This window comes from Python bivittatus, unplaced genomic scaffold, assembly GCF_059951505.1.
Source record: "Python bivittatus isolate LINGU-HERP-01145 unplaced genomic scaffold, Pbiv_v1 ctg000330_np1212, whole genome shotgun sequence".
NCBI classification, from domain to species: domain Eukaryota; kingdom Metazoa; phylum Chordata; class Lepidosauria; order Squamata; family Pythonidae; genus Python; species Python bivittatus.
The window spans coordinates 37,598,054-37,657,248 of NW_028277058.1; the positions used below are offsets into that span (position 1 = coordinate 37,598,054).

Consider the following 59,195-nt stretch of genomic DNA (forward strand, 5'->3'; position numbering starts at 1 on the left):
CTGTGTTGTCTTGGCTGTGTGCTTAGGATTGTTGTCATGTTGGAAGGTGAACCTTTGGCCCAGTCTGAGGCCCTGAGCGCTGTGGAACAGGTTTTCATTGAGGAGATCTTTGTACTTTGCTCCATTCAGCTTTCCCTCAACCCTGACCAGTCTCCCAGTCCCTGCTGCTGAAAAACACCCCCACAGCATGATGCTGCCACCACCATGCTTCACTGTTGGGATGGTATTGGGCAGGTGATGAGCAGTGCCTGGTTTCCTCCAGACATAACATTTAGAATTGAGGCCAAACAGTTCAATCTTGGTTTCATCAGACCAGAGAATCTTGTTCCTCACAGTCTGAGAGTCCTTCAGGTGCTTTTTTACAAACTCCAAGCGGGCTTTCATGTGTTTTGCACTGAGGAGAGGCTTCTGTCTAGCCACTCTGCCATAAAGCCCAGATCAGTGGAAGGCTGCAGTGATGGTTGTCCTTCTGGAACTTTGTCCCATCTCCACACAGGATCTCTGGAGCTCAGTCAGAGTGACTATTGGGTTCTTGGACACCTCTCTTACTGAGGCTCTTCTCTCCTGATTGCTCAGTTTGGCCACACAACCAGCTCTTAGAAGAGTCCTGGTTGTGCCAAACTTCTTCCATTTGAGAATTATGGAGGCCACTGTGCTCTTGGGAACCTTCAGTGCAGCAGAAATTTTTTGATAGCCTTCCCCAGATCTGTGCCTTGCAATAATCCTGTCTCTGCGCTCCATGGGCAGTTCCTTTGAACTTATGGCTTTTGCTCTGATACAGTATGCATTATCAGCTGTGAGGCCTTCTATAGAGAGGTGTGTGCCTTTCCAAATCATGTCCAATCAGTTTAATTTACCACACGTGGACTCCAATCAAGGTGTAGAAACAGCTCAGCAACGATCAAGAGAAATGGAAGGCACCTGAGCTAAATTTCAAGTGTTGTTGCAAAGGGTCTGAATACTTATGCCAATGTGATATTTCAGGGTTTTTTAAAATAAATTTACAGACATTTCTAAAATTCTGTTTTCACTTTGTCATTATGGGGTACTAAGTGTAGATTAATGAGAAAAAAATGAATTTGAATGATTGTAGTATCAGGCTGCAACGTAACAAAATTGAAAAAAGTGAAGGGGGTCTGAATACTTTCCAAATGCACTGTATGTATGTATGTATGTATGTATGTATGTATGTATGTATGTATCTGTCTGTCTGTCTGTCTGCCTGCCTGCCTGCCTGCCTGCCTATCTTAACTTGAAGAACTTAACGTGAACACCCATGCAAAGCATTTTTGTTTTTTCCATATTATAATAATCTTGGAAGATGACCACATGCCCTAAGTTTGCATCCCACAAATTCCTAACACACCCACACATTTATATATACACATACACACGCCCCACAAAAGGGATAAAAAAAGTCCAGGGGGCAGCAGTGAGCATGCTGTTGAAGCCTCACCCCTTTTTCACATGCATTGTGCATATGATGCACATAAAAATGGGGCAGGATTCGATTGTGTGGCTGTGGTTACCCTTTTCACTTTTTTGACCTTCCCTGTGGATACTTCTGTATATATATGTGCATGCCCACACCCCTATCAAGCAATTCCATGTGAGGTAAACAACACTATGCAGAGTGCCAAAAAAGTATATGAAATATTAAGCCAAAAAATTAAAGGCTGAATTAAGGAAAAGGAAAGAACACATAGTTACATCTAGTTTACACCAAAACTATTCACTATAACTCACCATACCTCTGCAAACTAATCATCATTCATACATTCTTTATACATTGCACTTCGTATTTAAGATTCTTGCCTCTCCCTTTTTGAGGATTTCATCAAATACACCAACCACAACTTTGTGGTCTTCCTCCATTTCTCAGCCCATTCACTCTTGCTTCACAGATTTGTTTTGTAGTTTGATTCTCATTGATTTCTGAGCTTCCTTCTCCCTTTATTTTATTTTTAATGTTATTTATTTTTAATAAGCGTGACTTTGCCACTTCCGTGACATAGGCTCTTATATTCCAAGTAGCTGTTTCCCATATGCCATGGTCATCACCAACTCAACCCATGGGTATTGATCTCTACTGGCCATTATGGCTTTGGTCAACTGAGACTTTCACATCATTTCACACTCACAAGATGATGGAATGTAGCTAGCAAAGGACTCTAGATTAGAGAGCCTTGCTGGCATAGAAAAGCATAAGCATGCTTAAAGGAAAACTGGCTTCCTGTTGTGCTTATAGCAAACTGGCCAAAATGTCTCAGAACTGACCTTGCAACTTACCACTTGCAAGGAATGCTGCACAATGTCCCAATATGACTCAGGCTGGTAATCTACTGTACGCCATCTTATGAAAAAGCCAAAAGTGAAAACCTTTGAACGGGTATACCTTTTTATTTGATTTTGAAAGGATTGTAAAAAGAAACACTAAACACTTCTTCAGTCCTTATTTATTATTTTAGCATAGACTAAATCATGCATATATTTTCATTTGCTAAAATGATAAATTATGATTTTCCCACACCATGTCATTCATTTTACTGTTAAAGAGTGATCTGGGCATGCTAGTTCTCTGTTCACATATATTGAGTATCTTGTATTTTCCTTATATATTATCAGACATTTTGGCTGAAAGATTCCATTTTATTCTGGAAACAAGCAATCAGGCGAAGAAGTTGGTGGCTCTGCCAGGAACAAAAGCTGGGCTGGTGTTTCTGTTCATAGCCTCCTCTGTTGATTATTGTAAGAAGGAAAAATGCTTCCTTCATTAATAGAAATTTCCCAGAGAGTTATTCCTGTCTGTTTACAAGCCTTCACTATGCCAGTTGCAGTAAGCCCATGTGGGGAAACTTTGAATCAATCAGTCTAAAACCCTAGAAGGAAAAATAGTCCAGTCCCAAAATTTACTATCCTTCGAACTGGTCAAGTAGTTTATAATATAATTTTAATATAGTTGTGGCTAATTCAGCAACCTATCTTTTGGTACACAGATCCACAAGCAATCAAGCAGTCCAAAACTTGTGAGGGATTTTGTTCACTTTTCAGATGGTTTGCTTAGGAAGTCTGTTTTCTGATCCATTCTCAGGCAACTCAAGGAAAGGGACAGATATCCATCACCAGAGACCCGTACTGATTTAATACTAAGGGATTTTGAAAGTAGGCCAAGGAACACAAAACCCATGTTTACTCAAGGGTTAGTCTATCACCGGGTATTTTTTAAATTCATTAACAACTTAGAACCTTTTTGTGTGCCCCTTTCTCTGGAACAGATAATTATTAACCACTCTAGCTCTGTTTCCTCTCCCTTTTCTTCATTCCTGATGCAGTTAGGAGCTACCCAAGAGGGCCAGTAGTTGAGGTCAGAGGACAACCCACTATTATTGTCTCCCTTTCCCCAATGGCAGCAGTGTCATCATTCATGCTCCAGCCAATGAACTGGTTGGCTGCATTATCACTCTGACAGGATCCATTGACTGACATAATGTGGAAGCTGCCTTGCAGCCATATGCCACAGCCATTTTCCAATGTTTCATACTCAGGACCCCCTTGAAGCAATGCCTAAGGAACAGCTGACCAAGCAGTAAGCTCTTTTAGAGAAACATGTGCCTTAGGTTCAATGAAATATCACAATGGCAGCATGAGGGGACCTAGTCTTCATTCAGCACCCATTCCAGTCTGCTGGCTGTCCACGCAGTTCATCATTTTCAACAGTACCTTAACTTCTCCATAGCACAGAATCCCAATTCTGTGAATGTATCTCTTCTTTTTCCTTCTAGCTACCTCTTCTACCTCTAAACTAATATATTTAGAGCTAATGCACCAATCCATGTTTTGTCAAACGATTAAATAATTTCTTCTCTATACCGCTATGTTTGTGTTTATATAAAGTAAATCTGCAGAACAATTTTTCCATTTTACTGTATGAACTAATAATTTTCTGTTGTTTGTAACTATAAGAACTTGTTTGAGCTTTTTCTTGATTGTGTGTAAACTTAATTGATATTGAGATAATATATCCCCTAATTATAAGTTAGACATTGTTTATTAGTTTGGAGAATAACAATGTACAAGTCTGCTTTTGACTGTCTATCCTATGCATTACATTTTTAATATTGTAATTTGTTAAATTTTGTTACAGTTTTAAGGGGTTTGGGGTGCCTTTTTTTCCTTTGGTTTAGTTTAGTTTTAATTTTGTTATTGTTGAGTATTCTGGTACTCTATTTTTTGTAATCTTCTAAAACAAAGAATAAAGTTTAAAAAACAAGCAAACAAATCTGCTATGTGTGTCATATCTTAATAAAAAGATCCCATATTCTTTTATCTGGCCATGCATACGTACACATGTATGTATATGAAGAAAAGATGCTGGGCACATCATTCTCCCACTCTTCCAGCCAGTGCACAAGAAACCGTTTCCTCCCTTAACTACCTTAGATGGGGTTCCAAATTGTTCTGCAGCTAGATTAAGATGAAATGCCATAATTATGTGGCTGGTGACGGTCTAGCAGCAAGTAATTCCTATTCCACCCTAGCTCCCTGTCCATCCTAAACATTTCTTATTTCTGGTATTGTTGCTGAAAGCAACAAAGTTGGTAGAAAATATATGCATATACATTTGGTGTAGAATTTGTGGACTCTTACGTGCGTCTCACTGAACCCAAAACTAGCCATCCACATTTTGACCTGGATTACTATACAAATTCATCCCATCTGGATTATAGTCTAACAGATCATTTAAACTCAGAAAGAAGGATTGAATAAATCATTGGGTAAGTTAAGCATGGGTAAGCATGCCATACAATCATAGATGGTTAGTCCCCAAACTTAGAGCTGCAACCAATTCTGCAATTCTGTTTCTCTGATTTAATCTCACCACAGTTAATTTACAGATCTATGATGTTACTAATAGCAGGTCATGCTATGGCTTCTCTAGACCAGTATTGGCTGGCGTTAGATCTCCAAAATCTCAACCAGGATTCTTTTTCACTGCTGCCACCCGAGATGCTTTGATATTCACCTCCTTCATGTTTTCTTGAGAGATGAAGTTAATACAGCTGGTGGGGACGTTAGAGTCTTCTGAGTTGCAGGACGTTCCAACTGTAGGACGTTTTGCCTAGGAAATACATTGGACTCCTCATTGTTTGGCAGATGGTGAATGCAATTTTCTATTAATAAAAAACAACAAACATTTGTTCATTTATTTTATGTTACACTTTCCAACCACAAATGGCTGCCAATGTAGTTAACAATAATAAAATGAAACAACACATTTAAAAACACAATATAAAATATAATTAAATTGCATTGACGAAACAAAAGGTATCCCTCCTGTGAATCAGCGTGTACATGAAAAACCTTGCTAAGAAAAACCTGTCTCCTGTGAACAGGCCATTATACTGGATTACACTGTTTCTTCATACCACATGCTTGCTTAGGTGGTCTCTTGAAACTCTCCTCAACATTATCATCTTCAGGGCTGATATCAAACCTGGATATTTCGTGGATCATTTAGTGCCATTTTGAAAGACAAAAGGTAGTTATCCCCCCTCAGTAATTTTCTCTGAGTTGAAGAGAGGGGTCACCTCACCTTGGTTAATAAGAAAAGAACCAGCAGTTGAAACTAAAGGGCAGGAACTACAAATGAATGTAGATACTCTAAGATTGGTTTTGTCTGGGTTTATCTTATTTTTTTTCTGTCTGCTCTTCCTTGGAGTGGTTTGGGGACCCTCTTAAATTCAGGTTCATTCTTCTTTCAGATAAATATACTATTTGATATCCAGCTGTTAATATTTTGAATTATAGTAGTATAAATTTAATACTGATCAATGATGAATTATTGATAAACATTCATAGTGGCTGATAACATTAGTTTAAAGCTTATTATACTATATTTCATATTGAAAAATATCCAAGGAAACTGCTGAGGCAAAGATTCACATTACATTTAAATGTTAAATTTAAAACCAATAGTTACAAATACTCATTTCAGCTATAGATTATATTTGCTATATAAAATCTCTGAAACATCTCACCACCATCTTTTTTGATAATGCCTTCAGTTACCAAGCATTCTTAATCCCACTATTCTTAATCCTAGTAATCTGACACAATACTCCAAAACTACCAATCTCTTCTTAATATGCAGCAGTATCCACAGGATATGATTAAAAAAGACAAGATGGTAGCTATGATGGTGTGATTGAAGCTTCACTTGTTTTTTAGGTGTGTTGTTTGTGCGACACACACAAAAATGATGTAGAGCTTCACTCATATCATTACAGTCACCATCTCGACTTTCTGACCATAACTTGCTGACACCCCTGTTAATATTTATTAAGGAAATTATCATCAATCCCTTTCACCTAACCTAATAGCTTAAGGATCACCTACTCTCCTTTGAAGCTATACTTATATTTTAAATAAGCATTTAAGTTTTTAAAACACAATCTAAAGATCCAAGATCCATAGTTGGGTAATACCTTCTTTAGAGTTACCCAAAAGAGCATAGAAGAGCATGAGCAAATTTTTGAGTTCTCTAAAATTCTTCATCAGGCAGTCTGTTACAGAAATCAGAGGAAGAAACAAAAGATGGTTCAGTTACAAGGTCTGTAGTTTAAAGTCAGTCATAAAAAGGAGTTATACTGTAGACTGAATGCATTTGTTAGAGATATATATCATCACTGTCAACTAGCATTTAGTCACCTAGCATTCAGTTCTAGAATAACCTGATACAAATAACAAAGAACTGTAATTTGGTAGCTGTTCTTTACAAAAATCTAGCAGTTTTACAGAGATGCTAGCTAATCACTCGCTATTCTTCTCCATAATGTACACAGGCACAGTGGCTTTACTCCTTCACAATGTGCTGAACAGTCTTTCATCTACTGAAAGAGCAGTGTGTTCAACATGTGTAAAACAGTCCTTCATACAAGTGAATGCCAGAATTCTCAGCAAATGGTATTGCATACAGGCAATCCCCAGTTAAGAATGTCCGACTTATGGACAACTCATACCTACGAATGGGCTGCCTATTATTAAAAATGGCGGACAGCATTCTCCTTCCTTGAGCCGATGAACCACTGAAGCCACACAACGTTTTCATGAATCGCTGAAGCCATGTGTTTTTAATATATAGCCTGTTTTCAGAAGTTTTCAACAGTTCATGAAAACATTTCACAGCTTCAGCAGTTTGATGGCTCCAGGAAGGAGAACGCCATCCTCCATTTTTAGTAATAGGCAGCCCATTCCTAAGTATGAGTTCCAACTTACATACACATTCGAGTTAAAGACAGACTTGGGAATGGAACTCGTTTGTAACCTGGCAACTGTCTGTATTGCCATATTGAAGCATTAACATCTTATACAGTACAAAGCAGAGTTCTGAATGCCCACCTAGGATTGGACAGCAAATATTCAAGCTGGGCAACAGATCTGCAAAGAGTTCTGCGGACAGCTCAATACAGAACTGTATTTACTTGTTTATTTTATCATATTTATATGCTGCCCCCAAAACTCTGGCCAGCTTACCACAGATAAAAGCAATTAACATAAAAAATAACCATAGAAATAATTAACACCATGAATTTACCCCTCTCTCTTTCTCACTGTCAGCCTCCCAGGTAGACCAGACAGGAAACACGACAAGGTGAGCTAATTCTACTTTATTGTAAGGCTACATTAACAGAATCTTGCAAGTCTGAAAGTACAAATCTCCCACCATCTCTTTTTACAGTCTGATAAGTTAGGGTGGATTCTTTCTAAGTTTCTTTCTATGCCCGTTATGCAGTTGCGGGCTCCTTCCCCTTTTCTCTGATCATTCCCTAGGCAGCATCTCTTCCTCTTGTCTCTCAAGGTCATTCCCATATACCATTACATGCACACGCACATGAAACCTCAACTCCTATTTAGATCAACCACTCCCTGGGCACATTTCAGACACGTGGTTCTTCCACTGGTATGCCTATTGCTATAAAATCTGAGGGTTAAAATCCACCCATCTGGAAGGTACCCAGGAGGCATACATATATGATGGCTGCTTTAAAATTTGTACTTCTGAGGCTTTTGAGCCAACGAAACATTTAATCAGATTGCAAGCTGGTCAAGTGTCTGGTTCCATCTCCTGGGAAGAAGCTGTTGATTTTTTAAGAAGTCCAAGTTGATTTTGCAGATTTTGGTTGGTTTACCCAAAGGACCTTTCCCTACTATTTAGTTGGAGTCTATCCATCCTTTCTTCAAACAGCAGAAAACTATACCACCATAATAGTTGCTGTTTTCACTGCTGATGCTTATCCTGAATCTATTGCCCCTCTTTCTAGTCCCTGCAGTTACCTGACTTTCATCTTAGGAAATGCATGAGAAAGCCAAACAGATTTTATATGCTTTGAGGCTGCCCCTGAACAGTTGGAATAAGAGTAACATACTACTGTTAATGGTGATAAAGCTAAGAATGAGTTAAGCCTGTCTAAGCCCATGAGCTAGGGATGAGATGGACAATGTCAGGGGGATATGGCAGAAAGTTGTCACCAAAGCATATTTGTGTCATGGTTATTCAAGTGGGAAAAAGCCTATAATGCAGCATTTTGGTTTTGATTTACATGAGCACAGCCATTGTAATTGGTAAAACATGGCTTATGGCATGCTGGGTCAACCTACCCAGTTGTGGTTTTTCAACAAACCATGGTTAAACAAAGCATAGCTTTATGCAAAGAGGAACGGCAACTATTGGTTCTGACAAGGCAGGGGAACTTCTGTCTTTATTGTGGGTTCAGCTGTGGAATGTTAAGAGTGGGAGGAAAAAGGTAGAGTGACCAAATCAGGCTCATTGAGGGTTCTTGGAGAAGCTACAGAGCTTTCTTCCTTCCATGCCTGAGGGTTCCCACCAAATGATCTTTGCTGTGTTAGTTTGAAAGCTAATTTCCTTACTCATTTTTCTCTTCTTGATGCCTTTGGAATGTGATTTAAACCATTCTTTCTTCTTCATAAATGTCGGGAGCCTGTGGCTGTCCAGAGTTGCTGAATTACAAGGTATAGCATCCCTGATTGTTGGCCATGCTACCTGGAGATTTGGAATAAAATAAAATAATAAATTTGGAAGACTTTGGAGTCACTTGTATTCCCAGATATGCAGTTCTTTTTATATTTATATGAAAACTAAGCTAAATAATACACCAAATATATTTGATGCCTTTGATAGTCCTGATTTTCATGGTTTCAGTAACAGCAACCAGGACTGGAAGTATGAGAAGCCATGAAAAGAAGACCGGAACTGCCACTCCTATAGAGCAGTCAAAGGCAGGAATAGGTCCAGGGATTTTTGCAGCCTGGGGGAAAAGCATCTGGTATCTCAGTTCCAAATGGCCCTTTCCTATGGCTGTTGTTGAAACAGCAAATGAAGATTTGTGCTAAAGGATATTTTTTTCTCAGTATACTACTAAATCAGCTGCAAATACAGGCACTGGCTTAACTACAGTATGCTTTTGACCATGAAGTATGAAATAATGTAGAACCTAAATCTCATATCCTATCTAGGATCACCATTTTTCTAATTGTCATTATATCAGACATTTTTTTAATATGATGCTGAAAATGGGGCATCATGTACCAAGCTAAAGATGTCTCTTAAAACAAAAGGATGGCTCTTAAAGAAGTAAACTGACTTAAGATACAAGACCACTCTAGGTAGGGCCATATTGCCGCTGCCTCTCGTCCTTCCCACCTGCTCCATCTGCCTTTCCAAGAAAGAATAGGCACATTTGGTGGAAGTTGGAGACGGCGTGGTCTTTGGGGGCATTGGTAAATGCAGAGGCCCAGCTCTCTAAAAAGCGAGCAGAGAATGGAGCAGGAGAGCGGAGCATAGCTTAGCTCTGTACAGCTGCAGGGCTGCTCACAACAGGGCAGAGTTCTCGCAGAATGCACTCTTTGTTCCCAGCCTTTAAAGGGTAGGAGAAACACTTATGCATGGCAAATTAGCCCAAAAATGTATTTCTCTAAAACACCCAATTGTCTAGCCAGCTCTGCAGCTGCAGGGAACTTTCAGTGAGAGAGAGCAAGAGAGAGAGAGAGAGATGTGCGCGCATGCGCGCGTGCACACACACACACACACACACAGATTGCTTTGGGGAGGGGGGACAAGGTGGCAGGGAGTGAGAAATTTTGCTTGGTGGGTGAGGAAGAGGAAGCAGAGAGAAGGCCGACTATGTGGAAGGAGGACAAGTCATGTGCATTTGTTCAAATGTTACTAATTTTTTATCATGAGAGAAAAAGCTGGGAAAGATCATGTCAGGGAGAATCCATGTGATGATATTTGTAGTTATGGAAAACTAAATACTGCAGGACAATTGCTGCATAGGCTGAATAGGACAGTAGTTCAATGCTCCGGCCATCTGTGCTGTATCTTGAGGTTTACTTTTTAAAATAATAAATGTTTTAAGAATATGCAATATATAATTGAAGCAAGTGGTAAACATAATATAATTAACTGCATTTTTGCATTCATATGCTATGAACAATTCTGTTTCTATTTTTTAAAAATTACCTCAATTTATTGCTAACGTATCTTCCCTAACATTATTATACTTGATTTCTGATATTTCATTTATACATTATGCTTACATCTCAGTATGTATTTTTCCCCATGCTAACATGTTTTTTTTTAATATGGCAAAACATCAGATATGATGATGATTTTGCTGCATGTTTCCTATTGCTGAAGTTAGCAGATTCCCTCCTTAACCCCTTCCCCTCACACCATTTTTCTTTATTTCTTTTGCAATTAATATGTAGGTAGAGCTGATCCCATTCTCATCAATATTCTCCATACCTTAATTGGAAGCCATAGGGGTTAATGATAACTTACCCAGTAAGTTTTCCAATTACATCAAACATTTTAATCCAATCTTTTTTTCATTTCTTTGCCCCCTGCCTCCCCAAAGGTGTTTAATGTCTATGGATTGTCATTTCCTCATGAGATCCAAACAGCCTGAATATACATATCTGCAATAATTCCACTCATTTTTCTGGTAAGATTGAATAAATACAAAATTGATGCCAAAGCTTTAGCATCTGGGACAATTAAACATTTCTACTATGACAATTGAACTTCTTCCTTGAGTCACAATCTTACCTTTTTTTTTGCAAAGTGCCTTAATGATAGCAGTGGAAAAGTTCACTGCCATTGTTCTGACCCCAGTGGGCAAAAATGGGGAAAGGCATAAGTTATTTTTCCTTTCCAAGAGGGGACGGGGAAAAAGTCTCCCAAAAAAGGTTGTTAGTGGTGGGAGAAAAGGCAGTTGGATATTGCAATGTTTGGAGGTTCATGGAGGAAAGTAAAAGATGGGGCAGAGAGGACAGAAAGGTCCCAATGGGGGAAACAACAATAGAAATAATTATTTCAGAACAGTAGGTAAGCAGATGCATTACTTTATATTTTTGCTTAAGGACATGGAGGGTTTTTAAAATTGAATATGTGCCATCAAGTCGTTTGTAGATAGATAGATTTTCTCCATGATGACCTGTGATCTTTCAGGTCTTCCAATGGTGCACTCATTGCCACTTTAACTGAGTCCATCCACCTTGCTGCTGGTTGTCCTCTTCTTCTCTTTCTTTCCACTTTTCCCAGCATTACAGCCTTTTCCAGAGAGCTATTATATAATTTTTATATAATAATTGAGTGGCTAATTCAGGGTTAGTCCCTTGAGAACCATTTACCAGCAAGCTCCAGCCATTGGGGAGTTATTATTGTCAACCAGAAAAGCAAAAGATAAAGGGTTTCCTATTTTTCGCAGGAAACAAACACCCCATAAGCAAACCTACTTTGGCAGTCTACTTGAGAAGAAACCGTTGTGCCAGGAGACCTTGCTGGGTATTTCTGAATTATCAAGAGAAAGGGATAAGAGTATGACCCAGAAATGACAGGCTTCATCCTGCTACATATAGGATGAAGGGAGAACCTTTTTTAAGAGAGGGATCAAGCTGTGTTCCAATTCTGATGACTCCATAGACATGTCCATGCAGTTTTTTGGCAACAGTATGGAAATGGCTTGCCACTGCTTTCTTCCAGGATGCTTTTTGACCTCCCATTCTAACTTCCAACCCTGGGATTCCCTTGTAATCTCCCAAGTACTAACCAACCCTGTGCCTGCTTAAGCTTCTGAGCTCAGACGAATTCAGCCAAATATGGTCAAATACAGATTCACACTTACTGGGCAAAAATGTTTATTTTTTAATTATTGGAATTATTTCATTTACTGGCATTAATTTTTTATTATTAACAAAATTTACATGCTGCCCAATATTTTATGCTGTATTTTGTTATCTGTGCAGTTTACAAAAACAAACTGGTAAAATGCAACACTAAACAAAAAAGTAGCCAAATAGATTGAAAAATTAAAAAAAGAGAAAAGCTTCCATTATTATTTTTATTTATTTTTCAATCTATTTGGCTACTTTTTTGTTTAGTGTTGCATTTTACCAATTTGTTTTTGTAAACTGCACAGATAACAAAATACAGCATAAAATATTGGGCAGCATGTAAATATTGTTAATAAAAAATTAATGCCAGTAAAATATGCTTTTCATGGAAGCCTCAGGGTTAAAAACCCTGAAGAACCTAGAACATCAGCCATGGAAGGGACATGCAAAATCTTTTGGCCATCAGTATACCGTTCCATGGCTATAGGATCATATGTTGAGAAATTTGCATTTTTAGGAAAAAGTATCCAAGAATGTATATCTAAATATTATTTAAGTGCAAATTTCCATGCAGATTTTGTATAATTGCAGATGAATAGGGCAGCAGAATGTAACTGGCTTAGGAGCAGATGCAAAAGCAACTTAGTCCAGTAATGCTCCATTCCTTCCTTCTGCAGAATGAGGATTATCCACTAAAAACAAATGGCCTGCTGAAGGAGGATATGCCTGCCTGGCTGCCTGGAACGTTACAGGGATGTGCCAGTGTTAGAGTGTTGGGCTAAATCCAGAAAGATCCAGGTTCGAACCCAGCCTCAGACATAGAAGCTCACAAGGTGACTTGGGCCAATCGCTATTTCTCAGCCCAGCATATCTCAGAGAAGTGTGACCAAAAAATGGACAACACAATATTATGTACAGCACTTTGAGCTTTTTAAGAAAATAAAGGATATAAACCAACTAAATAAATAACTTGATTGCAACATGTTACAGGCTGCAGCTGCCTGAACTCGAACAAACATTTGTAAAGGCAGCATAAACAACAAAGGACAACACAAAACCTGTCCTACCATTTTCACAGTCTGTGCCTGTCCAGCTACGAAATGTCACTAAATCTGACTTACAGCTATTCTGTAATAACTAAAAGTAGACTCACTTCAGGATAATAATTATTATGACCGAGTTCACCACCAACTTGCTTTTCTGTCTATAGCCCCCAATTTACACCTTGCCCAAAATGAAACAATATGATTCAAAAACAATAACAATCAATACTAAAATGAATCCTGTTGCAGTATTGTAATCATTCATTCACTAAATATAGAGTGTTCCATAACAGCAGCAGATCAGGACATTTAAAGTTCACTAAAATACAAGTTACAATAAACAACCACCTCCCCAAATGTTATGAAGGAGCCTGAGGATCTCCAAAGAAAGGCATTCCAACGTCTTGGCACCACGATTGAACAAGTCCTGTTTCTAGTATTCATTAATCTAATGGGACAGATCTTAAAACTTATCTTGAAAGTCACACAGCAAACTGTGATGGTCCAGTTAACAACCTGAGGGAAAAGATGACTCTATAATAGAGCATCTGCTTTTCATGACATCTGCTTTGACACAAAGATCTCAAATTCAACCTCTGGGATCTATGATGAAAAAAATTAAGCAGCATGTGATGGAAAGACCTCTGCCTGTGAATCTGAATCTTTAGAAATCCATCAGGCCCTCTGTGATGGGAAGTATTGAACTCTTATCATTTATTATTATTTATTAAATTTGTATGCTGCCAAATCCTTCCAGACTCACACCATCTTACCACAACATGTAATGTCCATGGTACAATTAACCCATAGACCCAAATGACTCCTATGTTGGTGCTTCCCAATTTTGGGATCCTAAATATTGCTGAACTCCAATTCACTCCCAACTTTGGTCATCTTCCAGAAGCAGATGAAAATGATACTTTTTCCATGGGGCATGTAGGGGTTGATGCCAGATGCTGTTCAGCTTGTAAGTTTTTATATATCTGATTTTTATTATTATGTGCTATTATATGTTGTGAACCACCAAGAGTCTATTCACAATTGTGGCAGGATATAAATGTGATTAATAAATAAATAAATAAATAAATTCCTAACATTCCTAATTGTTGCTCAGGGTGGCTGGGGATTATGAGAATTATTGTCCAGCAAATTAACACCATAGCTAAAATTGACTTTGCTAGATGGACACATAGTCAACATGGTGAAAAGGACCTCTTCAGTAATGGGAAGGCTCTTAGGGAGAAACTCTGGTTTAAGAATATGGGGATCATACTCAAGAGTAGTGTCCCCATTGGTCAAATATCAGAAGGTATCTGGGTGTATTTAACTGAATGATTTTTAGAAACTAATTTATAACTACACAGGACTGGAAAAGACAGTTTAAGAATGTTATCAATTACTTGAAAGATTGCTATTTTATTGCCCTGACTCTGTTTGACTAAGGGCACATCCATACAAAGGTTCCTTACCTATTCAAAAGTAGACCATTGTGGATCACCTTGAAACTGCTTTGGAAGGATTGGGAAACAGACACAATAGCAGTGTGAAATTGCCTTCACTCTCACCAATGAGGCCCGATAGGTTTCTGAAATAGAACAAAAATCTTATTTGCTAGAGGGCGAGGCAAAATGAGTGTATATAACCCAAGGAGTAATCCTTCCTGCAATTTGTTTTCTGGAACAAATCATATTCTTTCTTTAGATCCTGCAACAAAGGCTATTTTATCTCCATTTCCAGTTTCAAGGATAGAAAGCATGCAAAACTCTCCCATTTGAATCTGAATTCTTTTAAAAGGTCTTGGCTGGTTTCCTTGCAATGCGTATGTGTGAGAAGGGCGGGAGGCTGTTGGTAGTGGATGGACTGGTTCTTGAGGTCTAATTCCAAAGACTGCAAAAAGACATGAAGTTTCTATTGCCCTTGATCACACTCTGACCTCCCTATTTGTGCCAAGATACCGAGGAATAAATTGACAGTAGAAGTTGTAAACAATGAAACAGAAGCGCCATCCAATGCACCCATCAGGGCTTCTGTAAAGAAGTAGGGCAGTATGAAAAGGGTCAGGGACCCAGAAGAATTGTTATTGTGGTGATTAACATAAGAAGAACCCTGTTGGATCAGAAAACATCCCATCTAGTCCTGCATTTTGTCATGTAGTTGCCAGCCAGAAGGAAACAGGAACTCACAAGCATGATGTTACTCCATTTGCAGCTGGTATTTAAGGTCTGCTGCCTATGATTCCAGAGGTAGTAACCAGCCAACAATAGTAGGTCTGTTGATAGTCTGATTCTCCTTGAGTCTGTCCACTCCTCTTTAAAACCATGTATATTTGTCAGAAACAAATTCCACATAATCTATACTATACATTGTGTAAAGAAGTACTTATTTTTTCAGTTCTAAATTTTTGCTATATTTAATTTCAGTGGATGACCCTGAAATCTAACTTCATAAGAGAAATATTTTTGCTTGCAAATCAAATAATTGATGATGATTTGGGGAAGAAAAGCCCATAAGATTTGTATTCTATAGTTATGAGTCATGTTTGATCTGATCCCATAATTCTTTTTTTAAAAATCTGTCCGAATTCAAGCTGCTCACCTATTTCAAATAAGGTACGTTAACATTATTAATCTTTCAAGAATCATTGGTTTAATTCTTTAAAAATCAAGGTTTTGGCCTATTGTTTTAAAAATTAAACGAAGTGCTTATTTGTCTTCTGGATGTAAAGCTTTCATTCACATGTTTTTCCTTATATACTACACATGTCAATATACCACTTAAATCTTTGCAACATCTGTTAGCTTGTGACATGGGCTTTGACACATTAGGATGGCATCCAATCTGGTGCCATCCTAATGTATTGAATTATACTACTGCCATAATTCCTAGTCAGCAATGTTGGAGAGTGCCAAGTTGCGGAAAGCTAGTATACTGGAAATACAAGTCAGAAAATGAAATTATAGATGATACAATGACCATCTGTGGTCTATTTGTGGGACCTTGTAAGGACAGTCCAAATAATTGCCCAGTCCAAATTCAATGAGCAGATAAAGAATCTTAAGGAAAGTTGAGCAGGAGCCTTCAATACTTGGGCAACAGATTGAGCTAGCCCATAAGCATCTAAGCACAGTGTTCCTTATTATAAAAGCATTTTATTTATATTATAATGATTATTTCTACATGTGCATCTCAACATATAAACTAGCATACATTTTATGCAAATTGATGTCATCTTTTTAACTCATTTTTAGCAACACATTTTCTCTTTTTTGGCAATTCTTAAATAATAATCTATCAACCTTTGGAATTAAGACTTCTTCCTTTTTTTTCTTCCAGAGTTGCATCTATAATGCAATTAAGTTTTCACATGTCTGTATTAGCTCAAGTTGTTTTTTTTAAAATAATGGACAGACATTAAATGAAAACTGCTGTACTCAAAAATAATTCCCATACACATGGATCAGAAAGAAGGATTAATTCAGAATTCCCTCTATTTTAGAGGAAGAAGATGGAAGGTTCTTTGAAGTGAATATTTTCCTATATGAAACTTGGGGAATGATTTCGGCCGCGTGAAGACTGCACCACCCTACACAATGCATGAATTAGCCCTAAGTTATTCATTTAATCAAGAAACAAGACCAATGGGGGTTAGTTAAAAACAATGTGCTAACTTTTAAAAAATATAAGATGAAATTCACAGGATAGTAAATATCACTTCTGCTCCTCTTTATGATAATAACTAAGAAGTGTTTCAAAGAAGAAACTTGTGGCACTATAAAGACAAATTTATTATCACCTAACTTTTTGTTGACAATGTAATCATCAGATACATGGAGTATAAACATATGAGAGGATTATTATATAAATACAGCTTTGCTGGAAAGGGGAAGGAAGAGAAAAGGAGGGATGGAGGAAAGAGGTATGACAAAAACACATTAGCAATAACTGTACAATAATGCCCTTGATATCTCTGCGATATGGACTCCTTGTCACAGCAGGCTTCTGGAGGATGGATGTGAAGTTCAGAGGATGACCACTGATTTTTTTTTTTTTTTTTTACCATCATTGACACCTGTGGATTCCAGTGCTTGTCACAGAGTGACAGATCAGAATCCAAAGTAGTAGAATAAAGGCCCAGTGCAGCCCCGTCATGCCTCTGTCCTGGGCCATCTTCCAGCTGCAGCAGCATCCGCTTGAGGCCCAGACAACAATTCCTACCAAGTCCTTTGCACAGATTTCTCTCTCTCTCTCCTTTTCTTTTTAAATCCCCCCTTTTTTCAAACATATCATTACAGTGAAACAAAAATGGTGGGACAATAACGCCATTGATACAGCCTTCTCATCACCCGCTCCTCCCTCCCTCCTTGGTGCGTGCCAGCACTCTTTCCACCCGCCCAGAGCTGGAACCAGTGCCAAACAACCTCTGCTAATAAACAAGAGGAACCAGATAAACCAGGAAGACAATAGAGGGATTTGTTGCATTTAGAGATGGTGGGAACAATGTCAACGTCGCGCGCAGCTGCATAGAGCCCCCACACACTTGCACCCAAGCTAGTATGATTTATGAAAGGTCAAGGTTTGTCGCGTCTTAAATGGTCCCCTCTTTACATCATTTATTAACCCTTCCTGTACAATGGCCCCTTATTTTATAGGGTGAAGGGTTTGTATATTCGGAATTTCTTTGAGGAGCTGAGGAAGAAGCACAGAGATTCAACTGTAGACAGTCTCCCATCTTTGTACTCACATGGATGATGGCTGGTATTAAATAGCAACTTATTTTATAAAATTCCAGAAATGATAAAGCAACACAAATTAATAGCAAATAGAGGAAAAAGGAAAAGTGTCTGCCCAAAGATAAGAGATTACAATTGAAAATCAAATGACAACATGCAGAGACTAAAATGGAAAGGGAGTAAAGAGAAGCATGAAATGATACAATAGATCTATGTACTAGCAAGCTAAACTATTTATATTGTTACTTTTTCAGTAAGCATTATGATAAATAAAAATGATGAAAAAGATATTAACAGAATTTAAGATTGTCCCTGCAATAGACCTAAAATATGCCACTCACTTAAGGTGATCCTGATTTCAGTTATTTATTCATTATTTTCAGTTTACAAATATTGACATCAACCAGTAGATACAAAATAGCAATTGTCATTCCACCCTCTATATTCATTTTATAATTTGAAAGTTTCATGGACAGTAAAATTGGCAACTTTATAAGGGGTTGAGTTTATATATGTTTCCAACATCCAGTTGCTAAAATATATTTGTGATTTGCAAATGTTGAACTGGGGAAAATCTATAGGCATTCTTGATTAAATATATCAAACTCTCAAGATCAATGCATGAACATATAAGACTGATCATAATATCTATCTCTGTCTCTATCACACATAAGACTGCAAGGATTTTCATGTCCAATAATTTGGAATTTAGAACTAATTAACAGTTGACAAACAATTGCATAATTCTGTATTAAGAATCAGGCAAATAGCTGTGCACTGTAATGTAACACAAAATCAGACTAGATCATAATTTTGGTGTATTTGGGTATTGCTGGAGTTCGTTTTCCTGACTGAGGGGAGTTCCACACTGCCATTTGCACTGGCCAGTGACCCTTCCAACTGACCAAGGAGGGAATGCATTCTATTAATGCCCACCCCTGATCCACATCTTAGTGCAGTATTTTTTCCCTTGGCAATTTCAAAAAACACTGTCACTGTGAGGGTAAGCTGCAAAGTGTCTCTTCTGCCCAGTTTAAAAGGATTGCTGCAAGGATAACATGGGTGAGCAGCTCAGGGGAGGGGGAAAAGATCAGGAATTGGGAGCCCCTGCCAATGGGAAACCCCGGCTGCAAGATACATTAACAGTGATTCTTTTTCGCGCTGCAACTAAGCAAAGTTAATCAGCCCTACTGCCCCACAGAGATGATGGTGTATGACCATGCAGACACAAAGTCGATTTGGAAGCAATAAAATTCTCCACGTAAAGAACCAAGAGAGTGAGTGACAGTAACTACTGGTATTAATTTGTGTTGCTTTTCTGGACTCTGCCTTTGTAGGCTATGTATATTGTTGTTTTTTGTTTTTATTTGTAAGCCATGCAGAGTCATGATAGACCAAGGTGGTCTATAATGAAGATATAGATATAGATATAAAGATTGCCATTTTATAAAGTTCTTATGAGAACTCCTTACCAAAACATGACAATGCACTTTGCTAAATGCCTTTTTTGGAATGCTAATGGCCTTCAAAACATAACATGAAGGCCTAAATGGTATATAACCACTAAATGTAGGCTATTTTGATAGGCAGAGTTCTAGTTCTCTCAATAGGACTGCAATCCAGAGCATGCCCTTGGAACTGGATGTACTATCAAGTACATTTTAGAACCAACGTGTAGATGTCCATATGTATCTAGCTGTTTTGAATTTCATATAGTTTAATTGTTTTTCAGAGCTTGCTTCCAGCTTCTATGCAAACAGGAGACATCTTTAATTATGAGCCTGGCCCCACCTACTTTTTTTATGGGCCCCATAACATGCCCCAAGTATGGCTCTTGACCCAGAAAAAGTTGCACATCCTATTATAAAGGAAATAGTATTGACCTAATCACAGGTTTGTCAGGATAGAAATTCAGGCAGAGACATAGCAAATAAGGAAAGGGCAGATATCTATTAAAGGAGAGAGAATGGAACAATGTGGCTCAAAACATCTAATCGCTAGTTGGGCCCCTGGGATGGAAGCGATTTAAAGAAAGGAGAAATGTCTTCCTGAACATTTTCCATTTTGTTCTCTACTTGCCAACAGAATTGTTTCTGCCCTTGCTTTGGCATCTCGGCCTCAGGGACCCTCTCTTTCTCTCTCTCTCTCTCTCTCTCTCTTACTTACACACACACACACACACACACATTCTTCTGGGAGCCGATCAGGGTTTGAATGACACCCCAGATGACTCTTTGCTATTAATTCTTGAAAACAGAAAGAACTCCTTGTTCTTATTCCCTGGGAGGAATTACAAGGAAGGAGGCAGCAGGCTGAAATGTTCCTGGCTTAACCCTTTCCCTGACTTCCTGGGATGCTTCGCAGAGCAAGGGTGCCAAAGACACAAGTGCTGATTCTGGTTTTTCCTGAGCGTTCCCTAAAAGAATGAGGGCCTTGCCAAAATATGCTCCAAACACCCATATATTTGTTCAACACATACATACTAACCTCCAGTCTAGCAAGCTGTTTTAAAAATACTCTCTGTCACACTGATTATGATACCAAAACCTATATAGGACTTAATGATAAAACATAACCATAATTTTGGAGAAGATAATGCAAGTCTGGGAGGGGAAGGGGTAATTTTAAAAAAAGCTATTAAAACCTGATGTTCTAGTTGACACTAGAAACCTCTCATTCTATCAGGGCAGGAAGGGTTAAGAACAAAGGAATAGGAAGTGAAGGGGTACACCTGTCGGTGCAGATAACCTACTGCTTTCCTCTTTCATCTTCTGAAGCTCGAAGTAGACAAAGAAATTGATTCCTTTGGCAATTGTAGATCTTTTTCTCTTCTTAACCGCTTCTAAAATAGCTGGGTATGCTATGTTGGCTTTCTAATTAAAGCCTTCCAGACTAATCCAAAGATTTCAATAAAATCATACTGCATAGCTATTATTTCTTTTCATCATGCACAAAAGAAAAAACGATGGAAGGAATAGTGGGAAAAGATGAAAAGTTTACAAATAATGAACAAACAGATCTGGGGCTCATAGAAAATTCTATGGGTAATTGCCAGGCAATTTCTAACCAAAGCCTAATCTAGAAGCATTTTGGTTCCTAAATTCATAAAAATCACTCCAGTCACTTTTGCCTATGGAGATTTAAAAGAAAGACACACTGTACTTTTGGTGTACAGTATTCCACAAATGAGATGCACGAGACTGATAATATTTTTATGCTCTTAACCTCTGTTAGATACTGTTATCTGCAAGTAGGCCTATCGGTATGGTTGGCATAGAAGCAATATCTTAATTTGACAAAATAGTCCTGATAATCTGTGATGTAAAATGAAAGCCAAGAAGGCTTGATGATGATCGGAAGAGATGACCAGACCCTCACACTTCTAGGTGAGGGAAGCAGGCAAAATGTTTGTCAGTGAAAACAAAAACACTATAATTGGAATGCAACTTGAGAAAGACACTGGGAGGTATAGACCTGAGTTTGGTCTTAGTCATCTTAAGGTGGGCATATTTGGAGTACTTTCATGGAATTGTTGCTGAGGTAGGCTAGATCTTTACAAAATGACTGCATGGGTATGCACAGATATTTTTTATTTTCTAAAAATGAGTATGAAGCCATCTGTGTCCCAAAGACATTTTTGGAAATAAAAATACTTTCCCTTTGTAGCATCCCAGCTTCCTATTTATTTTGTAATGTACAAAACTAGGTGAAGCAAAAAGCCTGGGGGGTGTCTATGGCATGCTGGCATCTCTGAGCACCACCCAAGGGCCTCAGGGCTAAAGATTCCGTTTGAGACAAGTGCACTTTAATGTCCCATTCAAATGTATGTATGTATGTATTCAATATTAAAAATCCACCTCCATCTATTCATCATATATTTGTAAATAAACACAAACATTACCTAAAGTTAATGTTCTGTTTTGTTTGTGAGAAAAATGTTCAGGCTTCCTCTTCTATTTCATCTTCTTTTTTCCCCAGTAAAGTTTGAAGTTACATTTTAAGAACTCTATGTACTTTTTCTTTTATTTTGATTATCTATCTATCTATCTATCTATCTATCTATCTATCTATCTATCTATCTATCTAATTGTCAGCAGATTTCCAGCCACCTTCTAAAAGGAACCAAATTTAGGTCCTGAAATTTATTTCAGTTCAAAGAAGTAATTATATAACAATATTTACAGCATCTTTGGCAAGCATGCCAAACAGATATAAAATATAATAGATGGCAGTAAAATTCAGAACTATACCAGGATTCTCAAATGATCTTCTAAATTCATCTCAATCAGTAATGGGTAACCTGCAGTCCATAAACGTTTTCGATCATTCCACCCCAGCAGAGTGATTATACAACATTTCATGACAAGAGGCACATGTAAACTGTAATATAAATCCTAAAATGGGTTAAGATCTTTTAAACACATACAAAGATATACAAGCAGCACATCAGAAAAATCCTGGAAAATTACACTGTTGCCCAGATAGGACAAACACAAGACATGTGCCCTATTGTATAACCAAGGGCCCTTTCCCTTGCCTTCTCTATGCAAGAAACTGTCCAAGTCTACTGTGATAACCAACCATCTGTACTGGCAGTCCTGCAAAGCAGAACAGACTGACAGACCTCTTTGCTTATATTGCAGAGATTAATACTCTGTCACCACTCATATGATTAATAGCATTTACTAAAACTCAGCTGCAATACCTGCGAATCCAGGCTTAAAAGTTACCCTTATAGAAAAGGCATGCCTTTTTCCAAAAGCTTTCCTTTAATCTCCTTAAGAACTGAGTATGTACACACAGCAATCCAGCACATGAGTAAGACTACTTTCTAGGCTATGCAAAAAGACTAAATCAACTCCAGTTTCTAATCCAGGATCTTTATTAAAGAACTCATTAGAGAAGAGTCAGAATAATCAATCACTTAGCTACCAACATTTATCAGGAATCTTAACTTTTGAGAACACTTTCAGAGAAACTCCCTGGTTGGGTTTCTTCACTAGAAGATTAATCAGGTTTCATCTAGTAGAGGGATTTCTGGGAGACTCGGAAATACTTTTGAGGAGGAAAAGTTAAAATTACTAATAAATATCTTGGGGTTTGATCCTATAATATCTGCTTAACATAATATGACAGCCTGGGATGTGGAATGATCTTCGTCAGTGATCAAGTCAATAGAAAGCTTGGCACTCTGATTTCTGAGCCAGTTAAACATACATGAAGATACATTGGGACCAAGATGGCCTTTAAATACATCCCTGGTAATAATGATCCATTTTAAAAGTGCTCCCTTGTATATAAAATAAATTGATTTATGCGGCAATCACACATAACTAGTATTGTATTTAGAACATGTGCTGATTCGAATACAAATGGAGCCCACTGGGACACTTGAATGGCTTTTTAGCTTACTTCCCCCTGTTACTACTATAATCTCACATCCTGCAGCCCATCATACAGCTAGCCAGAGAGGTTATTGTGATAACATAAAGAGTGCTATTTCACCATCCTGGTACTGTTCCTAACTGTCCACATACACACATTTGGGCTGGAAAAAGGAAGTGTGACCAAATCTCCATACCTTTTTTTTTTTTTCATCAGCACTACACAGAAGAAAGGGGGAGATTTGGTATATTTATATATGCATATCTCATCAGCATGTTTGGGACTGACAAGATTGCCCATCTTAATGGAAGATTCTTAATCAAAACATGACTCTAGGTGAACAATGCTCATGAATTGTAGCCAGCATAGCCAGTAGTGGGGAATAACGGCAATTGCAATCCAAGTTCTTCTGAAAGGCTACACATTGTTGACCCCTGGACTATACTAAATTAAACTTTCTTTTTCAATTGGTTCCAATGTCATCCCTGGATAGCTTTCTCTATAATGAACAAGCTCATAAACAGTAATAGCAAACCACAGCCCAGATGTGAAAAATCTAGCTTCAATTTTCCAAAATTCTTTGGGGAAGGGTATCCATAGCTCCTATATAGCTGAGCCATTTGAAACTTACCCCATGGTGCTTCCAGTTTTCTTATGGCCTAAATCATCTTACTTCAAAATGAAAATGAAACAAGGTTAGCAAGGGCTGTTCTTGGTACAGAAGAGCATGGAAATGAGCATGTTTACCCCTTTGCAAGCCAAAAGTGCTCACAGAGATCCAACATCATTCAGAAGCCACTTAGCTAGCTAGCCAGCCAGCTGGTCAATGGCACCCCACACCTCCTTAGTTAAACCCTTTTCCTTTCTATAAAAAAAAAGAGAGAGGGAGAAAGTTTATTGGGATGGCCAAATACCTATCCAGTCTTTTGTGGACACTTTTGAGTCTTGATTCCTGCTGTTAGACTGGAATATGGGGAACTGGAAGGCCTCCTCCAATGATTGCCAAGACCATCCCCTGGAGCACAATCTTATGCAATGATAGTTACTGCCTAAAAATGAAGAGTCCTGTTTCCAACAAACTTCCCAACTGCAGCAGAAAGCAGCCAGGAAAAAGCATACTGGGAAGTGCATCTTAATATTAACTTTAATACATTTTAATGTGGCAACCTAATCCCAATCTGGAAGAGACCCTAGGAAAGATACTATTTACTCATAAGGTCTATCCAGGCTGAACTAAACATTACATTAACATCCCCAGCCTTGCTCCTTCCAGAATTGTAATTACAGTTAGAATTTCCCAATAGGATTTGTCATATCACTGCATTTGTAGCCTCAAAAGAGTCAATAACTATATAGAAAAGATGGCTGAGATAGGACTGTGCCCTCTACATTCTCCTTGCCCACAGAGTTCATTAAGATCTCATACTTTTTTATCTCATTCCATAATGAAGAAGAAATATGTTAAAAATAGACTTGGTTCTTTAAGTACATATTTTCACACTATAGATTTACAAGTTTAATGGGCATAAAACTCAAGGGAATTCTGAGAGATGTTGCACCACAGAGCTCTTATTTTTACAATGTGAGGAGGAGGAGGAGGAGGAGGGGGAGGAGAGGAATTCTCAGCACCTCACTAGATTACAAATCTGAAGATTCATTCTAAGCAAGAAAATTAATAAGGTATGCTACCTTTATAACACAAGGGTGTGCTCTGAGGCCTTAGGCTGCATAGGATCCCTGAAACTTTTGGATGCAACCCATAGAGATCTCTCAGAATGCTTACCAATTTGTGAGAAAAAAATGATAAATACTGTACATGATCAGAGAATAATAATATTAACTATTTTAATTTTAATTACATTTAATGCAAATGAACGGAAATCAAATTTACTTTTCATTTTAGCTTCACCCACTAATGTTGTGGTGTAGTCCCCAGCATCCAACTCAAAGTATATTTGTGGCAAAGACCTGATAGACTTCAGGCTGCCACTGAAGTAAAATGGTGTTACTAAAATAGAGATCAATATCTCACAATATAAGGAGCAATCAGCCAATTTACATTCATGTTCATAATTAAACACATAGATTTAAAACCATCCTAAAGAAGGCATTCCATTCTCCCTCCCTTCTGCTCATCATCTTTGAAACTACATTGCACAAAGAGAATATTTTGTAGGCCCTCTGTAAATTTGTCTGGCTTTTTACTGGCATTTCCTTTTATATAGACTTGGGATGATGATTCAGATCACTGTGTGTCATCAGAAACTCTGTCTTTCTGTAGCAGTTCTCAAATCCCAGGCTTTTCTGTTAGGGGGACATTAAAAGTCCTTGCAGCAAATGAGTTTCACTATCTGTAATACAGAAAGGATGTAAATAAAGTAGAAAATATGGAAATAAGGAGATGATGATGATGATGATGATGATGATGATGATGATGATGATGATGATGATGATGGAAGAGGAAGAAGGAGAAGAAGAAACACACATATATATACACATACAAATATACTGTTACTTCTTCCAGTTCTTCGATAGTTGTGGCTTTATTACTTTTTACACACTAGAATTCATCATACCAAAGTCATTTAAAATTGTCTCCATCTTAGATAATAAGTTATCTGAAATATGTTGGCTCTCATTTGTAGCCTCTTGCCTTAACCCCAGTCTGAAAAGATCTAGTGAAAATCTGCTATTTCAGCCTCTTTATCTCCATCTCATTGCCTATCTTCTCTTACAAAGGAGCCTAGCCCATAGAACCCAGTAGAGGGTGACATTCATTTCTGTGTTTCTACCACAGAAGAACCAAGACTTTTCATGGAATGTGAAAAAGGAAGGACAGTGGTGGGTCCTTTCCTGAATGAATCTCAGCATCTATCAGAACTTGAAGAGGAACTAGAAGTCTGCACTTTAGACAGCTCCTGCTTCTACAGTATAAAACAGAAAGAAAATAAATAAATAAAACTAACCTTCATTCCCCTGCTTTAGCTCCAGCAAGACTTCCAAACATTGGCAATGGCAGATTGAGTTGACAATCCCAAGTAGTGCCAACCATCTGCTCTGTCAGTATGACCTTGGAATGTGGTGGAGAATCAGAAAACCGGCATAGTGATCTCAAAGACCAAAAAAAAAAAAAGGTACCATCAAACAGGGGTTTATAGTTCCCTCTGAAGCAAGGAATAAAATGAATCTCTCTTCACATTCTCCCACTGTCAGAGGCTGCTTCTTGCTCTGTGAGGAAGTGTTTCATTCCAGAGAGGCCCTGAACAGTCCAGAGCCATCAAAAAAGGCTCAGCCATAGCTGTGCTATGGCCACTAGCCCAGCTCCTGTGGTCTCTGCTTCTTACAGCCCTATGTGCTCCCTGGTTCTGGGCAAGAAAGGACGGGCCTTTAAGAAGCTTTGTGCATGTGTGTGGGGTGTGTGTGTGTGTTTTAATCACATGATTATTGTTCACCTGTATCTTGAACAAAGGCAGTGCACTGTTAAAAAGCCCAAACAAGAAAGCAGGCAAGAGAAGGGGGGAGAAATTGAAGGGGTTGTTGAGAGAAAGAGAGAGCCCTTATCAAACTTTCAATTCATGGGTCTCTCTTTCCGTCGGCACACTGGCGTTATTGTTCAGCCGTTGTGTGTTGACCGTTTTCCCCTCTTTCCTTGGCCCGTTTTTGCTCTACTGTATAGAAATATTTAATAGAGTCCCTCCAATTTTCCAAAGGGGGATGACACCAGTCCTTTGCCCCCAAGACAAGAGTCATCCCAAACAGATACCTCTATCATATTTACAACATGGTCTGGACACATTGGTTACGGTATTGAGGGTACAACCCCACCTGTGTATAATTCCCCCAAAGGTTGAGATGAGATAATTAAAACATCAGATGTCTTCAGTGGCTGAAAGTTTTTCTGAGGAAATAAGGAATATCATGGAAGCTTAGCTTTCATTCTTTAGCTCCTCTTCATACGTGGAATCTATTGACTAGTTTCTCTTCCAACAGGTTGTTTTTCTGATGTGTTCATTAATTCCTTTATTTAATTTTGAGTAGAAAATGAGTACATTGAGGAGAGGACTAGGTTAGGCCTTTGTTTTTACTGGTGATTTAAAGTTTCAACAGAGCAAGTTAAGATGGACATCACTCTGCAGAGAAGTTCATGCCATCCAGCATCAACAACCTCAAAAGTAGAACAATATCAGCAGACAAGAGACTAAAGCTGAACAGTGGCCACCACAACCACAGTAGTGTCAGCACAGTGGAGAGGGACTAGTACCTTTCACACTCAGGAAATCCAAAGTTCAGACACTGACACCTTTAAGTAAAAATAAACCAGGTAGCAAGCACTAGCAAAAGTCATCTGCCAGAGATCCTGAAGAATTGCTGATAGTTCCAGCAGATAGAGGCAAAGAACTGAAGGCCAGATGCAACTATTAAAAGCCTGGGATGTGGTGCACAGATTCCTATTAATGTTGCTACCAAATTGCAATTATAACGTAATAGAAGATGGAAATAATGAAATACATGGGAAATAAGCATATTAACTGTGTTTAATTAAGTTCTGTGGGGAAATGGAATTCAGAATCCAGAGTCCACATTTTTCTATCTTTGTTTCTTTATTATATTTCAAATTTCTAGACTGTCCAGCTCTAATAACTCTGAGTGGCTTAACATATAACCATATCTTATTTTCTAATTTTGGCTTGCTTTGAGACTACAGAAACACAACTTTCAGGATTCCCAGCTTGTAGTTCCACACATCTAGAACAAGCCAAGTCTAGTAAAGCTATGCAGGGCCTCAGTTTCAGAGGCAAAAAAGTGCTTCAGAGCAGGCAGGGGTGCTCGTGTAGCACCTCTGCAACTTTTGAAGCAGATGAATCTTTTCCTGGGATTGCACATCTGCCCTCCACAACTACAGCACAATCCTGGGAAAAGATACTTTTGGTTTAAGATGTGTAGACAGGTGTGATGGAATGGACATGAAGGCCATGCGCAGGGAGATAAGCGTGTTCTTAGCCCCCAACAGGAGCGTGGGAAGTTCAAGAAGATGAGGCTGGCACCTCCCTAAGGAATTCATGGTGTTGTGGCTGGCTGGCTTGGGAACTTGGGTTCAGTCTGGTGAGATTTCTGTCCTGAGGTTGAAGCTAATAAACGCAACAGAACTGTATTTGCATTGTCTCGTGGAGTTCTTTGGGCTGAACCTGACAACAGGTGTCATTCAGTCCAAAGCTGAATAGAGTGAACAAATGCTTTCTTAACCAAGAGCTCCTTCAGACAAGGATGCAATTGCAACATAAAATCAATTGAACCCCCACTGAACTGATGCTATTGTGCTTTTCTCTGGAATCTTCCTTTCATGGTGATCAAGTTGCAAAATTTTCTGTTTTCAGTAGAAGTGGCTATATTGTGCCAGTCGGTTCCACATTCCCTCATCTGGTAGCAACCTGGGAATCTTAAACAGTCAGAACGGCCCACCAAAATTGTGCTGTGATATTAGACAATCTGAGTACAGATAGGAGGGCTGCTTATCTGCAAATGTCCAAAATTATAGACAGGTGTCTTTCCAAGGAACATACTTGGAAAACTACACTTTGAAGGCATGAGGTCTAGTCCAGTCAGAGTAGCAGAAGTCCTTGATTCTGATGTCACCTTCCCTGTAGCTGTAATAGGTAGCAGTGGAAAATGTATCAGAAAACTCCACGCTGGCACAACATGTTCCCTAAACAGGGCTCCTGCAGTTGCAGAGCTGTCCTTAGGAAACAGAAAGCTATCACGTTTAGCAGTGCTTCACATTCAAACTGTAAGGGTGGAGCCCAGCACACAGATAATGCCCCATAAAGTTCACATAAGACCAAAAATAAACTCAGACTCCTTACTTGTTCACTTCCTGAAGATCAGTGAAGTTAATCTGAGGTTTTCCTTGTCTCTATTTATAGTATTTCCTTTAATAAATATCAAGTTTATTTTGAGTGTGGACTTGTGAATGTCTTCGAGCTCCACTAATAGGCCGTTTTTTGGGTGCAGTAATTATTTATTTATTAATTTATACAGGTGCCCATCTCATGTTGTGATTCTGGGCGGTGTACACATTCAAAAAACAAAAAACCAAATATTCAAAATAATGAAAGCCAAAACCATTAAAAATTCAATTAAAACAATTAAAAACTATAATAGAAACACGGAAGAGTGCATTCTAAACTGAAACACAATGCAACCATGTAACTATTTAATTAGCCAATTTAAAGAAAACAACAAAGAAAATAAGTGACATTTTCCAGGCTTCTCATGTCATAAATTACCACTTTGATGCTTTCCAAAATAACTGTGGTTATGAAAAATTTCTTCTGGTTCTCAAATCCAACCCCCCCCCCTTCTATGGTGACAGGAAAAGCTATCTCTGATGGAATTTCCATCGTTACATACCACAACTACACTTCCCATCATCCCTAGACACTACATATTGGTTCTGTACAAATTAGGCATATTTGCTGTGGAATAAATCTTATAGAATTCAATAGCATTTGCTTCTGAGTTAACAAGTATAGGATCAAGCTGCTTTCCCTTAATATTTACATTCTCTTAATAAAACTGCTTGGCTTGTGATGGCTGCAGGAGACACAAGTGTTTAGCAGCTACAACTTTTCCCATTATGGAATCTGTGAAAAACTTCCCTTGCTTTTTTTTTTTTTAACCTATCATGGAGTTACAAGCATAGCTGTTGGTGGCAGGGGGAAGATAGTGATTCAAACACAGGGATAGGCAACCTTCTGGGGACTTTGAGAACATGCTATGGGTTATTTCACAAAATGGTTGCCATATGATTTGTGTTTTGATTTTGTGTTGCCCTAGGAAAGTCGCTCCACACTATCTTACCTGACATTCCAGATTACTTCTTACAATCTCAGTTTAGCGTTGTCTTTTTTTCTGGACAGATGAGCACCCTTCCAAACAGAGCATTAAGCTGAAGTTATCCATCTTTGTTATTGACTAAGAATATCTAGGGGACCGATATGCAGCTCAAGAGGATTCCTAGAAATAAAGATAACGCTGGAGGCTAATGGTTGGCTTAGCTACATCCTGGCTTCCCATCCACTTTAAAGAATCTTAAAAAAAAATAAGGCCAGGTAAAACAGGGACCCTGGGCAGGCATATGAGTGCAGAGCCCAGTTCTCATTCTAAGTAGGATCCACTTTTCTTCCGAGAGTCAAAGAAGCAATGAGTTATAAGTGTTATCCTCTGAAATATACTGTGCCTTTCTTTGTGCTGGCCTAGGTTCACAGTTTTCACACAAAAACAAAGAGAAATTTCTGTTGCTTTCCATTTTTCCATCATAGAGTCTTAGGAGAAGCAACCAGCCAGAATACTCCCTTCTAGATGAGATTTGAGGTGCCCTCGCAGGTCCTAGGTCTAGTTCCCTTTCATGAAGTGGGCCCTTCTGTCAACTGATGCCTCACATCCTCTTGCTTGACCATGTAATCCCAGATGCTTTGGCATCCAAAATACTATTGTCTCTCACTAGCAAACTGCACCTGGGCATGGGGAAAATTACCGCTCTGCCTCTTTTCTTTCCCATTGTTTCCCAAGTTGTGCTTCTCCACTCTAAGTTGAATTCTAGCCTGACTTTGGAACAATCAGACCAGTGTTTCCCAGCCATGGTGATATCTCAGGGGACCAGGAGACACCCCCCACCCTCGCCTTCCCCTCCCTGAGGCTATTTCTCCATCTGAAGATTCTTCCATCTCTCACGCCGGCTGAAGATGACCCTTTCTAACCAGGCTTGATGCAGCTGAGTAGAGGTAATATAATTACACCATTTGAAGTAGGCCATGGAAATGAACAGTTCCCCTGGGTAGAAATTACCAAACTCTTGTTTGTTCTTTTTAAGCGATGGGATGCAGATATTCAGGTTATGGTCTCAGTGGGCCTGATTTAAAATGCTAAAGTAATTTTTTCCAATGTGCATTAGCACATTTTCTGGAAAAAACACAGAGTAACTATATTTATCAGAGTTAGGTGCTCTAAATATAGCTAAGCACAAAATTGTCACATGGGATTCATAAAACATAGCCAGAACTTACAGAATTTAGATACAGGTGCAGAATTTTAGTTTGTCATAACATATTTTCTTAAAAGTAGTACATTTTGATGTGATATTAGAAATGACTTAATTATTTTTATAGTTTTTGTGCAACAGTTATGCCAGACTGGGATATCCAGGGACATTTCAGAGTCCTGTGAGGTAACAGAAAAATAATAATAAAAGTAGGATCCTACTCCAAGGATTTTCTCTGAAAACATAACTTCAGTCATTCATACTGACAAAACCTTTTCAGTGTATGTCTGACATTCATGTTTTTAAAAATATATATTTTACATTTTTAGAGAATAAAATCATATATTATCATTCACATGAAGAAACCAATTGATCTTATGGATTAGTCAACTCTTCAGCCAGGTAGAGCCACTAATGCCTTCCAGATGTTTTAGGCTACAACTATTTCCACAGTCCCTGACCATTTGCTGTGTTGGCTACAATTTATGGAGATTATAGTCCAAAGTACTAATGAATATCATTTATTAGCAAAATCAATTTACTTGTCAGTTTCTATGATGTGTTGTCCTATTAATCTGTCCACTTTGCCAGAGCATCCATTACTTGCCAAGCCCTATGTTGACAATTTGAACATTGTTGTTGGTTTATTGCAGTGTTTCTCAACCTTGACAACTTGAAGATGTGTGGACTTCAACTCCCAGAATTCCCCAGCCAGCCATGCTGGCTGGGGAATTCTGGGAATTGAAGTCCACACATCTTCAAGTTGCCAAGGTTGAGAAACACTGGTTTATTGTTACACATTTATATTATTTGTCAATCACAATCTTTGTTGCAACCACATCATTAACTACTGCTAAAAGAGAGGAAAGTGACCATTCTGCTGCTAATTTTGTTTTGCCCTAAATCCCCCATTCCTCCATGACTGCTTTGCTGTTTGGCACAAGGGCAAAAGAGAAAAGTGGTCAAGGCTAATACAGCAAGCATAAAACTCCTCTGGAGCTAAGGGTAGGTGAAAATAATATGATCTACAAAGCAAACTAAATTGTAATGTAGTTTGCATTGGTTCTGGCTTCATGTCTTGTGTGAACCCAAATACTGTGGTCTGTAAAACATGATGTATGTATATAGATATATAATTTATATCTTGCCTCAGTCATTCCTTCAAATCAACCAATTGTGGTTTAGTCAGCAATTGTAGATAAAGCTTAGTGCAATGTATGAACCCACTCAGTGACACTCAAATTGCCTCTTCTCATTTTGGTGGCCCATGAACCCAGCTTCAGTTACCATCCTTAATGCAACTTAGTTCAGTTGAATATGTTGCCCATAGTGGGGCAAATGGCAGCTTGACATTAGGAACATAGTTAAGACATCAGTGAGAAAGCATTAAGTCTCCTCCTCCAGTATCATGGCCTGGATCCAACCTCACTCCTTCTGTAATAGTTCAAGAGGGCATTAGGGACAATAGCTGGGTTCATACAACGTGTTAAACCCAAACTATATACTGAGACTGGTTTTCAGTGCTTGATGTCTAAATTGTTTTTATTTTATTTTATTTTATGATTTATATCTGTTTTTTAAATACACATTTTGAATTTATGTATTTATTGTTTTTAAACTTTGTTGGTTTTACATATAATTTGTTTGTTTACATATAATTTGTTTGAAGACTTTCCCCCTTTCTTTTGTAAATCACTCTGTGCTTCTCTGTCAAGAAAAGTGCTATAGAAATAAAAGAAATCAAAACAGAATACATGAATATGGTCCTTTCCATGGATTTAATCATTTTCTTCTTCTGTCATATTAAAAATTACAGTTTGATGGATGGCAATATATGGAGAGGTTTTCAGAGTTGCACTTGGGTACTCCTCATCTACATTCACAAAATATGCAGGAGATTGTCTAATTCTTATATCGTTACCAGAGATTGACAGCACGTTAAACCTTGGCTTAACATGTTAGCCAGCATGAAACCAGCTAGTTGTGGTTTATTCAATACACTATGGTTAAACAAATTATGGCTTTGTATGCAATAGTTGTGAGTCCAGCTGTCATGTTGATATCATAGCTGCTCTTAGTGTCTGCCTTACTATTCCAAGACTGCCTTCACCCATCCTTGTTTGCTGGAGCAAGTACTACAACGTTGTTGTTAACTTCCCAACAACAGGAGAGAAAGGCAGCAGTATTGTCCTCAAAAGTAGGGTAGACAAAAATGCAGCAACTCCATTGCCCTTCCCTGTTTTGAGGCATGATTTGTCAGCCTCTGACAAAAGAAAAGACAGTGCAGCTCACACAGTGCCAGATTTCACCAAAGGTCCCAAATATACCATAATCTGATTTATATTATAATATATATTTCAGATCTGGAATGGGGACTGTCAGGCATCACAGTTAAAATGATCGCTTGGGTACTCAAATGGTGTGCTAGGAGTAAAAAGAGTTGGGGGAATGTCCTTTCTGAGTTTTACTGCATCTCTGGAGCTATCTCCGGTGGATTCTGTTACATTTCTGTGGGCCCGTTTCCCCGATATTAACATTGCAGAAATGGTTGGAGTCTTAAAATGGTAACTCAAAGAGAAAAAAAGATGTAGAAAAGTATTTTTGTCTGTGTATTTTCTCCACAAGAATGTAGAAAAATCCTAGGAGAGATGGTTTTAGCCCTTGTTCTCTGAGAATGTGCTAGATACCAGTCATCAGACGCAAGTCACTGCACTGGGGTATGTTTTATTTTTAATCTGCATTTCAGGAGTGTTTATATAGAAGGGAATTCTCATTACAGATTGGACAACAACAATAACGACTACATAAAGGCACAAATTCTATCTCCTCCTCCCACAGAACAACACTTTCAAAACGGTTCCAAATCATCCTGCAGTGGGGAAGCTCTTAATCCGCCAGTGCCCTGTCCTCAGTATCTTTTAAGGATGGAGTCTACAACAACCGAAGTAGAGCCTAACTGCACCTGGCAATGGACAAATAGGTTACAACTCTTTCTAGATTGCTCTTTCTGTTTCCTGGAACATTCTGAACTATTTGTGTAAGATAAAAGCATTTATCTTGGAGATTCACAGAGCACTCAAGTAAAAAGGGTTTGAAGCTTGCCTAACATCAGAAAAGCACGCTTCATCCTAAAGACAATTCCATAACTGTACATACATGGAGGCCATCATGTTTTCAGCTGATGCATGTACTGAATAATTGGCTAATGTTCACACACTCATAGATACACGTATATAAATAAAATAAAAATAAAACTGTGGGTGTAGCCATCACAGGGAATGACACACAAAGTTTGTTCATTCTGTAGAGGAATGATATAACAAAGTGGTCCTTAACATACATGGTCCTTTTTCAAACAGAGGATGGTTTGAAAAAGAGTGTTTGGGGAGGAAGGTCTGATGTTAAACTTCTGAAGAAATGAAATAAAAGTTGACTACAGCCACCTCCAAAATAGGCCTCAAAATGGAAAAGTGTTAATTTGAGATGGGGGCTGAAATGTAGCTGGTGAGGATGCTTAACGTCTCCTGTCTGCATACAATGGATGTATTTGGGCCATAAAGAGCTCTTAGCTCCACCCTTTGACTTTCCCTCCCCCAGTGTTAAGCAACGAGCCAGTCACAGAGACATTCATGCAGGGCATTAGGAATGGCACTTCTGATAGTTCTCCCAGCACACAGCTCTTGAAAGCTACCAGCCTCGTGAAAAGAGAACAGAGAACAGAGAACAGAGAGGCTAGTGGGATACAAATTACAACTAACTCAGGATTTGCCCGAGAGACCGGCTGAGGTAAGTTTCCTTACCTGCGCTTGGTAACTTGCTCCTTCTCTTTTTTCCTCTCCGTCTCTCCCTTCTTTTTAACTAACTGACAGCTTTCACTTCAGTTATTCCTTTAGCAGATCAAAGTTACTACTGTTCTCTTCAAAATACTGTAAATACAGAACTGCAAACATAAAAGGCGGCCAAATTTTGGTTTGGCTAATTTCATTGGAGGTGTTTGGGTCAACTTTATTTTTAAGTATTGTTTCCCTATGGTTGGATAATATCTCACAGGAACTAAGTGGTGGTAGAAGTAAGAAGTAATGACAAACTAAAGCTAGCAGCTTTGAATTTCCTATAAGGTCCCCCCCCCTTAATGAGAGCGTAAATGAAACAGGAAGAGGACCCAAAGACAAAATATTTGCATCCCCTCTATGCTGCTTTTACCTGTTGGCTTCAAAGGGCACAGTGTGTTAAAGACGCATTCTGAAATGTACTTCTTACACAATCACAAGGCGTTCTTGTTATGATCCTTTAATACCACCTATTTCTCCTCCACTGCCAATATTCTTGACTCCAATCTTAAAAGAAGCTTAAATTAGAAGCCATATTTGGAATTTAAAAGGACAAATTAGAACATGGAGATTTTTTTTTCTTCACACCCCTCTAAGACCACCCCAATCTTTGTTTAATGCTCATGTGCTCAAAAAGTGGGTTGCCATGTTAGAAACTTTCCCAACAAGTATTGGAAGCATCAATTAATTTAGACTTTCACCTCCCATTTTTGATCATGGATTTTGCAAGTTTCATAAAGTGATAAACCATAGTCCTGATCTTTTTTTTTAATGGCTACTGGCTGTTTGTTTGATTATTCAGGAATTTTGAACACTTTTGACTTTAGTATTCATATTTATTTTTTTAATGGTGGTTCCAGCTTGAAGACTTGATTTTTGAGGAGTAAAATCAAGAGGAAACAATGACAGATGATCAAGACCTTTCTGAAGTAGAAATGAGTCCTGTGGGTTCTGAAGACCATCACTGCCTTTCACCAGGACCTTCCATGGCATCAGACGCCAACTCTCATCTTACCAACTCTGGCAGTGGTGAGATGGGGAAAGTGAAGAAGGAACAACAAGACACAGAGGCAGATGATGATAAGTTCCCAGTGTGCATCCGGGAGGCAGTGAGCCAGGTACTGAGTGGCTATGATTGGACTCTAGTGCCCATGCCCGTGCGGGTCAATGGAAGCAGCAAGAGCAAGCCCCATGTCAAGCGCCCTATGAACGCCTTTATGGTGTGGGCTCAAGCTGCCCGGAGGAAGCTGGCCGATCAGTATCCTCACCTTCACAATGCAGAACTTAGTAAGACACTTGGAAAGCTCTGGAGGTAAGAACAATTGGGGGGAAAGAAACCACAAAAGACAAGGGTAAATAGAGGTACAAGGGAGAGTGGCAGAAGCTCATCAAGTATTGATTTGTTGGATCTATCTTTGTAATTTATGGCGTTAAGGTGGGGGGTATATCAAAGAATAGATAGACGGCCAATAGAATGAAACATCCTGCGTGCTGTCAGTATAAAACTGAGCTCATATTTTGATCTTTCCTATTCTCCTATCTCTGTCCTGAGGCCCAGTTGACCTGGCCATTCAGTCTTAGGCCCATGAGTTTTTATTTCAGACACTGTGTACTCTGCCCCTCCTCTTGATCAGTTGTGTTCCTTCAGTCTAAATTCTTGATCTTCTTCTAATCCAAAGCATTTGGCATGCTGGCTGGGAATGATGGAAATTATATTTGGAGGCACTTGGAGGGCACCCAAGTGGGAGAGACAATTTTAAACCTTTGCTTCCTAGTCAAACCAAGGGGCTTTGTTCTGCTGGGGAGCTTCTAACACTGGAGCAGTGACTTTCATGAATCCAACAATGCTGGAAAAGAGCAGTTTTACAGAATATATCCTAAAATAATTCAAATGCCTCTTTTTTCTCCATGAGGGAAAACAAATGCTTCTCTTAGGGAGAAAGATCAAAATGACTACTAGTGATGTGGTGAGGTGCAGGTACAGTGAAGGAAACAGCTTTGATCTCCTGTTAGAAACCTTTCTATTTTTTAATCACAGGGATGAATAATTTGTAGCTGTCTGAAAGTGATATGATGATGGGATTTGGTATAGGATCGGTGACAAGCATTGAAAAAAAAGTATGGTGCGGCAATAAAAGGGGTTAGTGGAGAGATGAGGAAATTAAAATTAAAGATAAGATCCTTTATATTGCTAATTAGCTGCACTCCTCCTTTATAAATGGGTAATACTAGGCTGATCAACTGGGCATGTGTAGCTTCTGGGTGATCGAACTGAGGAACAGAGTTATCTTTATGGAACTTTATTACTCCATACTTAGCAGGAACAAGCCAGCATCTACTCAAAGACTAGATTTTGTTGCATCGTTCTTGCTCTTCTGTTACATGGACCCAGGCTTGAGGAAGCCCTTAGTTTCAGAGATACTACATTTTCCCAGCATTCAGATCACATTAGATTGGTGCTGGGAAAAACAAATGTGATTATTTATCACAACTAGAAGAACCTATTAGAATACAATTATGAGGATGCCATGGGTATCCACTGGAGAGCGCCCATGACATCATTGATTTAAGACAGATACATCTCAATATATCTATATATGCCATAATAATAGTTTGTAAAAGAGGACTCACAATGGAGCTGAAACTTACTAGATGGAAGCAAAGCAGGGAAAGGCCTTTGATAGTTTCATCCTCACATCATATAGTCCTGATGCCATATCCTAAGGATTTACGTTGTATAATTAAATTGGTTATTTTGGCATAGGGCTTTTTTTGCATTTGAGACTAGCTGATTTTAGATTCTTCATACATCCTGATTTTTTGGGAAAAGAATAAGCTGATTTATACACTGAAGTCTACATCAAAAAGATGTTTGAAAAGATGGTTAGGGGAAAAGTAAAACATTTGCCACTCTTCCATTGGTAGAAACTCTTTACTGCATTATTACTTTAGGACTTCAGATATGCAGGACTTTCATGCAAAGTCTCAGATGAGGTGGGCTTGCTTTGAATTGATCATCCAAGTAAACCTTAAAGTTGGATTCTGCTGCTGCAGGATATTCTTTTGAATTCAGTTTCAGTGAAACACATTTGAAGCAATTAAACGTCACAACAAAAGTTTGAATAAAGGTTAAATTAATTCTATTATTTCTAATCTGATCCTCGGAATTATGATTTAAAAAATTCAACTTTTATCCAGATAGTGGAATATTAGAAAATAGCTTTGGAACAAAACAAAATGGAAGATATAATTTTCATACTGTCACGTGATCCTTTCAGACAAACACCAAGGGATGTGAAATTCCAGGATGTAGCCACACTGGTTGCTTTCAAGATTTTCTCCCATCCCACCCAACCATAATTCCTTCAAAGAATCTAAATAAGGCTTAGTTCATGTGATCCATTTTGCTAAGCAATTTGGTTATGGGGAATGATATAGTACCCATGTGATGTCGGGTTAAGAATTCCAGTTCTTTTCTGGCGTATTTGTGATTGACTTCAGCTAGAAGACAAATGACTGCCTAGAGTTCAGTAATATAGTATACATTGCATGTTGAAGTTCCCATGTTCTTCTCAGAGTAGGGCTGAAAAGATTTAAAACCTGAAGAGCCACTGGCAAACAGCACAGACAACTGAACTGAGCCAGTGATCTAACTCTATATGCTGCGTGCTTTTTTATTACCTCCCTAAATTTGTTTGATACTTACTTCAGTTAGTCACAGGAGGTTTCTTAGTGAAAATAAGTTTAATATTAAGAATTTGGGTCTCCATTCTTTAGCCATGTGATTGAGAGGCAACCATCTTTCTCGGTTAGGTGGACCTGAAACAGAGATATTGACTGCAAGTCATAGCTATAAAATTGCAGAATTTCTGTGAGGTCTGTTCTCTCCAGTATTTCAGTTTGTCTCTTTGGTGCTGGAGAAAAATATCCACAAAATATTTGCCAGACTGATTTCTTGATTGCAGTTTATCAAAATAAAAATCTGTTCTAGTTCTCTTGATTAACTCCAGCAAAATGGCTTCCTAAAAAAATAAATGAATATAAAGAAACATGGTAGATCACAAATGATATTTCTAAAACTTTCTGCTCATATCTCACTTTTTCCAAAATATGATACAGAAACATTTTGTGTAAGTGGTTCATGATGGAACCTTCATAATGTTCCAAATACATTTGTTGCATTCATCATTGCACTGACTATTAAATCTACTGTTACTACTACTATTACTACTACTACTACTACTACTACTATCTAGAGTTTGAAACCAGATTAAGATAATTTTGACACCTAGGCAGTTCAAGTCTTAGGAAATCAACCAGTTCAATTAAAAATGTCCTTTATTCAACATAGCCTTTATTTATTTAGCTGAAGAAAATGCTTTACGTATATTAATTTTCTTGATCCTTGTAAAGCAATTATTTGTGAGGAGATGTTCTTTGGCTAGCTACAAATTCATTTCTGCTACTACTGGTATAATCATAGGTTAGTTATAGATTAGTAAATATAGACTCTGTTGAGATATAAACCAATAAGGCAATCAATGTCTCTGTTCAGTTGCATTGAGATGTGGCAAGTACATACCTGTAAATGCTCAATCTATGGCGACCACATTGGCAATGAGTAGATTAAGTGGCAGTGAATGATACCTATAAGTATCTTCCTCTTCTACTTCATTATGAGCCCAGTCAGAAACCATTCAAAGACCTTTCTTCCTATGTTTTTACCCGATGCTTGGACACAGTAACTATTTAACTATTATAATAGTGTAATATTACACTGTTAAATATTAAACTTCTACATATTAAATATTGTAACTCCTGCAAGGACAAATCAAATAGAAAATGGAGCATTTTGAAGTGCATCTCTTTCTTTGGCTAGAGGGAGGTATACCAAATTCTTAATTTGTTTTAAAGTCGCCTTCCTTATTACAAGCTCACTGATGATACTAGATTGTAGCCACTGGCTTTTGGACTGATTTCAAACATGTCTCATTTGTGAAAGAGGACATGGAATGGCAACTATATCTTTAGGTCTTCATTTCCCTCAGTGTGGGGCTGCATTTACTCTTCTGTTTGTCTTATTACATTCTTGTCTATATAACTTCCAAAACTTGAGAGGCTGCACTCTTAAACACACCAAGAGAATGAGGTGCTCTGAATTTAGCAGAATCTGTTTCTGTATAAACACGCGTAGGGTTGTACTATACAATCTGATCATCATACAGTTATGATTAATTTTTATTATTATGGGCCTGCTAATTATGCTCTGTATAGTGAAGAGCTCCACAGAATATCCATGGCTTCCTTTTTAATATTAAGTATTACAATTAAAATATTAGTATATATCAATTGTTTCAAGGCACAACATATGTATTTCCCTTTTTGCCTTAGTATCCCATTACTGCTTGCTGTTGTCCAGCTTGACTAGTTCTGGTTTTAGGACAGCAGTCACAATATATCCCAGTGGCACACATGAGGGGGATCTAGGGGCCAAATCAAAATGGCTGCTCTCTCAATAATCCTGATTTATGTCTCTGTTTGCTTTGTCTTGTTTGCTTTTGCTAACAGAAACTTCCTTGTATCTCTCTCCACTTACACAGCTCTACATATTTATTTTTTTAAAATTTTTGTATCCTGCTGCCAACACTTTAAAATCACCTTAAATATTCTTTAAATAAATATTATCTTAAATATATACTTCAGGTTTCTTTAAGTATTTGCTCCTAACTGTAAAACAATTTTACTTCATACTTTTGGCACAAAGCTCTCATGCAGCGGAACTTCAGTCATTAAAATCCTAAGTTTGGAACCAAGGTAATTTTCTTTTTTGATCCCAGACACACGGAGGATGTCTTCAAGATGTCTTTGCCATGTTCTCTGGGACCTACAGCTTCCACTCCTGTCCTTGAGGCTCCTAGGGATTCTGAACTGCACAAGCCCCATTGCAATCAAGAGGGGCAACACAGCAAACAGCTTTGGTAGACTGATCCTACAATGATTTTATAGATTGAATCCAATTAACTTGGAAATGGACAATAGTAAGTCTGTGGAGCAACTTTTGGCAACCAGGTGTCCTCCAGGTATGCTGGACTACAACTCCCATCCCCTGGAATGATGGTGGTGTAGTCCAATACATCCAGAAGGCATCAGGCTACAGAAGGCTAATTTATGATACTGAAGAGCAATAAAGAGCTTCCATTTTTTTCCTATGGTAAATGAAATAACTGCATTACAAAGGCACTTTTGAGCAAGAGTACATAGATGGGGGTCCCAGGACTGAAACAGCCTCCAAAGCTCTTTAGAAGGGGTCACTGAGTTGCACTTTTTAATTCAAGAAAAGGAGAGAATTATTAAAAACAGAGGGAATGATCCTAAGAGCGTCATTTAATTAATTCATTTCAATTTAACTGCATTTAGGTTTTGTTCTGGACTTTTGTCCATTTATGAGAACGCAACTCTTGGCACACTGTTCACAGGTCAAATGTAGCCCCTGGCCCAAAAACCAATTCATGACCCTGCATTAAAGAAATGCTCATTGACGACAACAGTTTTCTTGTGAAAGCACAAGAAAGATTTCAGTCTCTTTATTTATATGTTTACTTCTTACATGCGTGTGTATGTCGCCTGCTCTATCAGTTCCTGATAGTTTACAATATGCCAGTAAATAGCATAATCCCAATTTTTAAAATGCATTTAATAGATATTTAAAGCACAACCCAGAAAAAATAAGAAAAGCAAAAAAAAAAAAAAAAAAAGAGAGAGAGAGATTTACAAACTAGTAAAAAACAGAGTAAAAGTTCCAAAGTTAACATTAGATTAATGCTGCATTTAACAGTGATCAAAACCATTATTAAAGTCAATTTGTCTTTTAATATCCTGGCTACCTTAGTTTACTATAGAATATTTCCCAATTCACAAATCCTGCCCCAGATGTTTCCCGTTTAATAACCTCTTTGGCCTTGAAATGGAAAGTTTTCATTGCCTTCCTAAACGTTCGCAGGGAGAGGACTATCTTCACCTTGTGGGACAGGCTATCCCAGAGCAGGCTGTTGATCTATGAAAGTGTCGAAGGAATCAGAATCTGGCCTGGGTGGAACTCAAATCAAAATCTGCATTGTCGTTTCTCTTGCCGGACAAGCATAACGCCTGCCGAGCTGCACTACCCTGAACTAAAAAGGCCAAGAAGTAACATTGACATTTATGTTTTATACAACACTTCTGGCCAGTGGCTAAAGCAAACAAATAAAACTTTGCCTCATAAGCTGCCTTTTCTGGGACAAAAATAAAATAAAATAAAATAAAAATCACATTTTTTTACTATTATTTTAGAAGCGTAGATGTATGGTAGCATTTCTCCCTGTGTGGAATGAAAATCGGCTGATGAAGTTCTCAGGAGTCTTTATTTTTTAAGATATATTCCAGAATATAATTCACAGGCACATAGAATGTAACAAGCACCTTTACTAGCTGCATAAACCATAGTGGCGTCTATCCCTTGTTTCACATCACATCTCACTGTTCCAAAGCATCTGCTATGCCTGAAGTGCAACTATTTTTACCCCCTATGGACTAAAGTGCATGCCTTTTTCCTGATGTGTTTAATTTGCAACTCTTGTACAACCAGACCTTCTTGCTAAGACTAAGACTGTTTCAGCTGTATTGTATCCAGAAGATACAAAAAATAACTCTTCTCTTTTTATCAACATTTTTCCGTGGCAATATCTAAAAGAGGTTGCTTTCCCCGTATTACTGCTTCCACAGTCTGCTGTAATCGGGCATCTTCCTACAATCTGGAAATCCTTGCGTCTAAATTGTTACAGATAGAGAAAGTAGAGAATCTTGCCTTATTTACTGTGGAAATAAATACCTGCACCTCTGTGGGAAAATTAATATTTTAATGGGAAAGGAAAACCTGTATTTACTAAGATGCCTTAAAATTGCATTTAATTTTTTTTAGTATATTATATATGTTAGCTCATCCTCCTTACAACAGGGCTACAAGTTATGTCAGTAATGTTTCCACTTTACTGAGCATAGCTTATCTAAGGTATCATCTCACATTGTATAGTTTTCACACACAGTATTAGAACTGTGCTGAGATTTGGGATAGTTTCTTGACTACTAGATTGTTCTTATTCTCAGTCTATAACTTATGATGTCATGTGTAATGAATTTCCTACACAGTGCTATCTTTCATTTAAGGAATTGTATGTGCATACCTCATGTGTACATTTTTATTTTTGCCACATCTTGATTGTGTTGATTTTTAGCAACCACAGAGATAGATTTTTGATCTGTTCCTAACCTGGTCCTTTGGGTCTCCCAGTGTACTCATCACACTCTGAGTCCGTCCACCTTGCTGCTGGTCATCCTGTTCTTCTCTTTCCTTCCACCTCTCCCAGCATTACAGACTTCAACAGAGAGCTAGTACCATAATGTGTCTGAGGTAGGATAATTTGAGCCTGGTCATTTCTGCCTCAAGTGAGAACTCTGGGTTGATTTGTTCGATGATCCATTGGTTTGCTTTCTTGGCTGTCCACAGGGTTCTCAGGAGTCTTCTCTAACACCAAAGTTCAAAGACATCAATATTCTTTCTATCCTGCTTCTTCAAAGTCCTACTTTAGCTTTCATAGAGTGTCACAAGGAATACCATTGTTTGCACTATTCTAATCGTTGTAGGTATATACATCATGGCATCTAAATATCTTTTCCAATTGCCACATGTATATGTAGGGAAACAGGTGTGACAGCAATTTACATATGAGTGTGCACAAATAGGGTACAGTACATGTAAATTGGTACAAGGGCATTAAAAATTATGTACCCAAGGAATAACATAAACTGCTCATGGGTTTCTTTGGCTGCATAGATTCACATCCAGAATATTTACCTTTTAGCTCCTGGTATTTTAGAGGATGTTATCTTTTTTCCAGAAGGACAGCCTTGTTAGTTTCTTGCAGCAAAACCAATAGTTTGGGGGCATCTTAAAGATTAACAGACTTTGAATTTGTGCGGTGTTGATTCTGTTCAGTGAATGATCAGTTGCATAACTGCATTGGCAGATTTTCATACTGAAGATCAATTCTGGAATATATAGAATTATAATTATGTCTTGAAATGTTTTATATGTGGCTCTTATTTGTTAAAGACACTTTGAAATAGAGTATAGCTCATTGAATGTTACTTGTAGTATTAATATATTTGAATGCTAAGATGAAGAAAGCAGAGTTTTCAGTTCCTATGGAACCAGTTTATGGAACGGATTTCAAAATCTCTTCTAAAAATTAATCGCTGACTATTGAAAAGGATTCAGCCAAAGGGCTGTAACAGATTAATGATTTATTTGAATGATTACTAAATAAATAAAATGAAAAATGATCTGATTTCACATACATTTTTTTTCTTCTGCTTACTGCATCATTAGTGGACAACCTGCTCATGATAATTCTCAGTTGATACTGTTTTAATTGTTAACATGATTAAACTAGGTTCAGACATTGGATTAAAGCCACAGTTTGCTTAAAAATGGTTTGCTGAATATCCAAAATTAGTTATGCTCATAAAACAGACTAAGCTAAAATCCATGGATTTTTTTTTAATTTATGTATGTGTACATCATTGCATGCATCATTTGGAAGTTGAATGCAGTGAAAACAGAACTTTTTATTCATTTTGCCAATTTCAGTGAAGATGGAGTAAGAGTAGAACAGAAGGTTTTTGAATTTTGCATTTTTGCATTTCATAATTTGTTGGTTGATTCTTCTCAACAACTTCTACTTCATGAAATGGTATCTAGTGCCTGAGAATAAATGCTAAAGAAATTATTGTCTGCCAGATTCACCGGGAATGTTACAGAAGTGCTGGGTTTTTCCAGCCCAGATCATTCTTGAGATGTGGAAGCCTTGAGATTCTTTCAGAAACAAAGGCATTTTTGCAGAGGCAGAGGTGCAAAGTCCCATAAAGAGTTATAGAGATACCCATAGATGTACGTGTGGATTCCTGTACATGTTGCTGCCAGGAGTGTGAGCCCGATCCATTTGGAAGGAAAGACAACCACAAGATCAGTATCTGTCCTTAAGTAAGAAGACCAAGCTCTTCCTGCTACATGTAAAGTAGAGATTAAAATGCTGCTACTTACAGCACCCTCTCCTGGACAAGAAATCCAATAACACATTCCAACAAGAATAAAAATTATTCCCAAAATAAGTCCCTAAGAATTCACTGTTGTTGCACAAAGAAAAGAAACAAGAATATTCAGACTTACGATTGCCTAATTAATGTATTGCTGCATGTAGTTATGAAAAGAGGAAGATGAACTTGAGCTACATCATAAACATTCTCTAGTGTACTTTAGTTTCTGATATGCAACTTCAGCTATTAGGAAGAAGATCAGTCAGCACTGATCACTGCAAGACTTATTGAGCATCAATGAAGTACATACACCCATGCACACACACCAAAAATCATTCAGTGTTGCAGTCTGGTGAAGGTGCTTCTGAGATTTTTGACAGGATCATAGTATATAAGTGATTGTATATCTTTCCAGATTTTTTCATGAAATAACTCAGTGTTCCCAATCTGATGCACTCCAAATGTGTTGTCCTCTAACTCCCATTATTCCTAATCAGCATAATTATGAAAATGTAAGAATAGGATCAAACTAAGGCCCATTTTAGACCAGGATTTTGTTTCTCACTGGTCAACCAGATGCCTCTGAGGTACTCACAAGTAGGAGACGGAGACATACTTCTCTTCCACTGTTGTTTGCCTGCAACTAATTTTTGAGGAATACTGCCTCTAATCCAAAGGTTACACTGACTTTTCAAGACTAATAGCCCTTGATAGACCTTCCTCCATTCCCCTTTTAAAGCCATCTAAATTATGTTTATTATGCATGGGGTGAAGAAGTGCTTTCTTTTGACTGTTCTGAATGTCATCCCAGTCAGCTTCAGTGGATCACAACTGGCCCCAGTGTTTTGAGAGAGGGACAGAGACTTCTCCCAGCCCACTTTCTCAATGCTATGCTGCATAAAGACTTCAGTCACCCACCCACCCTTCCTCAGGTACTTCTTTCCTAAACTAAGAGTCCTCTATGTTCTACTTTTGTTTCATAAGCAGTCCCCCAATTATTCACTCTTCTGCAATTTTTCCAGCTCCGTTATATCTTTCTTTCAACTGTGACCAGAAATGTAAACAGTGTTCCAGATGCAGATGTGCCATAGATTTGTATAGTAAAAAATTGGCAATGTTATTCTCAATCTCTTTCCTAATGATTTCAAGATGCCCTTTTTCAACAGCTGCTGTGGACTGAGTTAACCTCTTTATTGAGCCATCCACTGTGACCCCAAGATTTTTTTCTTGATTAGTTTACAGCAGCTCAGATCACATTAATGTATAGATGAAGTTAGGTTTTTTGCCCCAACGTGCACCATTTAACTTATTTAAATTGAAACCCATAGTTTGCCATATGTAGTTATGCTGGTTAGAAATCAATGGTTGAACTCCAGCACATCTGGAGGGCCCCAGATTGGGGGTGGATAGGTGCAATAGCTCAGGATATGCCCTAGCCTTGTCATTATCCACCCAATAATATTGGCCCATCAGTAACAAACCTATGCATACATAAGCAATGAAATCATGGCAAGAGAGTTGTAGTGGGATAATGCTGCTGTTGCTCATTTTTTCTTCTGATCCCCTTTTCATTATGCCTTAGTGCGTGCACTTTTCTTCATGAGCTGGGAGTGTGAATAGCCTCCAATGTTTTGATTTTAATATTCTCAAAAAAAGGTCTGACAGCCAAGGAAAGTGAGAAAATTGTTCAGCTTGTATTTGCATGCAATCTACTAAATTGTTCTTCCTAAACCAATACTCAAGCAAAACTGCAATTATCCTTCAGGAACTGTATTTTTCTGATGAAGTAGTTCTCCACTCTGTATTGTATATTCTAATGTGCATGTTGGGGAAAATTAAAGAAAATGTATATGCTAATAAAAATGGCACACAGAAATGGATATTAAAGCAATCACTTGGAAAAATGTGTATATTAGACAAAATAACATATCTTAGGAGCAGTGCATATAAGCATTTTTAAAAAAACTAAACCAATGGCGAAATGAAAAAGAGAACAAGACTAGAAAACTGAGAAACTGGGAGAAACCAATACTGATAAAATTAAGCTCTTAAATGGCAATGTGCTAAGTGAATAGAAAGGGAGGGATTGTTTTAAAATTGTGCCACTGGTTGGTCTGGTAAGTGCCAAAATTGTTTGTGTGAGGACAAATTATCCTACACTTAAGGAATGTAACTTTGTACCATGTGTTATATATGGTTCGGCCCAACATAGCAAACATTTGTTCAATTCACACAAATTACATTGAACAAATAGAAGGTAGGGGTATGTGTGTGCGTGTGTGTGTGTCTGTAATGTATTTAAGGGGATGAGTAGGCAGACATTTGCCTAGAATTGTTTTGAAACAAGTCAAAAAGGGAGAACTCAACATCCCTCCAGACAGTGGGAAGCAGCTTCCATCCATCTGAGCCAATATTGCCAGTGTTCAGAGATTATGGGAATTGTATCCAACAAGATATGGAGGACTGTAAGTCTCCAGTCCCTGTAAATGAGGGCAACAATTTTTGCCTGTAAACAATACTTTCCACTTCCATTTTTTGTCAAACTCCTCATTGTAACTTCATATGAACTAAGTTGTAACACATGGATGAGCAGATACTAGATCAGAATTTGTGAGTAGACAGGGTGCTCAGCTGTTCAGTTGCTACCATCTCTTTGTGACCCAACGTATATCATGTCACCAGTACTGTCAGCAACTGCCTCCTTGAGTTTTTGCCCATCCATGTTTGCGACATCACTGATATTATCTAGCCTGCTTGGTAGACAGGCTTGCCAAATACAAAAAAGAGACAGGTTTCTTGACCCTTCTGTAATTGTGAAGAAGAGAGTGATACCAATGGATGTACTTTGTCATAAAGCTACACTTGCAGAATTTGTTTTCTTTGCCTATAGAGAACTCTGTACAACTACAGGAGCATGACTATCTTTTTTGCATGTAACCATTTAGACTTGATCTTGAGAAGATTGGGAAGTACTTCAGATCTTTAAAATGGCCTTCCTTTAGAGAAAGGTGGACTTTTGTGCAAAAGAAAAATATGCTTAGCATTTGTTCAAAAGTATCCTTATTCCAGATCCTAAACATGGCCCATTATTGACAATTACTGTATTACACCTAGGTCAGGCTGGTAGAACTCATGATTTTAGAAAGACAAAACAAATAGTCAAGTAGACAGTATAAACATCACATCTGTGATAGCTCAATTAAACTTTAGATACATACTATAAGGGAAAAAAAACGTTTACAACAGCAGTAATTGGCAATAATGACATTGCCTTAGCATTGCTAAATTAATTAACACCCATGATGGGGCAGAAAACTGTTTATCAATTCAAACCCAGATTACCACCAATTATTTTGATGAAGTCTAATTTAATTTCATGCTGAATTTTTCTTCAGCCTCTTTTCTATATTCTGCATGCGGTAAAATCAAGTGTACAAGATACATACTATCATATTTTGGGTGTTGCTTGTTTGAAGTGTCTTTTCTTGACTCAGTGAACTATCAAAAGTCAAATATGAGATGGTTGAAATTTTGTATGTGGATAATAAGAGCTTTTAATATAGCACAAATAACTTTAAACCATGTCATGTTGGAATAGTGTTGTCATACAATGTTCAAACATCTGTGTTTGTGTATGAGCATTCATGCCTAATGTGTGATCTTCTATCCTCCACCTTCCCCTTGTTTTCATTGTTGACCACACTGATTCAGCTGCAGCTGCTACTGGTGAGTAAGTAGGGATGGTTGTGACTTTATCATTTGCAGTCACCCTCAACGATACCCACCAGATTTCTACTGTAGTGACACTGAAAAACTAAGACTGAAAGGCAGTCTCTCTCTTTGGTGTTATAGCCAATGTGAAATTTTCACTTGAACTGCATGAAATAGTCTATATTTGGGGGTAGGGGGAATTGGGAATTCAATTAAAGCTGTCTTAAGACTAATAGGTTTACATGTTTGACCCCCCACCCCCCCCCACACACGTTTTTTTGTTTGTTTGTTTGTTTGCATTGTCATAGAAATAGAGAGAATGTCTGAGCAGGAAAAAATCCAGAAAAAATCCACTTTCCATTTACTAAACCTGATTTGAAGTTCTTATCCCAGGTAGAACAAAAGGAAGGCAGGTGATATGAAAGGAGAAAACAAACTTAAAGTTTGGTTAGGAAGAAGGAGATAGGTAGATCAGCATGGATTTGGTTACAATTAATTGAAAGTTGGAGAAATCAAAGATGCAGGGGACTAGTTCATCTCTGAGTGCAAAGGCTGATACAAAAAGAATTGAAGCTGGTTTTGTAGCATGCATCTTCCTGTCAATCATGTTTTCATAAAGCAGCACAATAAAGGGAGATCCTTTATTGATAAAAAGTGCATCCTGTATGTGTATAATGGCATCACAACAAGCAGTCCACAATCACTGATGAAAGCAGACACTGAACTATAATGTCTGTCTGTTCTATATCTCTCCAAGCAAGGGCTGGAAACATTGCCCATCTTGTATAGACCATGTTTTCCACTGACAAGTACTTAATATCAAGCAGGTTAAATGGTTCTGGATGAATTTCCAGTGACTCTTTGTTTTATTCTAAAATAAATAAATATTCCAAAATAAATTCAGCACCTTTCAAAATATGTTGATTGGCTTGCGCAGATTTCAACCTTCCAGCAAATAATTGTCAGTTGAATATTGTTAAACTGGGGCTCTACTTACAGAACTTTGACCCACAGAAGAACTTTGCATGGAACAATTCCAGACAAAAGAGGTGGGTGGGTTGGAGTGCTGATTGCAATCCATAGGGCCATGAAGGGAAACAGGAAAGCTGGCACTGAACTCATGGAGACTCAGTGCTTTTAATATCCTGGATTAAAAGCGATGCAGTAAAGGAATGCAATTTTGTGGCTGTAAGCCATTCAGCACTGGGTGGTGTGATGGTAGGTCAGCACTGTAAGAGACTCTGCTGCAGGTCATAGAAAGGAAAAGCTAAGTCTTATGTTTGCTATGGGCTGCTAATGATTCATCAGTATTCAGTATCCTTGTTCATATAATACACTAAGCCAGAGCGTGTGTGATTGATTTTCTATTGTTAGGAATGTGTTCTGTGAATACAACAATTTTAGTTTGTAAACCATAATTTCTGAACTAGTAATGATGTGCAAACCAGCCATAAAACCATTTAAAAATCACGGTTTATATGATAAGCGAACCTAGTCTCTGGCATTCTAACCCTAAAGTCTGCCTGGATGTTAATTTTAATAATGTAAGAGCTTTCAGAGCTTGCACAGACATACAGAAACTCAAATCGGTTTGGTATTTTGGTGTTCCTTCCCAGAACTTAATCAAAATTCTTAACTGGAAATTTTGTACAGAGTGACAGATTTGCATGAGAATTTACAACTGTGTCTAAATTAGCTGGAAATCACACAAGAAAAGAAACACCAGGGAATTGTTCTGTTTCTCATTGAATCTGAAAGAAACAGCATTTATGGAGAGAAACAGTAGAGTCAGTCCATGTTGTAAGACGGAATACTGTGGAATATACCATAGCAAATCTTGAGGTCTAAGCTGGCTGGAATTTTCAGTAATCAAAACCCCAGGTTGGAGGAACTTGGTCTAAAAGCTGTATATCTTTGAAAACTATAGATATGCTAATAGGGTAGCTAAATTAGTCTTTTGGGAGAATGTAGAGAAATAACTAAAAACAAGTGTTGTTGTACTTATGAAACATATTCATCCCAGTGTTGTTAGATGTGCCCATTTCCTTCTAGGCCCAAATTCAGGGAAAACTAGTTATGCACTTTGAGAGACTGATTGTCATTGCCTGTTGTCATGGTCTCCTTCTTTTGAGAGCAATTTCACATCTTAATAGGATGGCACAATTTTCAAACGTTTAATTGCATAAAATGTTCAGGAGCAGGGACTAAAACATGCAGTGGCAACAGTGGGCAGCCTGCCTGAAGAGCAAAGGCACAACGCCAACCAGTACCTCAAAATGATAGCAGGTGCAGCTGAACATTGCAAGCCCAACAATGTAAGGCAGGGGAAAAGTAATAGTTCCAGGCTTTAGGTGTGCCAGTATGCATCTAAGTTTCCATAGGTCCTTTATTTCTTTAATCTGGAAGTTTTTTTTTAATGACAGCCCAAATGGCAATTAATAGATTGTGAACGTGTTTGCAAGAAGAAGGTAGAGGAATGTGGAAAAAAAGGAGTAAAACAAGATCCACTGGAAGAATGGGAATGTACTGCCATCATTATGACATGTCCAAAGGGGCTGAGGAGCATTTCTGTATCAGGCCCAGAGGAAATGGGAATGTCCTTACAGTTTCTCCAGCTCTTACACCTGAGTTTGCTTGCCTCTTTTATTTCACTCCAGGTTCAGGGGTAGAAACTTTTTCAAATGCTATTGTACTGGGGGAGGGAGAATGTAATGGTATGTGGGAAAGACCCTGAGAGACAGGGCGAAGAGATGCAGCCTAGGGAACAGTCAGATAAGAGACAGCATAGCCCACAGCTGGATAGTGGTCAGGGCAAGAGACTCAGAAGGAACCCTCCCTAGTTTCTTGGGTTTTAAAGGAGACAGCAGGAGAATTGTACTTTCAGACTTGCAAGATTCTGTTAATGTAGTTCACAATAAGTACAAGTGTTAATGTAGTTTTACAATAAAGTAGAAGTAGCCCATCTGGTTGTGTTTCTTGTCTGGTCTACCTGGTAAGGCTGACAGAGGGGCAGTTATTTAGAAGCCAGGGCAGGGCCTCTGCCCATGTTCTGCTTGTTATAATGATAATATTTGATTAAAGAATGGTTAGTTCAGTAGTCATCTATGTTTTAAATGATCAAACAATTAAATGTAAATTAATTTGGCGTTTTGTCAAAACCTCAACAAAACTGACTTTGAAAAATCTGAGGTAGAGATTGCCGGAAAGCAATGGAAACTCTCATAGACACATTTGTGTACCTGTAATATATTGTATTAAGCATTTCATTTTGATAGCCAAATGTGGCAGAAAACGGGGGCATAATTTTCATGAAGGGAGAGGAAGAGAGCAAAGGCAAGAAAAGGAAAATCATATGACAGTTTAACAAATATAGGTAGTTAGGATTATCTTGAATCTTTTGGGTTGATTCCCCATCCTTGTAACACTCTAGAACCAATAAACCTGTATGGCCTTGTAATTTCTACACAAATTAAAATTAAGACCCCATTTGTTAGCAAGCAAAGCAACCAATCAAAACTTGCAGTCCTAATAAAATACTGTTTCACATGTTTCAAAGCAGCTGCTTGATATTTACAACAAATACCAGCTGCTTGATATTTACAACAAATACTTTTGTTCCAATGAAGCCCAGTCATTATGGCTCCATGTTTACATATTATCCATTAAACACTGTTGCTGCCAATCTGATTATAGTGCCCTAGATTGAAAGTCTTGGATGTTGCAAAATTAAGTCCCAACTAATGCAACTCAATTAGCTGGTTTTAAAATGCAAATGTGTAAAACTATTTTGAGGTTTCTCAAAATGTTGGAAGATTCCCAGCACTTCCAGACTTTAGGCATACTGTCAGATAGGGTTCCAAGGCTGCAGAAAGTGGGGTTTCAGCTTGTACTGGCTCATCCTTGATATACTGTACAGATTGTTGCTGTACAGTGTGGTGATAGGTGCCAAAACTTCATGGAGAACTGTTTCACACACAAACACAAAGCATTAGAATTTATTCAAGGTTCATACAGAGACAGAGCATAGAATAACAGAATAATAATTATGAATAATAATGTGAATTGAAGCTTAGAATCTAAGTTTTTGTGGTCCAATTTTTTTTTCTTTATTTATTTTGAATTATAGAACTGCCCATCTCAATCTCATAATTTTGGGCAGTGAACAGCAGTTAAAAATATTAAAATAACAATAATATCACAATACAAATTGGCAGCCAAGGTAAAAACCATCTCAACCATCAATGCAGGTATCCCACGGGCTCTCTCACATATTCTGATCCCATGCCCAGTGGCATAACTATGTCTTTGAAGCCATCCAAAAGACTATCAAGGTTGGAGCTAATCTAATCTAACGATGTTCCAAAGAGCAGGCACCACAACAGAAAAGGTTGTCTTTCTGGATTCCGCCAGATGACGCTCTCTAATAGATGGGACCCTATCCTGTCTGTCCTGCTGGATCTGATGGGATGGGTAGAAATAATCAGGGAGCAGTGGTGCCTCAAATAATCCAACCCCATGCCATGGAGGGCTTTATATTTACATAAACAAATAGCAGTATTTAGGCTCTAATTGATAAAAGCAAAATCCATTGTTCTAATTGCTAAACAAGAAATAGCCAAAGTCATTCTTCATGGGTTACTTGAGGGATAAAAAGATTCATTCTGTTTGTTGTTTGTCTATCAAGCAGAGGTTTTTCCTCATTGGACAAAACAGAGAAAGGGAGGAAAGAGTTTGTTTTTATTGAGACCCAAAAATCTGGGATTTATTTTGTTAAAATTTGAGCTGTGCAATAATATTCTTTGGGCACTGGGAGGACAACCTGTAATCTGAATATAATACAATATAGATATTATAGCAAGCCTTCTACAGTCTTCACTCTGGAATGGCTCTACAGTACCATTAAACAGTGAAGTGGCTGCCTCAGGTGGTAGATGCTAGAAGATAAGGAACAAAGTGACATGTTGAAGTGATACACGCTGAAGTACCTGACCTATATTTCCCCTTCCTGTGGAAACACTGATCATCTAAACAGATAGACATATTTTGAGTGTTTTGAAACCCAAAATAGTAGATTTTCTGTTCAGGGCTCTGAAATGCTACTTAGCTTCACAACCCTGCTCACTTGCGGGGACTTACCTGGAAATATTGTTTCAAGTAATAACACAAGCTACTCAGGAATTATGTTAAGAGAATGAAAAATTCTTGATCAGAATGAGGCAATGAAATAAGGATCTGTGTGGTCTCAAGGTTAGTGTTGGGCTCAAACTGGTCTGAGTGGCAATCCCCACTAAGAGGCAAACTCCAGAATGTGTTAAAGAGGTAGTTTCTGTACTTTACAAAAAACTTGCAGTAGCCCAGTGTATATTTGGGATCATATTGCTGGGTAGCAAAAGTTTATACTTCCCCCCCACCCCCCGTTTATAATAAGTAAAACATGATCCTGCACATGTATGGGACTTTTAAGGGGGGTTATAAATGACATTTAAAAACAACAATATTCCATTTACACAGTGTCTGAGGATTTTTTGAAGAAGGCACCTAAAGATAAAGATATCACCCACCCAATGTATGATGGCCTCAGTCTGAAAAATAAAGCTGCTACAGCAAATGCATGTTACAGATTTAATATACTATGTGATGTAGCTTGACCAATGGAAAGAAACACCTTATTACAGAAAGACTAGAATTTTTACAAGTGTATGATGTAAAATTTTCCCACTTATACAACCTTTGAGGAACAACTTTCTGTTCCTTATCAGTGAAACTGACCACAAATTTTTTAAACAATTCTCCTAAATAAAAACTTTACACATTACAAAGTCTTGGTAGGTCAGTAGAAAAACATACAGCAAATGTGCTTTTTGTGTCTGTGTGCCTTCAAGTCAGTCTTGACTCCTGGCAACTGCCTGGACAAGTCCCTGCAGTTTTCTTGGCAAGATTTTTGGAAGTAGTTTACCACTGCCTTCTTTCTATGGCTGAGAGAGAGAGAGAGACTGGCCCAAAGTCACCCAGTTGGCTTTGTGCCTAAGGCAGGATTAGAACTCCTGGTTTCTAGCCCAGTGCCTGTAACCACTACACCAAACTGGTTCTCAGCTGAATAAAATACATGACTGTTTACATTTGTTCATACCAATTAATTTTAGGTAGAAGCGTGATTATGGCAAAAAACTTTGCTGATGTGCTAAATTGTAATCTGTTCATGATATGAGACAGATAATTGACTAGCTGAGTGTAGAATTCTTGCTGAGCTCAAAAAGAAATAGCTGACGATGTATCTGGTAGCATCGCTGACTATCTTAAAGCTCCTCAGTGTTCCATTGAACAATCTCTTTTCAGAGTCATGGTAGAGCATTTCATCTTTGCTGTTCTTCTTTCCCATCTGTAATGCTGTGTCTGACAATCATTAATGGGTTTGTATTATCAATTGATATGATCCTGATGATTTATAGTTCCCCTTTTAACTCACTGGTCTCTCGTTTTTCTTCCTGCTCTCAAATCTCTCCCATCTCTTTAAGATTATTGAATGAAAGTGACAAACGACCTTTCATTGAAGAAGCAGAGCGGCTAAGGATGCAGCACAAGAAGGACCACCCTGATTATAAGTACCAACCACGGCGTCGGAAAAATGGCAAGGCTGCCCAGGGAGAAAATGATGGCCAGGCTGATGGGGAAGCTGGTGGAGCTGCAGCTATCCAAGCCCACTATAAGAATGCCCATTTGGACCATAGGCACCCTGGAGAAGGATCTCCCTTGTCTGATGGACACCCTGAACACTCTTCAGGTTAGTCCTATAAATTAAACCGGGAGTCAGATCCAGAGCAATCTGAATGACTCCAGTTGTTCAGTAAATCACCAACTGTCTAAACATAGTAGAGCAGCATCATGAAAACCACCATTCATTTTTCTGATAAAACTGAACACTTAGTTGAATTGGTACAGATGAGTATCACAACGTAAGAGTGAGTACCACAATTGCCACAGCCCATGGAATGTGTTACATCTTTCAATTGTGCTTTTTACTGATTACCAGCTTTCTTTTTGCCTTTTTACTGGAAGCTCTGTGAAGCCACCCCAAGTCAGGCAGTGCCTAAATCAAGTAAAACAAACAAATAAATGACTAAACGGTCTGTGTAAGGAAGGTAAAAAAGTTAACTGAGATACTGGTTTGTCGTGTTTCATGTTCATGGAGGCCAATTCTATGGTAACCTGGAAATGATCCAACCCAAACATAATGTTTTTATGAAAGTCAGGTTTATATGAAGTAAAAAGTTTACATACTCTCTCTCTCTCTTCCCTCTTTTGTGATGTCAACCTCACAGGTCAGAGCCATGGACCTCCCACACCACCAACTACTCCGAAGACAGAACTCCAGACGGGTAAGGCTGACTCCAAACGGGATGGGCGTTCCCTTGGGGAAGGAGGAAAGCCTCACATCGACTTTGGCAATGTGGATATCGGGGAGATCAGCCATGAAGTGATGTCCAATATGGAGCCCTTTGATGTCAACGAGTTTGACCAATATCTTCCACCAAATGGACACGCTGCTCACCCAGGCCATGTGGGGGGTTATGCCACAGCTGCTGGCTATGGCCTTGGCAGTGCCCTGGCTGCAGCCAGTGGACACTCTGCCTGGATCTCCAAGCAGCATGGAGTCTCTTTGTCTGCTGCCACATCCTCGGTGGTAGATTCGAAGACACAAGTGAAAACAGAGGGCTCTACTCCTGGGGGTCATTATACTGACCAACCCTCCACTTCCCAGTTAGCTTACACATCCCTCAGTCTGCCCCACTATGGCTCAGCTTTTCCCTCTATATCCAGGCCCCAGTTTGACTACCCTGATCACCAACCTTCAGGACCCTATTACAGCCACTCTAGTCAGGCTTCTGGTCTCTACTCGGCCTTCTCATATATGGGGCCCTCCCAGCGTCCTCTGTACACTGCCATCTCTGACCCAGCCCCTTCAGTGCCACAGTCCCACAGTCCCACACACTGGGAACAGCCTGTGTATACAACCCTCTCAAGACCCTAGGGAATGGGGAGCAGTGACCAAAGCAGCAGCGGAAAGGCTCCAAAGAATCAGCCCCAGAAGATGAGCCTCCAAGTTCCAAGGTCTTTTGGTGTCATCCAGTCGCCAGAACTCACAGAATATCCGGGGATGTCTATCATCACCACAGTTATCGATGGCTCACCTGGCTGGAGGAAGGTTCCCAACCACCCCCCATACTCCCAGTCCCTGAGTGGCTTTCAAGATCCCATAGGCCTTCTAAAGGAGGGTGATTCTAGGCATGGAGCAACAAGTCACGGCTGGTTTTTGTAAGGCAGATTGAGGGTTTAAAGTAATAACAAGAAGAATAAAATTGAGAGATAATTCCTCCCTTCTCTTCCCCCACCCTCAAGCTGTCCAAACCATCAGTCTGATACTTTAAGAAAGAAACCCATAACCATAACTTTGCCACATGCTGTGGGTAAATTATGGCTAGAGCTGGGCACACTGGTGGTGGATATGTTACAGAAGAGATGCAGTGGTGCAGCTGATGTGGACAGAGCTCTAGGACACTCCTGCTTCAGAGTTGCACATGCATGAAATTTAGTTCTCCATTGGAAGACCACCCTGTGCTTGCTTTTCCTGTTGATACTTGGCATCTCTGTTTCCGCCTATCTATTCCATCGCCTCTCTGCTGCCGGCTCTCTTAAGACTTAATTACACAGTACATTGGACTCAGGAACTGTATTATATGATTTGGCCACCTTTGCATGTAAGTGCATGTATGTGCGCACACATGTTGGTCCCTGGACCATAAATGGCAAAGCAGACTGAATTCTCCTTCTTGGTAATGAACATTTTGTATTCCTAGTCTGTTCCCAATACTTCATGGTTCCCTTCTAACTTCCCCAACTATCTTTCTAATAGACAAAAAGATATCCTGCCAAAGCCAATGTTTTTTCTTCTGGCATGCTTATGAATGTGTTTTCTATGTATGAGTGTGTATATGTGGGTGCAGGGAAATTGAGGAAAGGAAGCGAGTCAATGTGGTTTTTTCTATGTGCTTAATTAGAGAACAAAATTGGCATGGCATTTTATCATAGCATTAACTAATGTAATCTTATCGTTTCATGAGACATCTCAAGATGTTTGGGTGCCGGAGGCAGAATGTTCAAATGGTATCCAGGGATGGCAAAAAGATAGTAAAAACACTCACTGGCCATTTGTTGCCTTTCAATCATTCAGCAAAATCTGCTATGTACAGAGGACTGTGTTACCTTGCCTTTTGGCCATAATGTAAAAGCATGAAGGCATGAATGCACTAGAAACAACAGATGCTATGCAAGTACGAGAAAAGCCCATTACTGGCTCTACTATTGTATGCTGCGGTTACACCTTGTTCTTCCCAGCACCTTTAGACTGAGACAGCGGAGGCTTGCCTGCCCCAAGTTATGAACTTATATATGCTTACTTCCATGTTCAGCTATGGATAATTATCTCTTCTCTATGGTATTGAAAAGAACATGTAGTATGGCTGTATCCCTTATAATCTATTAACTGCTATGCACCCTTATTTATGCAGTAGCACATCTTTCCCTGTCCCCAATGCTACAAACCTAAGTTGTCCTAGCATCATTAACTTTGCATCAAATGTATGGAGTAATAAACTTAAAATGTTTTAGCTATGTGTGTCGATGCGTGTTTCCTATTTTTGTCTATGCTCTACCTCATACCCCTCCAAAATTGGCTGAGTGAGAAAAAAAAGCCTAGTACATGTCAGGTTCAGCCCAAGAACAACAACAAGGCAATCCAATACACTTCAGTTCCTTTATTAGCTTGCACCTAATAGACAGAGTCTCACCAGACTAAACCTATGCTAATGAACTAGTGGATGTATCCCATGAGACTCTAGGGAGGGGCCAACCTCATCCTCTTCGTCTTCCCACACTCTTCTTGTTGCGGGCTAAGGAGGCGCTTGGTCTGGAATGTCTCTCCCTTCTCCTGACCACCTTGAACTTCCATTCCAGAATCCTCCCCGCTCATGTCATCCATTACATACACTACATATAACCTTCTTATCCATAGATTTCTCCCTACACATTATTAATAGGTCAACTTAGTCTTTTACACCTGGTATTCTGTGTCAGG

General features: G+C 38.6%; 1 protein-coding gene and 1 long non-coding RNA gene across 2 annotated transcripts; one reads left to right on the forward strand and one right to left on the reverse strand.

Moving 5' to 3' along the window:
* Positions 1 to 1,209: 1,209 nt before the first annotated feature.
* LOC148215949 (uncharacterized) lies at positions 1,210 to 26,683 on the reverse strand. The gene is made up of 3 exons (XR_015796332.1): positions 26,320 to 26,683; positions 14,708 to 14,823; positions 1,210 to 5,171 (listed from the first exon to the last, which is right to left on the reverse strand). It is a non-coding gene; the product is annotated as an uncharacterized LOC148215949 (long non-coding RNA).
* An 8,335-nt stretch (positions 26,684 to 35,018) lies between these two features.
* Positions 35,019 to 57,377, forward strand: SOX10 (SRY-box transcription factor 10). Its single transcript, XM_007434407.4, has 4 exons — positions 35,019 to 35,177; positions 36,082 to 36,533; positions 55,579 to 55,844; positions 56,383 to 57,377. Exons 2-4 carry the CDS (start codon positions 36,124 to 36,126, stop codon positions 57,090 to 57,092), a joined length of 1,386 nt encoding a protein of 461 aa, XP_007434469.1. The 5' UTR covers positions 35,019 to 35,177; positions 36,082 to 36,123; the 3' UTR covers positions 57,093 to 57,377.
* Positions 57,378 to 59,195: the final 1,818 nt, after the last annotated feature.

Excerpts from the sequence above, each read along its gene's own strand:
- SOX10 (XM_007434407.4), top strand. The coding sequence starts at position 36,124 with ATGACAGATGATCAAGACCTTTCTGAAGTAGAAATGAGTCCTGTGGGT. Across the intron at positions 36,534-55,578 it reads ACACTTGGAAAGCTCTGGAG|ATTATTGAATGAAAGTGACA; the intron begins GTAAGAACAATT and ends CATCTCTTTAAG. Across the intron at positions 55,845-56,382 it reads ACACCCTGAACACTCTTCAG|GTCAGAGCCATGGACCTCCC; the intron begins GTTAGTCCTATA and ends TCAACCTCACAG.